At 38.1% G+C, this 72,089-nt stretch overlaps 1 non-coding gene and 2 pseudogenes across 1 annotated transcript; 1 reads left to right on the plus strand and 2 right to left on the minus strand.

Moving 5' to 3' along the window:
* The first annotated feature begins 14,134 nt into the window (after nt 1–14,134).
* On the plus strand, nt 14,135–14,241 carry LOC128128256 (small nucleolar RNA R71). Its single transcript, XR_008226116.1, has one exon. It is a non-coding gene; the product is annotated as a small nucleolar RNA R71 (small nucleolar RNA).
* Nucleotides 14,242–21,866: 7,625 nt separating this feature from the next.
* LOC111909457 (protease Do-like 9) lies at nt 21,867–37,068 on the minus strand (annotated as a pseudogene).
* Nucleotides 37,069–68,907: 31,839 nt separating this feature from the next.
* Nucleotides 68,908–72,089, minus strand: part of LOC111909486 (peroxisomal fatty acid beta-oxidation multifunctional protein AIM1-like) — an 11,507-nt pseudogene continuing 8,325 nt past the window's right edge.

Raw genomic sequence — 72,089 nt, forward strand, 5'->3', positions numbered from 1 at the left:
CCAACGCCGGATTTGTCCCAAGAACAGGGACTTACTCTCAACATAGACGACAACTCTCCGCACTGCAAAACTCGTCTGAACTCTTCACTGCTACCACTATAACCCAACCTGTTATTCTCAATTAGGTGTGGTGTGGTTCTCGACTACCTCAGCCCCAACTGACTGTCTGTTCACGGTAAATCTCTGTCTCGCGGTACACCCGCTACCTGATGCTCTGAGGGAAGTCATTATCGATAACTACCTGCAGGGTGTACTCCTAAATCCAGAACTGAAACACCAGACCTCTCGCGTCTTGCACACGAGCATAAATGACACTACCCACCCAAAAGGTGACCTCTCCTCTGTCGTTTGATTGCTCGACTCAACTGAAATTCTCCCCTGTCTTTGACTCTTACCAAAATACTCTGATAGGCACTTGCCTTTCCCCTCGAGGAACGCCTCTCCGTACTCAATCATGGTCTACAGGCCTGAAACCCATAGCGTCCAATCTCTACCTCATCGGTCATAACCGGATAACAAGATAGCCACAAGCATCATCCACTATGAACCATGGTACTCATCCCATGACATCCCTCCTCAACATGCTTCGGTGTATGGTACCTGAACCATAGCACCACTCCTCAATCTGCTCCAATGTATAGCACTCGGACCACAACATCTATCTCAATCTGTTCCGATGTATGGTGCCCGGACCATAACATCACTCTGTATCCGCTCCGATGTATGGTATCCGAACTATAACATCACCCCTCAATCTGTTCCTTAGGACCTTCAGAATGCCCCCTGTATCAAGTATGGGTCCTCTGCTTTCAGTAGTACGGGCCCATACTACCTGCCACATCTACCCATACCTTCCACACGGACCATCCCAGAGTTCCTAAGTAGCTGATAAACCTGCTCTTTCACCCATCTCATCGCGCGTGCTCGCTTTCCAGCGAAATCCTCTACTCTACCAGCGCACTCATCTGGCTAGGTTTACTCCCTAGTCCCTTCCGCTGTCCTCCCACTTCTTTGCTATCAGCTGCTGAAGAGTTCCTAATGATGCCAGCCCTCTACCTCCTGAGTATCGTCATACTCACTTAGTAGCTGACTCCCATCATCGATAACTCCACAAAGCACAAAGCAAGCAGCATTCGAGCATTGAAGCATACATAGGACTCCCCATCTATGGTAGCTCCACCTTCTCAGCTCATCCTCGGAAGTACCTCTGTACCCCGTAGCTTTACCCCTTGTGCGTTCTAACTAGATACTCTCACTCATCACATACACACAAAAGCATAACGCACATATAACAGCAAACCCTAGACTAAGGCATCACAAATCAGGCCACTCTAGTCCTAAGATATGAAATACCTAGCCTGTCTCTAGCATGCAATAATATCTCATAAAGTGCATAATAGATATTTCATAATACAAAAGTAAGGGTATTTTGGGAAATCACCGTTTGGCTCTGGCTGATTGTACACACTGCTCTTTCTTGCTTTCTCTTTGAACTCTTATTCACTTTTAGAAAACTATTTATTTGAAAACCTTTTCTTAATTCCTCAGTTTGAGTCCAGACTCACCCGTAGGCGCGTCCGAATCCCTCAAACCAAGGCTCTGATACCAATTGTAACACCGTGATTTTCAAAGAAAAATTTTTCATTTAAATAATCAATTTAATGTTAAAACACTTGTTTAGAATCTTATTCATATTCGAATTACAAAACATAGTTCCATTTTCATTTGAATAGACAACCAGGATCCTCCAAAATACAACTCTTTCCTCGGTGTGTACAATCGAGCCGATGCCATTCCGCGTTACTGAAAGAACCTGAAACAACATAACATAAATACTGTAAGCACGAAGCTTAGTGAGTTCCCCAATATACACCTTACACAATTACGCCTTTCCAGGCCCGACCTTCCGGTCCATGTGTCTCAGGGGACTTCCGTCCCTGCTGGGTAAACCTTTCGGCCTTACCCACGCCGACCTTCCGGTCCATCACACAACATATCACCTTCCGGCCCATAACATATTGCCTTCCGGCCCATAACATATTGCCTTCCGGCCCATAATATAATCGCCTTCCGGCCCATAACATACATAGCACATATAACACATAACTTACCACATATAGCATCCATATCACATATCATATCCGACCTTCCGGTCACACAGTCAAACCCTTCCGGGTACAGTATAGTGAGAAGACTCACCTCGCGGACACTGGAAGATAGCAACTCCTGAAATCTCTTGCACTTGATCCTCCGAGCTACAAGCTCCCTGTCTCATCATATATCTCTTTTTAATACTTCTATCTTCCACGTTAACTGACCCTAAAACGTTACACACAGGTCAACTCTGGTCAACGGCCATCTCGACTGGACTCGGCGAGTACCCTGGCGACTCGGCGAGTCTAGTCGTCCTCACCAATTCCTGCATGATCCCTTTCTACTCGTCGAGTATCCCTCTTGACTCGACGAGGTCCTCGTGGAAGAATCGCGGGGCCACCCCGACTCTACTCGCCGAGCCTGAAGAACAAACTCGGCGAGTCCCAGTGAATCTTCAAGCTACTCGCCGAGTCTGATCATCCGACTCAGCGAGTCTACGCCATGCAGTCGATCGAACTGCTTCCTGAGATACATATATTCTCGAATATACAAACATGGGACCTTCTGGACCTCTAAGGGTCCTAATACAAGGTTATAAACGTTGAATAACAACACAACAATCCATCTAGACTCCAAATGGGTTCCATAAACCCTAAATCTATATACACATCAATCACAGGAGAATGTAATCCGAATTATTACCTGAATGATGTACCTTCCATGTCCCCAAACTTCAGAACTCGAACTCCCTGCAGTTCCTTTAGCTAAAACCCTTCTCCTCCTTGCACAACAATTCCTTCAAGGTCACCAATGGCCTTCAAGCTTGCTCTAGCCGCCCCAGTCGCCTAGGGTTCTTCCCAATCGATCAAAAGTCGTGAAATGACGGCATAATAACCCTTATATACGACCCAATACTGAACGGCTAGGGTTTTCGCTGAACAGCGTCGACTCGCCGAGTCCAGTCGTGAACCCGCGACCAAACCTGCGACCCTACTCGGCGAGTCTGGCTCCAACTCGTCGAGTCTCCCCTTTAAAACACCCCCAAAATGCAACTTAACAATACTTGAGATTTTGGGCTGTTACACAATGCCTTCTAAAGTAAATACAAGGAGATTTGGGATTGTTATTGCTACATAACAATCAAGGTAACATCTTAAACCCATTCTCATGTTAATATGATTACTTGTATGCTAGAATTAGGGTTTATAGTCTTGGATAACTTGCATGTACAATAGAGAAACCTAGATCCAAGCATTAGGGTTTGTATGAGCACATAGGATGTTCTTAGGACCAAAACCCATCAGACATCACATCAGCCTTCTACCAGATGGGGTATCAAAAATCAATTTGAGGGATTGGTGAGTTCAAAAAGGACCAACTGCCTGCGGTTTGGCAGTTCGTATGTCACTTTGTCACCCGCTGTCTATCCGACAAAACCGGAGGCATTGACAACATGATACTAAAGCTTTTGGAATTAGTATGGAGCATTTTCACAGGACACGACATCAACTACGGGCATATCCTATGGGACGATTTCCTTCGGTACATTCCCAAGGAGCACCCGAAGGAGAACCCAACCGAGCTCACATTTGCAAGATTCTGGTCTCTCTGCATATCAGACCTACATACGGACGCTGGAATAGACATGGGTAGTGACATCAACTTTTTCGTCACTAAGGATCTTAAAAGGTACCACCCTTCTTCTGATCAAATTGTTTTTGGACTGATCTGCAGACTCCCTAATCATATCCTTTCTTCTCTTGGTCTTGAGACTACTGATGTCTCATACCACATTGAGGCTTCGGAGGGTATTGCCCTATACCCTTCAACCCCGCCTCTTCCATCCATAGCTATTAACCATGAGGATACTGTAGTCCCCTCTTCTACTACACTATCCAATCTTTCTCAAAGAAGAAAGCAGTTGGCATCCAAGAAGAAACAAAGAACACCCAAGAAGGATGCTCCCAAACAAACCGCACCCACCAAGAAACGCAAAACAAAACCTCCCCCAACCGTATCTAGCGATGATTCAAATGAGGATAGGCAGCCGATTTCTATCCTCAAGAAAAGGAAAAACAACCGATACCACTATCCATATGCGTGACCGGACTGATGCTAAAGCCTCTTAAAAGGCTCCAGTAGTCCTTGGGGTAGCCACAAACCCATTCATCACCACCATCATTTTCCAGTCAGACTCAGAAAGTGAGTCTGATTCACAACTTCATGGAGACTCCCCCCCAGTTCACTCCCATGAGGATGATACTGGTGCTCGCCCTAAGGTCTCCAGGGCTTCCCGACTGCATTTCTTTTCTCCCGAGGAGTTTCGTTCCATCCTTTTGAACGTCACCCAAACACTTCAAACACCTTCCCACCCGCAGGACACTTCTTTCGCCCATGCCAGAACTGAGCAGAGGCCAGACTTGACCATGGGTCAAGGAGACCGAGTAAACTCAGGAAATCCTACTCTACTTACATCTTTTACAGGTGGTTTAGGCACGGTGAGCACAAATGTGCAAGGATCCGTGGACCTGAAGGACACTTCGGTGCGCTTTGAAGGATTTGACGGTGATGCATCCAATGACTCTTGGTTACAGTACAATCTCAAAAGAGCATTTCAAGCCCGCAAGGAACAACAAATAAAGCAACAACAACAAAAGGAGCAGGAAATCCAGTCTGTGGCAAAGTATTGGGCAAATGCTATCAGCAATGCCAATACCGTAGCCACCATTCTCAAAGTTCAAAACTGGATGGATGAGATGGCTGAAACAGTCCTAAAAGCTCAAGCTTCAGGTACAGTCATAGGTACCTCCAAAGTCCCTCCTACTTCAACTCCCCCTCCAATTCACACTCCTATAGTCAATCCATCACAAGAGGAAGGATCCGCAATCGAACTCAGTTCAGCTCCCACATTCGGTTTTGATGATGAAGACATCGAAGAAGTCAACAAGCCAAACCCTTCAGATGATGACTTAATGATGGTTGATGAAGAAGAGGATTCCAGCGGTTCTCATCATTCGACTTCCAAGCCTAAAGAGAAAAAAGAAAAAGAAGAAGAATGTAGTCACCCGGAAGGAGTTCATGAGCCTTCAAGCCAAAGTTGGTTAGATTATGGCTGCGGTCACGCCAACTCAACCGCAACCTGATGACACCCCAGGACCATAGTCACTGATTGAAAGAATAGAACGTCTAGAAACAAGGGAACGCATGGCTACAGAAAGAATCTCTCTAAAAGTAGAGATGGGGATCCGGTCCCTTGACAACAATCGCAAGGCTGACCACAAAGAATTCATGGTTGCAGTAGATCGCCTCATCACTGAGGTAACCGCAATCAAAGCGGATCTCCAGGCAGCCATCGTTGATCAAGCTTCTCAGTCTAAGAAATTGATAGATGAGACTCATACTGCTTATGAGTCCACTATCTCTGTTCTTCATGCCACAATCAACAGACTGTAGAAATCCCTCTCCTCTAACTTCCATGGTTCAGATATCCTCCAACTCATGAAGGAAATTCACAAACTACTCTTCAGCTCCTCTACTCCTTATAATTCCCGAATGGCAGAAACCCTCAAAGCTCAATTCCAAGAGGTCCGTGCCAAGGTTGATGGACTTAAGCAATGGCTTGAGGAAGCACCCGCGTTGCATCCCTCAAGAGGGGGAAGTGAAGACAAAGAAGAAGTCCATCACTCTGATACTTCCATTCATCAGAGTTCCCCCATCATCACAGAGAAAATTCCCACTCCTTCACCATCCCATCACACTCCACCACATACGACTCCACCAAGGGAAGTCTCTCCTAAAAAGCTAGAGACTCCTCCCCACTTCAAGAACTTGGTTGAATACATGTCTTCTCCAAGCACCACGGACTCTCCTGCCACCGCCTAAAGAAAGCATGATTGGAAAGCAGCCAAGCTGGCAGAATTAATTTGGAGAGAATGCGGATTTGACACTATGATAGACGAATCCTTGATTAATTCATGGGTCAATCCGCACCGTCTCTTGCTAGATGAAGATTACAGACCGCACCTTACATACGCTGACCCCCCCCCCCCCTCAGACGGGTATTGGGATATACCAATTTCTCCAAATGCCAAGTACTTCACTGTATTTGAGCAGTTTGACCAGAGCCTTCTAGATCACAAACGACTGCCGATGGAATTTGAGAGAGTGAATTGAATTTATGATAAGCATGCCTCCTCCATCGAAAACATATGGTCTAACGACAGACCATCCGCACACAAGAACTACAAAGTCCGGAAATTTATGAAGGCTGAATACATCCAGTACACCCTGACAAGAAGGGAACATGACTATGTCCGTAGCCAGGCAGACTTCCCTTGCATGAATCCGGAAGAAATCTTCCTCATTACCAAGGTGTTTCAAAATAAGTCTGAGAAGCACCCCAAGATGAAGATTGCGCTTGAAAAATCCAGTTCTTTTCTAAGGATACGGTCTGTGACTTTGCCAAGATAGATGCGGATATCTACCCCACCATCCTCAAGAAGTTTGATCTCTCACCTCTTGAACCTCTGCCAATGCCTACTGAAGGCTTCGAAGAAAGATCTCTAGGTGCAATGATGTGTGCAAACTCACTTAGTTTTAAACCTACTTTTAATTATTAAATAACACACAAAAGGCAGTGAACCTATCAATTGTGGTATAGCTAAATAAGCAGGGTATCGATCACAGGGAACGGTAAATTATAATTAAAAACTAATTTTATCTAAGTTAATTAATAAGTAGGGGTTTTCTCTAGTTTTACAAGACTAGAAACTTACTAACTATTACTAATTTAAGAACTAGAAAATAAAGACTTAACTAGATTCAATAATTGGAAAGGAACTTCTGCTTAGTTCAACTTGGTTGACTCTATGGTTGATTTCAAGGTAATGGTGCAATGGATTAATTCTTTCGTTGATTACCGATTCAAGTGATTAGATTCGTATTCACTACCCTAATCCTTAGCAAATAAACTAACTTAAACAGTGGCCAATTGTCTAATTTAATTAAATTCACTAGATTAATTATTCAGGTTAAGTTAGACTTGCAATAGTTAACTAATTTATTCTTTTAATTAACTTCTTGTTTGATGGTCATCTTACAAGCTTGCATATGGATTTACTCAATTTTCTTATTAATTCGAGTTTCATATTCATTAATCCTAGACATATGGCATAGTGATCACATAGCATATGAGGTTAATAATCAATAGATGTTCATGCTAATCAGTTATCTTCCTATTAACAGAAAACTAATTATTATTCACACACAAGGTTCTTTAGCAAGCTAAAATAACAAAAATTCACCAACTTAGAATTAATCCTACCAATCAATCAAACCATATTGTCAACTTTGTATCCCCAAACAGAAGTCTAAAGGTTTTAGCTCATAATTGAAGTAAATAACAACAAAAAAACAATGTCAAATTGCTTAACCATAATGATAAAACAAAAGAATAAGTGGAATGATGAAATTTTGCCTCAATTACTCTCCTGGATTGAATTCTAGCTTCTTTCGTTGTCTTCTAGGGTTTTTATGCCTTCTCAATCGTAGCTAAACTCTTCTAAATCGTTCCAGAACTCTCCTCTATCGTTCTGAGGAATTATCTTTATATATACGAATCGACTCGTCGAGTCAGGTGGTGACTCGTCGAGTCCCTCTCACATTCCCCGTATTGTGATAACTCTCTGGGATCCCGAGTCATTATCTTCTCGATTCTTCGATTGGACTCGCCGAGTAGTCGATCTGACTCGCCGAGTCAGTGCCATTTTAGCGTTTTTCTTCTTTATTTCATCCTCGATCTTCTAACTGTTTCTCCCGCTTCCTTTCGCTTCCGAGCTTCATCTTTGGACTGAAAAACATAATTTAAACACTTTTAGGTACCTTTTGTCCATAATATGCAATAATTTAGCTAATAAATGAATAATAATGTATACTTAATATGAACCAATTATGCACATATCAAAATACCTTACACTTGTCTTTTGCTTTCCCCCAAGCAAAACTAAATTTTAAACATATTAGAATCAAATATGACAACTCCAATCTAACCCAGCCATTACGCCAAGACCGCAACGCATGCATTTGTGTCTAAAATTTTTCCTAAAGACCTCCCATACTCCAAATACTCACAATCCTCATAAACACTTGCCCACTCATCCCGAACTATGCTCATTTTATGCATCCCTCCGAATCCATCCGCAGAAAACCTCTTACCCTCAAGGTGTTTTTAATTGAGCAACCCAAGCATACATAATCTAGAATTACAACTTTTTCGATACCACTATGGAGCTCTTTTGGAATTCTTCACTTCCTTTAATAATTTGATCTTTGATCTCTTTGAATTCCCCACCTTTATTGTTTGATTTTTTGTATCTTCAACTTTTTGAATCTTCGGAATTTTGATCTTCTAATTTCATACTTAACTTTGATGCTCCAAAAATTCCTCAACTTTTCTTGTAATTCTCTCTCTCTCTCTTTTTTTTTTAACATGTAACTCACTTTTTTTCACTCAGATCGCTACATGCTTAAGTAGGGGCGCTCAATCTCAACCTTTATGGGCTAACGATAACAATCTTCCTGGATACATTTCAGTTTTAGGCTGCTAAACATATTGCATCCTTCAGGCTGAGCAGGGTCGTGTTTTTATCCCATGATTTCACTGGAATAAGGAAGCCACAAATGCACTAGAACGTATATAGGCTCAACTAAACATTTGGGTCTTCATGCAATTATCAACACAATTCTAACATAGGATCCTAATTTCACTTTTACCAAAATTTTCTAAATTAAATCCTAAGTAATACTTTTGGTATGCAAAAATTTTAAAATTAACCTAAATTAAGACTCTAAATTTTCTAATATGTAACCAACCCCCTACCCCACACTTATTTTATGCAATGCCCTCATTGCATATTATGCATGATAAAAACATAAAAAGAGAATAAAGAGGGAATTGGAACAAACTCCCCTGGGATAGCAGTGGATAGGTTGGTCACTTTCATTTTAGCTTCAACTTCAATTGACTTTAGACATGGTATCATCTCATCCATGCCTTGGGTGTCAAATCTCATGTGGGTCGCTCCAAATACGCGGAAAAACAGTGTAAGATCTTCAGGAATCAATATAGGAAGAATAAATGGTCAAGTGGTACTCTTATCAGCATCAAATCAGCAGTCCCCTTCGACATGAAACCAAACGACTCGTCGAGTATATACCAGATTCGTCGAGTTACTTCGGGAAATATTCGGATTTTTGAGAATTAAGGGCGACTCGTCGAGTTAGCTTAATGCACTCGACAAGTTGGTCACTGAATGAAAATAATAGCATTCTGCATCTGATCCAACTTCCAATAAACTCTCTATACTTTCTATTCACTTCTAGACTCCCTTGCCAACATCTCTAAGGACCGGACTCAATACTTTAACTCTAACGCTCCTCTTTCTTGACTCTCTTTCTCACTTTGATTCTATGATTCTAAACCCTTTTGAAGCTAGCACTCCTAATTCAATTCTGAAAATTTGTCAAAGCATCAAACAAACCAAATAAAAACAAACACAAAAATAAAAAGATTGTTTTAAAAAAAATCGCAATGAAACTAATCCTCATCATCATCATGATCATCTAGCCCTGCTCCACTTCCTCCCGCACCACTTCTTCTTGCACTTACCACCTCTTCCCATGATGGAATATATGGAAAGTTACCACCATCGATGTGCGGAATGTTAAAGTGGTCGAAAAGTCGGATATGTGATTGGTTCCTAAAATTCAAGCTCCGCGCCATTTGATCTTGTAGCCGCCTCATTTCCACATTGTACCAATCCATTGGTACTTCTTCATTATCAACCGGAATCACCGGCGGCTCTTCCTCCACATCCCGCTCTCTCCTCAATCTAACCCTTCTTCCCGGTGCTTCAGAACCAACCACCGGATCATCATTCGGAATGGCATAATGGCCACCACCATAATCTTCAATAATCCTGGCCCGCCGGAAAAGAATTGGATTGAATGGAGGCGTAGGAATCATCGTCATAAAGTTCCATGCACCACGGTTCATCAACCTAAACGAGTTGGCTAGCCGGGTGACAAACATACCACCATTGATTCGAGAAGTTTTGCGATCCTTAATTGCACCCTCCGAGAGATATGAAGCTAGACACCAAGGAATATTTCAAAAAACGCCGGGTGTGATAATGCTCCATAAATAGAAGACATCAAGTTTAGAAACCTTGTCATCATCCTTCCTTTGGTTGATGGTGGATGAAATGAGACGATGAATGAGGTGGTGTGTTGGGGATCGAATGCTCCCTTCTTGTGCCGACTTCGGAATATAGACCTTGTTACCAATTGTATTCCACCAGCCCGCGCTCGTAACTCCTTCGGGAAACACCATATGGGTTTGTGCCAAAAAGGCCCGAAAGATATCTGTTGAGACCAAGGGCTGGTCATAAATTCCTAATCGACAGGCAAGGTCCACCACAGAGCATTGATGAAATTCTCCCCCAAGGCAGAAACTAAAGCTTGACGGGTGATAAACATCCACTCCCCCGGTGAAAGATACCGTGGAGAAGAACTCCAAACACAACTCCAAATAAACCAGCTCTTGAATACGGAAGACCCGGCTCCACCCGTCGCAAATCATTGTTTCGCCTTCATGGTGAAACTTCTTTAAAAGATAAGGAGCTAACTCCTCCTCATAACGTACACTTTGCAACCAATCCCAATCTATCTGGTTGGGCACATAGATCTCTTTCTTCTTTATGTCAGCCAACTTCTTCTTCCACTTCCGCAATGTTGAAGCGGGCTCGATTTGCGTGAAATTCAACCAAGGAAAGTCCCCTTGATGGCCACTGGAACTTTGCCCCCTTCTGAACATGATTTCTGCAAAACAAAAATGCAAAACCCAGAAAACACAGATTAAAACGTATCAAGCAGATGGTCCCCGACTCGACTCGTCGAGTCCATGGCCGACTCGGCGAGTCGCAAGAACTGCACGAGTCAGTTGGCGGGTCAATGGAAATTGGACCATGGAACCTGGAAATTACGTCAAGGGTTTTGTCTAGGCACATATTATTAAGGTATTAAGGCCAGAATAAGCATTCAAAACAACATAATTCATGAAAAATCAAAACCCTAGAAATTTACTACTTTTCAAAAACGGGTTTTTTCATGCAATTTCTATCATAGATAGCCTTATAATCATGTTCTTAACAGAAAACAAGAAGAAATTCATTACCTTTTGAGATGGTACTTGAAAGATTCGAAGAATAATTGAAGGAAAAAGATGAATGCTTGAGAAATTGGAGAGAAAAGGAGGCACGACGAGTGTGTGTGAAAGAAAACTGAAAACTTTAGGGTGAAAACCCTAATTACCGATTGTAAAAGTTAATATTTTTTTTCTCTGTGAATAAGACCGACTCGTCGAGTCAGGGTCAGACTCGGCGAGTCTGGTCGCGATGATACTTCCTTCTGAATTCTAAATGGACTCGTCGAGTCATGGTCAGACTTGGCGAGTGTCTTGCAAACCATTAAAAAAAATTTTAAAAATTTTATCATTTGTTTAGAAAAGAATCTTCATTTCACCCCACACTTAGTCCATGCATATTCTCAAGCATACATGTTCGATGATTCAGAAAAAAAATAATCAAACAAAACCAAAAATCTAAAAAAAAAAGTAAAAGAAAGCAAACTCTAAACAACGGGTTGCCTCCCGTCAAGCGCTTCTTTTTAAGGAGTCATTAGCTAGACTCCTTCCCATCTACGTTTCGTCATCTTCGAGCATCGGGAACGCACGCCTAACTTTTTGTGGTTTGTACTTGGTCTTGTAAGCATGAATCTTCTTCTCGTAATCCCTTTTCAATGCATCTCTTTTCTTTTTCACAGCATCATCCTCAGCTGCTTGGGCTTCCCTTTTCCTCTTTTTCTTCTTTACCCCATTCTTTTTCACCTTCTCTTGCACCTCCTTTTCTTTAAATTTAATTACTTCATATTTCGTGATGGTTCGTGCTTTAGGTTTAGTAGTGAATGGTTGATCAGCTTCCACCCTCCTTTCCTTTGTCTCTTCATCCTTTCCTGTATTCCACCCATCTTCAAACGGAATCGTATCAAGACATGCTATATCGGCATATTGAACTTTCATTCCCATTCCTCCTTCTGCTGTTTGTTCTTCTAAAGAATCATGAATAATATCTAAATCCAAGGTATGTGAAGAACTAGTAACAAACAGATCTAAGTCGGCCAAGTCTCTGTCAAATTCGACTGGACTCATCGAGTCCATTAAAGTGACTCAGCGAGTCTGATCGGGTTCCATCAATTCTTGGGTGTTTTCTGAGTTGGCTCCTTCCAGTAGCTTTTCTAACTCCTCCAAGTCCTTGTTAACATCTCCATCTTCTTCAGAGTGTATCAAAAACTTTCTTGGATCTTCTTTTAGCAAAAGTGCAAGCTCTTTTTGTAATATCTCATCATCCAATTGGATAAATGAGATTTCTTCATTCTTTTCTTCTTCTTGCTTGGCTTCTGGAATAGCTTTAAACATTACAGACTCATCACCCACCCTTAATGTCAATTTAGACTCACATATATCAATTAAAGCACACGCAGTGTTCAAGAATGATCTCCCCAAAATAATTGGAATTTCGGGGTCTTCTTCCATATCAACTACCACGAAGTCTACTGGAAAAATAAACTTGTCAACTTTTATAAAGAGATCCTCACAAACGCCTTGTGGATGAATTATCGTCTTGTCCGCCAAATGGATCTTTATATTTACCGGCCTTGGTTCTGGTAAATTCAACTTCTTAAAGAATGAAAAAGGCATCAGATTGATGCTTGCCCCCGAATCAGCTAATGCTCGGGTGAAAACTTCATTACCAAATTGGCACGGAATCACAATATTTCCCGAATCACCCTTCTTTTCAGGTAGCTCACTCAACAATATTTCCGCAACTTCAGCCAAATCTTTCCTAGCAGCAAAAAGGCCCTTAAGCAAGTTGAAGTAATTAGGTGTTTGGAGCATTGTTTCCACAAATGGCACATTAACTTGTAAAGCTTTAACATGCTTCATGTAGGTTCTGTATGCTTCTACTTTTTCTGCAGGCATGGCTTTGATTGGGTATGGCAGAGGAGGATTATAAGGCTTCAAAGAACTGATAGTTTTATCATTTACGCATGGACTCGTCGAGTCCAATGGAGTGACTCAGCGATTCGGATCGGGTTTTGCTGGGTCCGATTCTTCTATCTTTTCTACCTTCTTCTTGGAGATTCTCAGTGCTTCTGTAAATGTTTCTTCACTGCTGGAGGTTATTACACTTACATTCTCCATTCTTGGATTGGGTTCGGTGTTACTTGGAAGTTGACCCGGTCTTCTATCATTCACTTGATACGTAAGCTGCCCCAGCTGTTTCTCAATGTTGAGAATTGATGCTTGCTGATTCCTTAGCATGTTTCTGGTCTCGTGTATGGCAGCATCGTGATCATTGTGTCTTTTTTCGGACGTGGCTATGAATCTAGTGAATAACTCTTCTAAATCGGCTTTCTTTTCTACCGGTTGTTCCTTTTGGTATAGTCCCCTCTCCTTCTGCTTGTATTTCTCCTCCTTTTTCCTTCTTATACTCTTCGTATGGTAGCCATTCCTTCTTAGGTTTCCGCCAATTTTCATCATATCGATCGCCACTTGAATAGAAGACTTGAGCTTTCTTATTTCCATTCTCATCCACATCACAATCTTTGGTGAGATGGGGCCCTCTACAATTTTCGCATCCTACTCTAATAGCATGGATTGTTTGATCCATTTTTGTCATTCTTCGATCTAGACTATCAAGCTTAGCTATCACCGTCGCCATGCTATCATTTTCCGCGTTCACTACCCCTCCGACTTACTTCGTTTCTCGGATTGTGGTATTCTCTAGAGTGCTTAGAGAATTCTTCAATTAATTCTTTAATTACCGGGGGCGCCTTCTTTGTGAGCGGGCCTTGAGAATCAAGCAATTGCCTTGTGGTGACATTGACTCCATCATAGAAGATGGAGACCTCTTGTTGGCTATTAAGGTCATGGTGTGGGCAATTTCTAAGTAGGCTCTTGTACCTTTCCCAAGCTTCATAGAGAGATTCTCCGGGTTGTTGCTCGAAGTTGGCAATGGCTTTCTTTAGCTTGGCTATCTTGGAGGGCGGGCAGAAATGGTCTATGAACTCTTCTTTCATCTTGGCCCATGTGGTGACCGATCCGGGAGGAAGTGACTTTAAGCAATCTTTTGCAGCTCCTTTAAATGTGACGGGAACCATGCGAAGAAGCTGGGTCTCGCGTGGAACATTCGGTACGTTGAAGTAATCGGCCACATCATTCACTTCGTCCAAGTGCTTGTAAGCGTCTTCGTGATCCTTCCCGTAAAGAGGAATCTCCTTGAGTTGGGCGAGAATATGGCCTTTTAGTTCGAAAGTAGCGGTCGCGGGAATTGCAGGTTGCACAAGTCCCGGCCCGGTGTCATCACGCATCCTTTTCTTCCATCCCCCCATGGGGACTTCATCAATGTTAGCCATTGTGATAGCTAACTCTTCTTCGGAATCGGTTTCGTGCTCGTAAGTATGCTCTTCTTCTTCTTCCTCGGTCTCGTACTCGATATCTTCTTGAATTGGTTCTTCAACTGTTAACGAGGCACTGGATGCTCCTGATTTGCTACTCTTCTTCTTGCTGAAAACGGACTTTAAGTTTTTGAGTGGTGAGTTCTTTGAAGATGTGGTTTCTCCAACGTCTTTTCCTTTGATTCTTCTTAGTGCGGATTCCGGGTCTTCCAAAGGAGGGACCAGAGGTGTATCAGATCCTCGAGTCATGAAACAACTGTAAACAAACAAAACAAAAGAAACAAAACGCGTAAAAAGAACAAAAACGAAATAAAAAATTAAAACTGAAACAGCGATGTACTCGCCGAGTCTGCTCGAATGCACTCGGTGAGTTCAAGGCACAAACTAAAAAAAAATTTCTAGTTATCCTAAAAACAGAATTGTAATAAAACTAATTCTACTTACTGAATTACTTTGTAAATAACTTTGTGTAAGATAAATCCCACACAAAGGATCGATTAAACTAGAATTTAATATTAATTTTAGAACCGTTCCCAGGCAACGGCGCCAAAAACTTGATGTGTGCAAACTCACTTAGTTTTAAACCTACTTTTAATTATTAAATAACACACAAAAGGCAGTGAACCTATCAATTGTGGTATAGCTAAATAAGCAGGGTATCGATCACAGGGAACGGTAAATTATAATTAAAAACTAATTTTATCTAAGTTAATTAATAAGTAGGGGTTTTCTCTAGTTTTACAAGACTAGAAACTTACTAACTATTACTAATTTAAGAACTAGAAAATAAAGACTTAACTAGATTCAATAATTGGAAAGGAACTTCTGTTTAGTTCAACTTGGTTGACTCTATGGTTGATTTCAAGGTAATGGTGCAATGGATTAATTCTTTCGTTGATTACCGATTCAAGTGATTAGATTCGTATTCACTACCCTAATCCTTAGCAAATAAACTAACTTAAACAGTGGCCAATTGTCTAATTTAATTAAATTCACTAGATTAATTATTCGGGTTAAGTTAGACTTGCAATAGTTAACTAATTTATTCTTTTAATTAACTTCTTGTTTGATGGTCATCTTACAAGCTTGCACATGGATTTACTCAATTTTCTTATTAATTCTAGTTTCATATTCATTAATCCTAGACATATGGCATAGTGATCACATAGCATATGAGGTTAATAATCAATAGACGTTCATGCTAATCAATTATCTTCCTATTAACAGAAAATTAATTATTATTCACACACAAGGTTCTTTAGCAAGCTAACATAACAAAAATTAACCAACTTAGAATTAATCCTACCAATCAATCAAACCATATTGTCAACTTTGTATCCCCAAACAGAAGTCTAAAGGTTTTAGCTCATAATTGAAGTAAATAACAACAAAAAAACAAAGTCAAATTGCTTAACCATAATGATAAAACAAAAGAATAAGTGGAATGATGAAATTTTGCCTCAATTACTCTCCTGGATTGAATTCTAGCTTCTTTCGTCGTCTTCTAGGGTTTTTATGCCTTCTCAATCGTAGCTAAACTCTTCTAAATCGTTCCAGAACTCTCCTCTATCGTTCTGAGGAATTATCTTTATATATACGAATCGACTCGTCGAGTCAGGTGGTGACTCGTCGAGTCCCTCTCACATTCCCCGTATTGTGATAACTCTCTGGGATCCCGAGTCATTATCTTCTCGATTCTTCGATTGGACTCGCCGAGTAGTCGATCTGACTCGCCGAGTCAGTGCCATTTTTAGCGTTTTTCTTCTTTATTTCATCCTCGATCTTCTAACTGTTTCTCCCGCTTTCTTTCGCTTCCGAGCTTCATCTTTGGACTGAAAAACATAATTTAAACACTTTTAGGTACCTTTTGTCCATAATATGCAATAATTTAGCTAATAAATGAATAATAATGTATACTTAGTATGCACCAATTATGCACATATCACGCAACAAACTTTCCTGATCTTGGAGTGATATTCAAAGAAAGATTTATAATGTCAAATATTTCATTCCTATGACTGCTATGCACCGCCTGACCAAGAAACAACTTGACATATGCCGGATCGCAGTTGAAAAATCGAAGCATACTACCGTAGAAGTCAAGCTCGAGATCACAAGAAGAATTACATGGCTGCAAAACGTCAGGAAATTTTGGTGGATTCTGATGAAGTTCCTCAAACTTGATAGCTGAACCAAAGTTAAAGAGGTCACTTAGGGGGAAATTGTTGAATCATGAAAGTGACCCTCTTGAACTTCAACTACCGCAACTACTACTGCATCCAAACTTGCTACTGCAACCTCTTCAACACCTACAGTCAGTCTCCTCATCAGCAACCGCAATAAGAGTCTTTTGCTACCGCAGTCATCATAGCTAGATTACATTACTTGTCTTACTGTAATTCACTCTATTGTCCAGTGTGCCTTGCATGGCTACCCTAGAGTTGTAATCTAGTGTTCTTCTTGAGTCTCTATAAATAAGAGCTCATTCTATTGTATCAAACACTAATAACTTATGATCTATTCTGAATACATTACTCCAAAGTTATCTTCTCTATCTCTCAAGTCTTCACTTCTTACTCTCAATTATTACTGAAACATATCTGATTATAACCTCTCTCCGGAGCAAGTCTTTGAGACTTAATCACTAAGTTTGATCTTCCTTATTAACTTGGTTTGAATGCATTCCTTGTTATGAATCAACTTATGTGTATACTTGATATAACAATTGTATTCATTTACATTTCTTTACTTTCTGCATCTAACTCGCTAACTTCTAACTATTAATATTGTTGTTGAGCTAATAGATCCTTCAAGATTAACTATTTCGCTATATACTTGTTCTAACTTTTGTTCAAGTGTGTCAAAGTTTTTCTCTCAACATCATTCTTCTTCTTCTTCTTCTTGACGAAATTACCAAAAATGGTAATTTGGTAATTTGTTTGTTTGTTGTTTAGTTTTATGTATGCAGACTTTCAGAATGATAGCAGTTTAAGGATTGGCTGGTGGAAAGACACGGTTTATGATCATGACCTTGACCACTCATTTTACTACCATTTTTCATTTATTTTGTTAATTGTTATGAACTTATGATGGTGGTACGAAATATTGATATTTCTTTTATTTTGGTGAACCATAAACTGATTATCTAAGTAAGAAATGTAATTTAAAGATGTAATAACAAGTTTTAGTTGTCGGGTAGTTTAATTATATTGATTGTTGAAGATTATATGATTATTAAGGGTCGGATATGGATTTAAAATAAAGGCAAGGGCTCCTACTAGGCTTTCCTATGTCATATTAGCAAATATTATTCTAAAAAGTTTATATAAGATGAATTAGAATATACTGATACTCACTTTAATAGCTTGTTGCATGAAGAGCATTGCAATTAGAAGACCAAATAATTCACCAGCCACACGTGTGAATCTATTGATAATTAAGCAGGCACCCAGAATAAAAAGCAGAATCAGCAAAAAAGCAGTCCAAACGCAAAACCTATTCTCATTCACATTACGTAACTTAAATTAATATATAAATATATTTTTTAAGTTAAGTGATAAAATGTTTTTAAAGTGTATCCTAATCATATGAATAATAGTCAGAAAGTATTATCCAGACCAAGCTAGAAAAAGGGGTTGCCCTAAATCCTTTTGATCTTTTGCAAACTTGAACATAAACTTTTACATCAACATTGTTGGCTCTGCAACTCCTAGAATAAGCAATGGTTTTCCTCCAACTATTATTCATTTCTACATATTTTTGTTCCTTAATGAAGCTTAAACATACCGAGAATCTTATAGCCAGAAGCAAAACAATTAAAATTTGACACTTTTTTGCAAATATAAAAGTATCGTATTTTTCTAGAATTAATATTACTACCTTTTGTTTTATTCATCATTTTCTTATAATTTTATCATGTTTGTCTATCAGTGATCTTGCTGATTCGGATAAAACAATTCATAGTCATATGGTTGATGGAAAATCTTCAATCACGTGGTACATTAAGGGTATGTTCATTTCAAGATTTTACTACATAATATTGAAATGTTATATTGTTTTGTTTTTGGCTTTTCTTTACAATCAAATTTCCTAGAATAGCATTAATTTGCAATAAAGAAAGTTGTATTTTTAAAAACAAATTCTAAATAGATAAATGTGTGACTATGTAAAACTAAATAAATTGCATATAAACATATTTTATGTTGTTTGAAATATATATTATATGTATTTCAAACAGTCAAGAAAAGTTTATTCATCACTTTAATGAAATGGTCTACAAAATTAGAACCATGAAATCTTAAAATGGAATTATTCTAATAAAATTATCAATGTTATTGAAGTTCTGAAAATTATATAAACAAAACTAATAATACTTAATATACAATTCCGTTCCATGGAATGAAAATCAGCCCAGGAGAAGGAATCACATTTTGTTCCTATAGGAATTCGTCATTCCTCCGTAATCTTCGATTCCATTCCATTCCCTCTTCGATTCCTACATTTTTTATCTGGTTTTGATTTTCAAGCATGGTTTAGAGAGCTACTGAGCGGACGCCACCATACAAAGCTTGTTAGTGGAAACCGACCAGAATCCATCTAAGTGAAACACTAAAGGCCGATAGAATTGTGAATTGTTGGAATGGGATCGGTATATATTTGATGAAATGAAACTTAATTCAGCTTGGATTTTGTATGTGTCCAGAGTTTTTGTTCTGAAGAGGTTGTTTGGGGTGTAAAAAGGATGGATCTTTGTGAGCCGAGAATGTTTTGACCACCGGTCTAATGACTGGTTACGGGTTTGAGTAACGGGTATCAGGTGAATATGGTGGTGGTCGGAATGGCTTCGGGAGCAAAGGAATTTCAGTGGTCCGAATAGGAGATTGTTTGAATTGAGGAGAAGATTGATGGAATGAGGAATTGAAGTGGTCGGAATAGGGGATTGTTGAACCTATTGCATGATGTATGCAGTTTCCACGATGTATGCTCTGCATTACCAGTTATGCTATGCCTATGCTCCCGGTCCTTTGGAAAGGTCTATTTAGGTTTCTTATTCTTTAGTTTTACAAAATACTAAAATCGACACACTTTGATGTGGGAATTGATTTTTCACCACTTCTACAATTTCGATCCCTTATTTGCCGTCTTAATATATATATATATATATATATATATATATATATATATATATATATATATATATATAAAATTTTCACATGGCTCAACTTTATCTTATCACAGTTTAACCAAATATGAAACTTAAATTCTTTTTTATATGCCCTTCTCTTACATCAACTAGACATGCAATGCTACAAGATTATAACTTTGTTTTCTGGTACTTTATTTTATTTTAATAACTGTAACCCCGTTGCCCTATTATCACCATCTTTCTCAAACCCTATTTGTATGGTTATGTCAGTTACCAATTTTTTTAACCATCTTGTTGCTTAAATTCATCTTGTAAATGAAAAAGTAAATAAATAATTACAGTTAGTTTAGAAAGAAATTGTATGATGTTCAAGCAATATTCCTTTGTTCCTGCTCAACCTTTGTTAATGCTTATATATTTTTTGTACCATATGACAATATACAAGACATTTCTTATACTCCCATCCTGCTCAACCTTTGGGACCAGAGGACTTGTTTTGGAGAATGGTATGCCTCTATGCTAATCATATATTAGACATTATAATTCTTTCTTCACCTCCCTATGCCTATGCCTATGCATATCTGATTACTACTAATATGTTGTTTATTTTGGGGAATGTGTGTTTGTGTGTTAACACTTAACACATGGCTGGTAAATTAGCAAACATCAAGCTTCATACATATGAATTGCATGTGATTCACATATAAATTACATGTAATTTACATTTAAATCACAAGTGAATCACGTATGAATTACATGTGATTTACATATGAATTAAATGTGATTCACATGTAAATCACAAGTGAATTACATGTGATTCACATGTAATTCACATACAATTCACATGTAAATCACAAGTGAATTACATGTGATTCACATCTAAATCACATATAATTCACATATGAATTACTCACATATAATTCACATATGAATTACATGTGATTCACATCTAAATCACAAATGAATCACGTATGCATTACATGTGATTTACATATGAATTAAATGTGGTTTACATGTAAATCACAAGTGAATCACATATGAATTACATGTGATTCACATGTAATCACATGTGATTCATATGTAAATCACAAGTGAATCACATATAAATCACATGTAATTCACATGTGAATCACATTTGATTCACAAGCAAATCACAAATGAATCACGTATCAATTAAATATGATTGACACGTAAATCATAAGTGAATCATATATGAATTACATGTGATTCACATATAAATCACATGTGCTTCACATGTAAACCACAAGTGAATCAGATATGAATTACATGTGATTCACATGTAATTTACGTATGAATCTTAAAGGAAACAATATATAACAGGTGAATATCATATTATATAATCACATGTGAATCGTACATGATTTATATGTATGTATTTTTGTGAATGTTCTTGCATTAATCAATTTTCTTTATTTTCTTCTAGATTTGGAAGAATTTTGGGAAAATATTAAAGTGGTAAAAAGTGATAAATTGAAGAAAATATAAAAATCTTAACACGAAGACATGAAAACGATTTGAAATTTTGTAGCATTCTTAGTTTTTTATATTTTATTTTGTATCGAATAAAATACATGTATTATTGTGTTTATAGATTAGTAAGTAAAAATGTGTTCTTTTATAATTTACTTACGAATATTATAGTATAAGAAATATATATACATACACTTGAAAAAATATGCATATATGCTCCTAAAATGTTGATTTTTTGGTTAAAAAAATTATAGTTTTGTTTATAAAATTTAATTTAATTTTTTCTAAAAAAATGCAGAATTCAAAAAAGTGCTTTTTTCAACTTTTTTTTTAAAATTTATATTTTCTGGAGAAATTAAAAAATCTGCTATTTAAAAAAAACAAAAATTGTTGACTTTATAAAAAAATCTGAAAATTTAAGTTATAATGTTAATTTGAGAGCTTTTTATTAATATTTTCAATAATACAAAAAGTTAAATGGTTATAAATAAGATGACGATCATGCCCTTAATGACTTAATTTTTATCCAACGCTCCACCTTTAGTCTTCGGGTTCTCGGGTTTCAGTTGAATTCATGTATCTTTGATTTTCTTAGGATTTTAACAAGAGCTTTATCGCCTGTAAATTTTGTGAAACAATGTAACTGAAACCGATACGCTCCCCATGCCTGAAGGGAACTAAAAGCAATCAAAATGGAAAGCTGAGTAAGTATTTATTAAATAGGGAGGGGTAAAATGGTCATTTTTACATGGGCTTTACATGTTTATTTGTGATCTAATTGGAACTTAGGTACTGAAAACGTTAGGAAACGGTAAATAACGACAAAATGTGCAAAAATATTCTTTTTTGGACAATACTGGAAAAATGATATAACATATACAGAATGGAAGAACTCAAAAGTATAAAAATAGTAGCAATATCAATCACATATACAAAAAATTAGGGGGTAAAATGGTCATACTATACTTGGGGTTCACACCAATTTGTAGATAGCATGTAAGTCAAGGACTAAATCGTTCATAAATAATAAAATAGAGACGAAAAAATGAAAAAAATATTCTTTTTGGACCATATGCAAAAATATAATATAAATAGGGACCAAAATTGTAACTTAGTTTGGAAAGTGTTCCAACAAAACACTACTAGAAAAAAGGCCTTTTACGACGCGCAAATTACGACACTCATTAATTTATGTTACGCAAACGAGAGTGACATTAAAAGAGTGTCATCTCTTCAGAAAATTTAAGGATTTAGGTCACGCATTATTGCGTGCCTTTAAATTAGTGTCAAAAGAAAAAAAATTAAAAACACGGAGGGCGCTGTACCTTAAATGCGCGCCCTCTATATGTGTCGCTTTATAATTTTAATGAACGCGCGTTCCTTAGTTACAAGCGGGAAAAGAAAAGCCAAAAAATTAGAAAAGCCCGCTACCCTCCCTACCCTAAGCATTATCACGCATCTTTCATTCTCCTCACACTGTTGTGCAACTTCTCAATCAAAGATCGAAGGTTACGATTTCATCTCCATCTCTCGACTTCATCATCTCAATCAAGAAAAAGGGCTTCTGATTTCCATTCATCTACTTCATCGTTGCTGTAATTTCACCTTCTTCATCTCTCTGCTGTTATTGAGAATACTCGCCAATAGTTTTCTTGCACTATTCCTTGACCTGCTTCCTTCTAGATACGCTTCTGATCGAGAGATTCAGGTTAGGGCTTTCAAGGCGCCGTGGAAACTGTAATGGTGTTCATTGTGGCGGAGGGATTAGGGTTTCTAGAGTGAGAGACGAAAGAGGAAATTGGGGTAAATGTCCGCAGAAGGAAGCATGTAATGTTGTTCTCTATTAACTGATGACTTAGGGTTTTAACTGATGACTTAGGATTTCGTATTTATGGAATCCAAGTTCTTGATTCCTGAATTTGATTTCCCTTGAACCTCCTTACAGATCCGTAGAAAATTCAAAAGAGCCGCCACATATCTCAAGCACATGGTACCATCTCTCTCTCTCTCTCACGCACCTTCTATCTGATTTTATTTTTGCTCATCTATTCTGGATTGTATTGCTTTCGAAAATAGTGGTTACTTATTAAGGGGCATTTTGGTCAGCTTGTTAATTTTGATAGAATTCGGTATTACTGGGGAAAAAAATGGGTGCACCCCTGTTCCTTTTTATCGCAGTAGCCTCTTCTTTGATATTTTTTTTTCTTCTAATCTCCTTGGTTTGAGAAGCAGGGGCTGCTTGATCAAAAGTTTTTTTTGTTATTGGTCCATGATTGACAAATTTATGGAAGGGTTTCTTGTTCTTCGCTGATTTTGATCCTAGTCAAGACTATTGGGTTCATTGTTATGTCATATACAAAGGGCAATACTGGAATCTTCTTGTTTGGTTTGTGGTTGATCAAAATATTTTTTTTTTCCTTTTGAAAATGTTGCTGCTGAGTTTGATTCTTGCCATGGCTGCTGGGTTAACTTTAATTTTGAAAGGGGCAATTTTGGAATTTTAAAAGGGTAAAATGGGATAAACCACAAATCTCATAGAGTTGACATCACAGATGCAGTGGAACTAGCTGTTTCAACATCAGAAGCATTAACAATCCACACATGTATGTCTATTTTTAGTTTCATGGATTAGCTTCAAAATGTGGCCTTTAAATTTGCACGCTAAGTGTTTATGAAAAGTCCTTATCAATGATTTGGCATTTAGAGGCACCTTTTGGGATTGAGAAAGATGGGCCTTCTTGAGTTGATCTATTATAATGTTAGAAAGGGTTAGAATTTAGAAGAATGAACTCAATTTATATGAATGTTTGATTTTATAAAAAAATATGAATGTTTTAGCTTTGTTGTTTCTCTCTCAATTTCAGATGATTCATTATGTAAAAAAAAGATAGAAATTAAGTTTACAACAAAACTGTTCCTTTTTTTTTTGCTTTTATGTTTATCTGGTTTTACATAGAAGTTTCAATTATATCGTATAAACTTGCCATACGAATGGCTCCTAATATATTTCCTCTTGATATAACATAAGAATAAAATTAATTTTTTATATTATTTGATATGCTTATTTTGCTTACATAATTTTTTTATTTTTTATTTTTGGTATTGCAACGTGTTGGATATGCATTCCAGCAAATTTACTGGAGTGGGTTGGGCGCTTGGGCTGACGGAGTTCTTGGGAGGGAGGTCATGTTAAAATTATTTTCTAAAGAAAGAGATGAAAGATTGATACACCATCTCATGGCTTCAAAGGAGCTTCATCCATCCTTAATATCTGCCCAGAGTGAATATAAGGTGTAAGATGAGAGTTCTGATGAAGATTATCACAATCTTCATTGATGTTTTGTGAATACTTTCATTAATGGTTCTTATCTTGTGGTTTGTTAAGCAGATTATGAGTAATCGAACAGTTGTTGATAAATCTAATTACCTTTCATCTGTGCAGATTGATTCCTGTGAGGCAGAGTAACTTCTCATTAATTAAACGAGTTACTTTACTCAGCAAAGATGAGCGTAGTTGGATTTGATCTTGGGAATGAGAGTTGTGTTGTGGCAGTTGCCAGACAAAGGGGAATTGATGTTGTTCTTAATGATGAGTCAAAACGTGAGACTCCTGCTCTTGTGTGTTTTGGTGATAAACAGCGTTTTCTTGGAACAGCTGGTGCTGCAACCAGTATGATGAACCCAAAAAACACCATTTCCTAAATTAAGCGGTTAATAGGGCGTCCTTTTTCTGATCCTGAATTGCAACAAGATCTCAAGGCTTTTCCTTTTTCAGTTACTAAGGGACCTGATGGTTTCCCATTGATCAATGCAAGGTATCTTGGGGAAACAAAGTCATTCACCCCAACACAAGTTATGGGAATGGTTTTCTCAAACATGAAGACAATAGCTGAAAAGAATTTGAATGTAGCAGTTGTGGATTGTTGTATTGGGGTACCTATCTACTTCACTGATCTTCAAAGAAGAGCTGTAATGGATGCAGCTACTATTGCCGGTTTGCATCCTCTACGGTTGATGCATGAGACAACAGCCACTGCTTTAGCTTATGGAATATACAAAACTGACTAACCTGAAAATGAGCAGCTCAATGTAGCCTTCATTGACATTGGACATGCTAGCATGCAGGTATGCAGTGAAGCTCAATGCCCTTTAGTTCAATACATTACACGAGAGCTTTTAACATGCTTAATAATGGAACATGTAATGAGATTCGCAAGCCCCGGGTGAGTATTCAATTGCTTTTTTATTATTCGGGTAATTAATATCTCTACCTTTTTTTATTTAGTTCACTAATCTATACATATACATCTATAAAAAAAAGCCTTTTTTTCTATATTTTGAAGGTATGCACCTGTTCGTAGCGATTCGGTTGTTGGTGAGCTGAAGTTGTCAGAGCCAACTGATGTAATTCTCCTAGGTATTACTTTTGTATTTTTCAAGATTTATTTTATATACTTTTCTTAAAATGCAAATTTGTTAAATATTATGTTACATTTAAGAGATTACAAGAATTGAGATGCTTGCGGTTACTGGTAAGGATTTTAATCCTTCTACATTATAAAACTTACTTTGTTTCGTATTTTCAAATATTAAATAGTTATTTTATCATACCGTATTAAAAAATAAAAAAGATAGGTACATTTGTTCAGAAGAGAACAAATCCTTTAAGCCATTACAATCATAATGTTCTTGCCCATATAAGCTGTGATTTGATAACATTGGTAATTTCTTCAGATGTGAATTCATTGTAACAGATACATTTGGAAGATCGAGTGAAACTGCATATCTGAAACTGCCCTGTTTCCCCTGGTCTTGTCTTCTAGACTTGACCTTATTTCTCTTCTTATCTATCATTTTTGTTACTTTGTAATTTCAATTAATATATAAACAGGTTTCTTGGATTTTTTTTCAGGAATTCCTAAAATAGAGAAGCTAGAAATTGAAGGGAAAGCTTTCCATACAAACTTATATGCAGTTCGTTGTAATTATAGTGGAGGAAAAGAGGGTAAGAGTAAAATCATGTGGCTTAGATCAATGGTTGGAAGTCCAAATCTTATTTCCATTCCCGATATCTTTTTTCTTTTAAAAATTTTTACCACTTTATGAGAAACAAAGTGAAATGTGGGTCTATAAATTGTTTTTTTTTATTGTAGGTGAAACAGAAAGGATCATCAAACATATGATCAACCTATTTGGGCTAGTATTATCTGTGGCTCCTTCTCCTGCTCCTGCTCTTCCCCCATCATTTTCTTCCATTATGCAAAGATTTAAATCTTACTAGCTTTTAATCTTTCCATCATGACAAGAATTTTGTATTCTTATCTTGCTGATAGGTCCAAAGAAACTTGAATGGGATTGAACCATTGTGCTTCCTGATTTGCTGCTATCAATGGATGTTGTGTGAATCCTCATTGAAGTCTTCATTTTGGTTTAAGAGAACAAGGTGGAGAGTCTAAAAAGAGACAAGTTAGCAACAGAGAATCTCCTCCAAGAAACAAGTTACAACAGAGAATCTTCTTCCCCTTTGTTCACACTTTACATAATCACTTTCAATAATATTATCTTCAGTCTTCCTATAGTTTCTTCATTATTAATTTTTCTGGAATCTTTTCTAGGTAGTCTTTGGTAATGGAACCGTGGACATCGTGGTGGTGGTGGATATCGTGGTGGTGCCCCAGTCAACCAAATCCAAACCTTAATTTAGCTGCTGCTGGGCTTACCCCTGGGTAAATGAGAGTCAAAAAGACGTTTTTGCCCCTCTGTTGCTAGGTAACCTTTTCAACAACAACATTCTACTTAAGCAGGTGAGTAATCAAGATTAAGGGAGACTTTTTAATCATGTTTGGCATTCCTTTCCAGTAAGAAGCAGAGTTGTATGATTATTTGTTAGTTTTATAGGAATGTATAACACATGTTAGCAATGTATTATTTTTGTTTAACATTTGAATGATTCTTTGTATGACATTATAATTTGTGCAATTTATTTTATTTTTTGAGTAAGAAATTTTATTTTATATTATGCAATGGATTGTATTTTTTGTATATTGTATTTTATTTATATTATAAGAAATTAAATGCAAATTTAATTTAAAAATTAATAAATATATAATTTTTTTTTAAAACATTTAAATTTACGATACGCAAAAATGTGTGTCATCTTCATTTATGACATGGCCTTTCTTGACAGGGGCTTTCTTGATACGCATTGCGTGTCATTAACATGCGCGTCGTAAGGTTACGACACACGAATGCGTGTCGTCTTCCTTTATGACAGGGCCTTCCTTGATACGCATTGCGTGTCGTAAATGCGCGTCGTAAACGCGCGTCGTAAATGAGCGTCATCTATAGACGACGCGCAAAAGCGCGTCGTCTCTCTTTATGACAGGGCCTTCCTTGACGCGCATTTGCGCGTCGTCTGAGCCTTTTACGACGCGCAATGAGCGTCGTAAAAGGCCTTTTTTCTAGTAGTGAAACCAAATGGAAAAGCTCCACTTTATAAAAATAAATTCTGGATGGATAATCACATTGGAGATAATGGATTGGTTTTCTTAGTATTGGAAGAATGCACATCAACAAAACCTTATAAAGGTTAAAATAAAATATAAATAGTGATAGTGTAGAATCTTTATCTTAAAAAAACCTTGTAGGTTTGTTCAGAATAATAACAAAAATATTAACAATTGTACCACATGTGCAGCCTGTAGTAGAAAGTCATAAGCTAGCAAACAGTAAAAAATATTTAAACTGGAAAAGTTTTCAAAAAGCTATTAAACATGATAAGGATGATGAGGGCATTCACGTCTTTTGCATAGAGAAGACAAACATACATGTTCCATCATTAGCAACATTAACCCCATCAAAGCTAAGGATTACATCAGAAGGATTCAAGACATTAGATTCTGGAGTTGTAGGCTCTTTTGATTCGCGCACCTTTATGTTCATTACCTATTCCCATTGACATCCTCGGATCTAGATTTTCCATCTTCTGCCACTCAACTCCAAGAATTGGAAACCCTAATCAAATCAAGATTCAAAAACTGTAAGATAATGAAAAAAAGGATCGAATAAGTAGGTAAAAGTGATGGAAATCACCTAAGTATTCACCATTCTTCTCATAGTGTTGAATAAAATGCATGATAATTGGGGTTAATATGACATAACCAATGTTCTCTGTGTCTTCAAGTTTAAGAGACTGAAATGCAATACTAATACACTCTCCTTTGTCGTTAAAGGCAGGGCCACCCGAATTCCTAGAGTTTATTGCAACATCAATCTGCAAAAAATAATCACATAAACAATAGGAGGCAATGATAAATGAAGTGAGAATGAGATTGAAGATTTTTACTTGCAAACCGAGAAGTTTTATTAATCCATGAACTTAAGATAATATCTCTATGCGAGAGACAACTTCACTAGTAACAAAGATTGTCTCCTCCAATAAGATGGCCAACAACAGCACAACATCGTGTAATCTAGGCAAATCTCTGAACTGCATGTTTGATAAGGTGTCCAAGTCCAAAACTATTTCTGGTATGTACTTAACCCGACCCGACATGGTCCATTTGGGTTGCATGGCATCATGCATTTGGATATACTAAATGAGAGAAATAACACTTGTGGTTTATTAATATATTATAAATTCTAATACATTAATAGTATTATTTAATTAGTATTGATCAAGAATTAATTTGGAATTAATTAAGTGATCAAAAGATGACTAATTAATTATATGGGTTGATTATGTAAATCATCCATAACTTGTATAGTGGGTTAAAAGGCTCCATGGATTATCAAGTTGGGTTAAACCCATAGGATGCTCCATGGGAGTTACAAACCCATGGGTCATGGAAATAAAGAGTCATGTCACATTAGGGTTTACATGGTGTAACCCTAGACGTGACACACTATATAAGTAACATCTTCTCCACCAAAATCGGCTACAACAAGTTACAAGAGGGCTACGCCGATTTTTAGAAGTGTTTGCATTCTCTCAAAGTCATTCTAAAGAATGTGGTGTTGTGGAAGCATTTGAGGCATCACACTTGGGGTGCTAGGCTCTCAAGGTTTTCAAGGAATCAAATCAACTACAAGGTATGTCATTCTAGCCATGTTTTAGATTAAAAGTTCCCCATGTATGCTAGATAGGATTATGAACCTTGGAAATCATATTTTGCATGTATTTTAGACAAACATAGATCTAAGGTTTTCTAGGGTTGCATGTACACTTAGGGTGTTAGAATGCTCAAAACCCATCAGTGGTATCAGAGCCTAGGCTTGTTTGTGAATACTTGATGCAAACTAGTGATAAAATCGAATTTTTTTAGCTGTCTGCACAAGGGACTCGACGAATCCATGGGGAGGACTCGATGAGTGCAAGTGAAAAGGTAACCAACTCGGCGAGTTGGCCAGGCAGAGTGCAAAATTTCGATTTTTGCTGCTGGAAATGGACTAGAAACATTACCCTAAACTGTTTTAGTGTTGTAAAACTTGTTTTAGATGGTGTAATGGTTGCTCTAATCCATTTACAAGTGCTAATATCAAATTTTCATGATTATTTTTTCATATGTTCTTGAAACTTTGATATGAATATTCATGTTCTTATGAGTTTTGATAGATCATAGGAGTTACTTGTTTAAATGATTAATTCATGATCCTTATGTGTTTTAATGGAGTCCATAACTTGTTCTCAAGTTATGGATAACTAGAAGTCTCTTTGTGTTAAAAACCATTAAAAGAACACATAAGTTATAAAATGAAGATCTTCATTTTAATGACTCATAAGTTATGAATGTGAAAGGTTTTGTAAAGTTACAAAACTTGCCCTCAAGTTTTTGATCATGTAAAGTCATCTAATAAACTTTAGTTCTAACCCATAGATTTTTAAAAGTTAAAAATCAACCCTTATACTTTATAATATTATAAGTTAATAATATATATATGTATAAGAGCAAGTCGTCTTACCATTAGTAAGCCTCATTCATGAAGTCGGTCTATAAGGGGGTATAAGGTTGCTGCCTATAAAATTGCAGCTTAATGGGTGTCCACTCTCACCCACCGCTTCCTTGATCGGTGGAGGGTCGTTAGCCGAATGGGTAGGACAAAGACTTATAAATTATCATTAAAATTATGATGAATATTATAAAGTAACCAAATGTTTTATTAAATTCTCAATCTTAGTTACTTTAGGAAAATGTGAAAAAGGTCCTAATCCATGAAATTACATTTTACACTTTGTTTAAGTCGTTGGTGGAGCGTGTGTCATTAACCGACACACTAACTTGGACTTAACAAGGTAGTTAAAGGGTGACTTAAAGATTATCATAGTATCGGTGGAGCGCGTGTGGTTAACCGGCACATCATTTGAGTGATAAAATTTAAGGGTACCAAGTGATTTGCATGGTTACTTCACACCTCGTTTTGTGATCCTCGGTATCCCAGTCACAAAACTTGGAGGGCACACTCGAGATTGAAACATGCCTTTGAAAAGTTCATTGAATCTCAAAAGAATCTAGAAATTTCTAAGAACCAATTAAAAACCTAATATTTATATTTCGTTTTTCGTGGGGGAAATTGGTGAATCGTCATTCACCTACCTTTCAAATATGTTATAGCTTAGATTATGGCATACCTCTTCTAAGTTATGATATATTGTGATTGGATCCTAGCCTTAATATTACATTTGGGTGTTTTATTAAGGACTCTCTTTATATCTAAACTAATCTTGTTCTCTTCTTTTTAGATGTCTTCCAACAACACTGCTTCTGGATCAAACCCTACTGGCTCCTTTTCCCTCATGAACCTTTGTGGGGGTCATCTTCGATGGTTCCAACTTTATGGATTGGATCCGGAACATCAGGATGGTGACTCATTACGAGGACAAGGAATATGTCCTCGATAAGGAGCTAAAGGAGATCAATGAATCCACTGCTACTCCCCAGGAGATCGCTAACTTCCGGACTCATGAAAGAGATTCCACCAAAGTGGCATGCACCATGATGGCCACCATGATAGCTAAACTCTAGAAGTCCTATGAGGACTACTACCCTTTTGAGATGCACCAAGATATGATGGAAAGATACCATCAAAGTGCTCGTCGAGAGCGGTATGAAATAATACGCTCCATGATAACAACCAGGATGAAGGATGGAGACTCCGTCACGAGCCACATGCAGAAAATGAAAAGGTATGTGGACCGTTTGCTGAAGCTTAATGTGAACTTCCATGAGGAGCTTCCAATAGATATCATTTTGCACTCCTTACCCTCGTGTTATGATCAATTCCGCATGACATACCACATGAATAAGGAAGAAGCCACACTCAGCAAACTTCAAGGACTCCTAAAGACCGCAGAAACAGGTCTTAAAGGTAAGTCGGTTGTTAACACTCCTACTCCTACTCCTACTCCTACTCCAAACTCCTCCCCTGTCTTGGAAATCTGGAAAAGTAAAGGGAAGAAGAGGAAGAGCTCTTCGAAGGGTACCAAGGCTAGGACCCTTGATGGCTCTTCTTCAAGTGGAACCAAGAAAGGTTTCTTCACTCCTTCTTCTAACCCAAAAGAGTTTAAATGCTTTTGTTGCCATGAAAAGTCGCATTGGAAGCGGAACTGCCCAAAGTACCAGCAAGATGTGAAGGATGGGAAAGTTAAACCCAACCATGCAGGTATTTACATTATTCTATCTAATAAATCACCCTATTCTAACTCTTGGGTCCTTGATACCGATTGTGGTATTCATATATGTTCTGATTTGCAGGGACTAAGAAGAAGTGAGAATGTGGAGCATGGAAAGATAAACTTGATCATGGGGAATAGGAAAGCTTCACTTGTCACCAAGATTGGAGTTTATTCTTTGTTGCTAAGTAGGGGGTTTAGTTTAGATTTGAATAAATGTTGCTATTCGCTAGAAATGGCAAGAAATATTATTTCCTTTGATGCTTTGTACAAACAAGGGTTTACCTTTTCTTTTGATAATGAAATTGGTGGAATAAATGTTTTCTTTAATAATGTTCTTTATTTTAAAGCATTACCTTGTGATGGTGTGTATGAAGTTGTATCTGTTGTAGATAATCTAGGAAATAATGTGTTGTGTATTGATTCTTCTGATAATAATAACTTGGATAAAGCATCAGTATGGCATTGTCGTCTTAGACATGTGATAGGCCAACTCCAAAAGGATGGAGTCTTGGAGTCATTTGACCTAAAGTCAGATGATAGTTGTGAATCATGCTTACTTGGAAAAATGACAAAGTCACCCTTCAATGGTTCTTGTGTTAGGGGTGATGGTTTGTTGGATCTAGTGCACACGGATGTGTTTGGACCCTTCATATCTGCCATAAGGGATACTAATCGTTATTATTTGACGTTTACTGATGATTATAGTAGATATGGATATGTCTATTTAATCAAGCATAATTCATAGACTTTTCAAAGGTTTAAAGAGTTTAAACAGGAAGTCGAGAATCAATTGGGCAGGAACATTAAGATGCTTCGATCCGATCATGGTGGTGAGTATCTTAGTACAGAGTTCCTCGACTATCTTAAGGAATGTGGAATTATCTCACAATTGACACCTCCCAGGGCACCACAGCTTAATGGTGTGGCTGGGAGGCGCAATCGAACCTTGTTGGATATGGTTCGTTTCATGATGAGTTGAGCTTCGCTACTAATCTCATTTTGGGGGTATGCCTTAGAGACTGTCGCCCATATCCTTAATCTGGTCCCTACAAATAAAGTTGCCAAAACTCCTCATGTGATGTAGATTGGTAAAGTTCTTAAACTAGACCACATCAAGATTTGGGGTTGCGAGGCTTTTGTGAGACACGAGACTCATGATAAGCTCGAACCTCGAAGTGAGAGGTGTATTTTCATTGGCTACCCACATAAATCCTTTAGTTACCTCTTCTACAGACCTAGTGACAATGTGGTCTTTGTAACAAGGAGGGGTGTCTTTCGAGAGAGAGAGAGAGAGAGAGAGAGAGAGAGAGAGAGAGAGAGAGAGAGAGAGTTCATAAGCCAAGGAAACAGTGGGAGGCTAATTGACCTTGAAGAAATTCAAGAGTCAAGTAGTGAAGGAATTTCAAACCCTAGCACTCAACCTAAGGAGGAAACTCCTGTTGAGCCAATTGAAAAGTTTGTACCACTGAGGCGTTCCACAAGGGTTAGGAATGCACCTGAGCATTATTATGGTTTCCATATTACTGCGGAAGGTGAGACACTCATCAGTGATGAGACATTGGTAAGTCTGTATGAACCTAACAGTTACGCGGAAGCCATGGCAGGCCCCGAGTCTATCAAATGGAAAGAGACAATGGACAGCGAGATACAGTCCATGTATGGCAATCAAGTTTGGAACTTGGTTGATAATGTACCATGTCGTAAGACAGTTGGGTGCAAATGGATCTTCAAGAAGAAGAGCGACATGGATGGTAATGTACACACATATAAGGCGCGACTGGTTGCAAAGGGTTTTTCTCAAACTCCGGGAGTTGATTATGATGAGAACTTTTCACCAGTTGCAAAGATTAAATCCATTAGGGTTCTGTTAGCCATTGTTGCATTTCATGATTATGAAATATGGCAAATGGATGTCAAAACCGCCTTCCTTAATGGAAGTTTGGCTGAGGATGTTTACATGAGTCAGCCAAAGGGTTTTGTATGTACAAAATACCCTAATAGAGTGTGTAAGCTCGAGAAATCCATCTATGGATTGAAACAGGCACCTCGAAGATGGAATCTTTTCTTTGATGAGAAAGTCAAAGAATTTGGCTTTTAAAGGAATGAAGATGAATATTGTGTCTATGTCAAGGCTAGTGGGAGTATAGTTAGCTTTTTGGTAATATATGTGGATGACATACTACTCATAGGAAATAACATCCCAACTTTGCAGGAAGTGAAGTCTTGGCTTGGGAAGTGTTTTTCTATGAAAGACCTAGGAGAAGTTGCCTATATTCAGGGCATAAGGATTCTGAGAGACCAGAGTAAAAGACTAATTGGACTTAGTCAGAGTACCTACTTGGATAAGGTGTTGAAGAGGTTCAACATGCAGGACTCCAAGAAAGGAGAGGTACCCATCCAGTGTAACGCCAGACTGAGTAAAACTCAAAGCCCGAGTACTGAGGCTAAGATAGCATAAAAGAGTTGAGTACCTTACGCTTCTGCAGTAGGCTCGATCATGTATGCTGTGACTTGTACTCATCCTGATGTAGCCTTTGCTTTGAGCATGGTTAGCAGATATCAGGGGAACCCTGGCAAGGCTCACTGGAACGCAGTAAAGAATATCCTCAAGTACCTACGGAGGACTAAGGACTGGATCGTTACCCTCGGTGGGAGTGATGACTTGAGAGTTGTAGGGTATAGTGATGCTAGCTTTCAGACTGATAGGGATGATTTCCACTCTCAGTCAGGCTAGGTATTTACCTTAAACGGAGGAACAATTACTTGGAAGAGTTCCAAGCAAGAGACAGTGGCTGATTCAACTTGCGAATCGGAGTATATAGCAGCAAGCGAGGCAGAAAAGGAGACGATCTGGGTGAAGAACTTCATTGGAGACCTTGGAGTTGTACCAACTATACATGCAGCTGGTAACAGTTATTCAGGAAACAGATATTCATTCGAGGATAGTTATTTCAAATTCATAGAGTTTATTAGGTATAGACTCATTTATGAATTGTTTCTAGAACCCTGTGGAAGTCAGGACCCGATACATCCAGAACTAGGATAACCTTGTCTTTTCAGCTTTCGGCTTGTGTCCGTTACTATAGACTTATTCCGTCTCATCTTTGTTTTCTTTTAGCAAAGATGCCTCCTCGCAGATCACTAAGACACGCTACTCCGATAACTCCCCTACCTTCTCCACAAATGGATGCAGCAACTCTAAACGCTGCAGTGGCCGCGGCTGTGGCAACAGCCATGGCACAATATCACCCCATCAGTACAAGTAGAGGTGAAACGCCTACTGATTCTACTCAAGGTGAGGTCCCGGTGCGCCAGGGAGAGTCCTCCTACAAGGACTTCACCAGATGCCAACCATTGTCCTTTAAAGGGACTGAAGGAGTCATTGCCCTCCTGCAATGGTTCGAGAAAAAACAGTCGGTCTTCGAAATGTGTTTATGCCCAGAAGGAAGCAAAGTGAAGTTTGCTGCCTGCAACTTCGATGGAAAGGCCCTAGCATGGTGGAATAGCCATGTTAAGTCACTGACCCTATCAGTGGAAAACTCAATAGGTTGGGAAAACCTAAAGGAGTTAATGCGGGAAGAATATTGCCCGTTAGGCGAGATTCAAAAGCTGGAACAAGAGCTGTGGGATCTCACTATGGTCGGCTCAGACATAGTGACCTACACTGACCGGTTCAGTGAACTAGCAGCTCTATACCCCGAGATGATTACCTCGGAGGGCAAGAAGATAGAAAGATACATTTGGGGTCTGACTGCTCCGACCAAGGAAATGTGCTGTCTTCTAACCCAGCCACGTTCGCTAGTGCTAAACGCTTGGCTCAGCGACTCATCGATCATGGAGTCTGCCACAACTTAAAAGTCCCTATTTCCGAGTCATCAAGGGAAGAGGACTATAATCAGGAGTCGGAGAACAAGAGAAAGAAGAAGCGAACAACACAAGACACTCCGCAAGAGCAACAAGCGAGTACTATGTACACCGCAACGACGCCTACTGCTTCAGCACCTGCCAGTCGTTATGATGGAAACCTTCCAAAGTGTGGAAAGTGCAACTTTCACCACACCGGAGTGTGCCGGGAAATGCAGTGTCTGAACTGCCATAGAAAAGGACACACAGTCCATTACTGCAGGGCACCGGCTCAACCGATCTCCCAAGTCCTCGGAGCTGAAGAAAACCAAGCCTATTATGGTTGTGGTGAGAATGGACACAATCAGAGGGACTGCCCAATAATGAAGAACTCAGGTTTTCTAGGGTTGCATGTACACTTAGGGTGTTAGAATGCTCAAAACCCATCACTCCAATGGTGAAATTCCTTCCCATAATTCATCATCGTTCACAGTCAACATTTCTGCAACACCATGTAAAAAATATTAGTTTAAGACAAACCATGCAAATAGATAGGTTAAAATAAACCTCATGGTTGATGACAAGTGAAGTGATAGTTACATTTCAAATATAAAATTTGATGGTTTGTGGCATGTTTCTATTTGGAAAAGCAAAATGATAATCAACAATTATGTAACAATGAATAAAATATGCACCGACCTATTTCGCATTCAGTTTCGATGGCGAGCATGGTGGCAAAGTACTTTGTATCGGAGCCACGTTTCTTAACTTTGACCTAAGTATGATGCTCTACAGAATGTGCATTTGTCAAAACTCTCCTTCCTCCGATGATAAATCCGCTACTATTTGAACTATACTGCCTTTTACATTGCCACGGCAATGATAAATTCAGTTTTGTTTGAATGCAAAACACCTTAACCACTACATCCATCGACGGAACAACCTTCCCGACGCTCTCCCACCGCAGAGGACCATCCGCAACAGTCCCAACGATGTCGCAATCTCCCTTGTGGCCAGTATGTCTAGACGCCCTTCGTTCAGGAGACGCAACAATGGCGATGTCATCAACTTTTTCTTTTCCAATCTTCCTACGACGTTGGGAACCACGATGGTCGGATGTTGTAGAAGTAGCAACAACGCTTAAGGAAGCTACCACCTCTTCCGCAATGGCAATGTTTGAGTTAGGGTTTGCTTTTGTGTCCACTGCATTTTTAGGTTTCCGTCCATGTTTTCTAATTGCTTTATCCATTCTTAGCGTTTGATTTTCCGATCAGTGGCGAGTATGTAACATACCGACGCCTTTAGAGGTCTGTTATAATGTTAATTTGAAAGCTTTTTATTAATATTTTTAATAATACAAAAAGTTAAATGAGATTGGTAAGATGACGATCATGCTCTTAATGACTTAATTATGATCCAACGCTCCACCTTTAGTTCTCGGGTTCTCAGGAAACTATGAGTTCTCAATCGATATCATCTATCTCTCTCTCTCTCTCTCTATATATATATATATATATATATATATATATATATATATATATATATATATAGGCTTTGGTTATTGTATTCTAACTAATTATTGTGTGGATGTAGGAATGATTGTGGGCCAATCATTTTACTTATTTTAAGAAATTGATTAATACGTATTATTGAATTACATATAATTGAAAAATACATCTAATTTAATTACAAGGGTATTTTAGTCAATTAATATGGATTTAATAAAGGAAAATTGCATATTTTAAGGGATCATATATTCTATTAATTTTAAAAATCCGATTTTACAAATTATAATTCTTTTAATTCGGACATTCTGACAGAATATGTTTATGAGTATATTCAAAAATAAAAATATTCTCGAACTATAAAATAAAAAAAATTCTTGAACCTATTTCTCGATCATGATTTAAAAAACTTGTAAAATAACAAATACTTTAACCATCAATTGAAGAATAAAAACAAAAATTACATTAATTCTTATAGAATACGAGTAACAATTGCTAAGAATTACATTTATTGTTATAGAATAAAACTAAAAAAACTTTTAAATTGGGAAAAAACATCCAAATCTAACAAAGACACCAATACATTCTAAAATAATAATGTTGCTAAGAATCACTTTCAATTTTGTGGTCCAATCTTCAATCATCCACTTCTGTGAAAACAAATCCATTTGTACTTTACAATCCAATAATGCATTAGCAAATGAAAAAAAACTAAATTCCTTTAAAAAAGTATACGGACTTATGAATTGCACAAAAAACTAATAACTAAGAAGTGTAGAACATGCATAAATCATTGAGAAAAGTATCCATATTCCATTCCAATAGAATTAGAATTAATGATTCCATTCCGATAGAATTAGAATTGAAGATTCAATTACCATATGAATTCTGTTGGAAAAATATCCAAGGAAAAAAAATGCATAAATATTAAATACAAAGGAAATCTCTTGTGCTTGAGGGAACCAGACCAAATCAGGTCAAGAAAGAGTAAAGAATATGCAATGGAGTTCTTCATATGATTAGGTTGGGGCAACCATCAGTTCTAATCATTACAACTGAAATCGATGGACTATAAACATGTTGCATTCCATACAACACAATTTAGCATAAGGTAAAGAAAGGTTTGGGAGTTTAAATGTGAAAACCTATGTATCAAGAAGTATGATCCTTTTAGAATTGATTCTTGGTTCAATACCAACTGTACAATGCTTAGCTGTGGCCTAGGTTTTCATGGATTCTAACGGAAAAGGAGACAACATCCTTACCCCCAATGATAACAGAAAATGAATCAATATTAATTGAAGTTGCAAATGTAAGTGTATATACAGATGAACAAAGGAATGAATGGTACGCTTAATGTTATGGCAAGGTTGAAGAAGATTAGGGATTAATTAAATACTAATTTAGTTACCAAAATTAAATAATAGGTAAGATTAAATATTTACCCTTATTTAGGTTTGTGAAATGATTGGTCCGTATTGATTCTATATCCACATAATAAATAGTTAGAATACCTGAAGCTACATATATATATATATATATATATATATATATATGTGTGTGTGTGTGTGTGTGTATGTGTGTGTGTATTTTTATAAAGAAACATATATGTATGTGGAATATATTTTGATTAAAATATTAAGTTACGGTGCTAAAGTATCAACACCACCGGTGATGTGACTGCCCTTCAAATCCTTCTAGTATGGGCGTAAAAGAACATGTAGGAATTGTATGTGGAATGCATTGTCACAATTGAGCATCGCCCTCAAGGTCAGTAGTCGTGGTGAGGAGTGGATAGCTTCATGGATATAACAAAACTATTACATATATGCAAAGGAAAATGTATATGTTTAAGCATGGAGATTTTACATGTTAAAACGAACTTGTAGAATCTAGATTCCATAAGTGAGTCATTTAATTAGCTTACTAGTCCTCACTCTTCTAAGACAAAACTATAAATACATTTTATGTTTGTTATATGAAGAGATCAAGTAATTATATATCCTCCTATAAATGTGTTTAAAGGATACACTACGGAAAATCGAATTTTCATGCCCAATCGCAAAAGTCCAAACAAAAGATTTTGGAGGATATATCATTACTAAAACATATTATTATGAGTGAATGGAGTGGGGCGGGAAAGTTTCATGTACCAAAGAACACAATACTAAGGGTGCGGGAAGAGGGCTGTAGGAACCAAGTACGGGGAGGCTTCCCCATGTAACACCCTTTTTCGAGTCGTTTCAAAATTCGGTGTCGTGACCCGAAGATCAAGCATCATAAGGCTTTAGTCTTTGGGGAAAGAGAGGTTTAGACCCATTTGGATGTGGATAATGTAGATTACGTGATCCAAGAGTTTGGTTTGTGTTTTGGAGTCAAAGGGTAAAATAAGAAAAGTGGTGTTTCAGACTTCTTTAATGAATTAAGGGTTTTAGTTTGATGCGTTTTAAGTCAAAAGTAATTACATAGGGTTGTAAATCTCCTCAAGACCTTTCTGTGGATATAAGGACCATCAAAAATGGAGTTGGAACGAAGAAGTTACGACCGCTAGAAGTTACGAAGATATTGGGGTACGCCGGGTATGCTGGGAATAAAGGGCCTACACTCTTGGGTAGGCGTGATCGCGGATGACCAACCCAATACCCTGGTCATACCTGGAGTATGTTGGGCGTATGCAGGTTAGATGTAAACCCTAATTTTTGGTATTGGACCATATTTAAAGACCTCAACTCATTTTCAACCTTCATTATCTTTAACCTCTATCCCCTCTAACCCTAAATTCAAAACCCTAGCCCCATTTGGAAAGATATTAAGCCTTTAAGTGAATTTTTTTTGGATTTTAGTGCATTTGGAAGAATAAGAACTCCTTGGAGAAGTGTTGGTTGTATTGGAGCTTGTAGACTCAGAACTTGTTCACCTTGATCTCTCTTCAGGAGGTATAAAGCTTGAATCTTGATGATGCATTTGATAGATTTAGATAATCTCAGGTGTTACGAGCTTTTGGTGACTTTAGTGAATAAAGTTTAGATCTTGTATGTTTGTATCCTTGTTATGGATAAAGTTGGAAACTTTATGCATCTAAACTTCATATTGATGAAGATCTAAAGTTTGGAGACTTGGATAATGCATTAAGTTGAAAAAGATGCACTTTTGGTCCCTTTGAGACTTAAAGAATAGATCTTGGGTGTTGTCACACCCCAAAACCTAAACGGCGGAAACGTTCTGGGGCTAAGGATGTCATGTACAGTATCACAACAATGCATAATAGTAAGACAAGCAACAACATCATCCATTGCATTAATGATATAATTTAATACAAGTGTGTTCTGTATAGTTTATAAGACACCAAAACTATGAATTCAAAATTAGAGATGACTCTTGAACATGCTCCATCTTCTCAAAACCTGGCATCGGTACCTGTCTACTGATGACCTGAGAATACAAGTTATTTTGAAAGCATAGATCAGCATTAAAGCTGGTGAGTTCATAAGTATTTTAGTGTCGTTGCTTGTATGAAAGTGTTTGTAAATGTTTGTAAGAGTTTGTAGTAAATGTTTGTATCTCCTATAAAATCCTATATTTTCTACTAAAAGTAATCTTCTACCAAGGCCCAAATGTTCTGTGTGTTGTATTGTTTGTAAAAGTGTATCTTTCCCAAGTATGACTATCATTACCAAAATATAGTTTACATTACCATTTATGTGAGAAGATCACAATGTGAATGCAATAGGAAAATAATGATGTACAGTAGTATTGTATGTATGTAACTACCAATGTACTAACTACCTTAAACCAGTTTGTTAATTAAGGTAAAATGTGATATGATTGTAACCATACTTGATAGACTAGTATAACACGACGCTCTAAGGCATCGAAATGGTATGACGTTAGTCACCTGTAGACCTGCAGGTCCCACTGTAGCTAGCAGCAAAGTGTAGGATAGTCAATCCTATATAGATCTATACACCAACTCACGCTCTCCCTCCAGGAGACTCTGGTTGCAAAATGTGACACAACAGTAGATTTCTATGCCATGAAGTAGTGGCTCACATTAATGTTATAGTGTTCTAGTGTTTGTATGGTATGTTCTAGTGTATTGTATGTTCTCTCTATCTAGTATGTAGTATGTTCTCTAGTGTATAATGTGTAGTATGTATTGTTTCTCGTTATAGTATGTTCTATCTATTTCTCTTTATAGTGAGTACTGTTTCTCGTTATAGTATGTACTGACTCATGTATGAACTGACTCTTTGTATGTTTCGTTGTTCTAGTAATAGTATTAGTAACTTCCTAAACTATACCTATTATAGTTTACTAGTAATGCTGTCTGTATGAATGAACATGTTTGTACACCTATGCTACCCAAAGGTATTGAACTGAATGTAGAACTTTAATATCCATATACATACACATAATATATAACTAAGATTCAAACGACCTTCAGACAAACAACCGAATACCCTAAGTCCACAACCAAACAAGGAACAAGAAATAAGGCGAGTTATCAGTCGTAAGTCCTTTCAATCCTACTTATATAACTATATCTATATAGACATGATTTGTTAACGTATAAGTTTAAAAGAGTTTAAATAAAGTATTTAATATGCAAAAGAGTTTATAAAACGATTTAAAGCAGTTTGTTTGATATCACAGCTTTGAAATATAAGAAAGCCATTTGCTTGATAGTTATTAATCACATGTGATTGATATAATAACTATAATGTTTCTACTTGTATTCTCCCTTCCCATAAAAGCATTTAAAATCATTTAAAAGGTAAGTTAAAGGGGTATGAACTCACCTGTAGTGAGTGGTTTGGATGAACGAGTGGTGTAGCATGCTAAGTGTCAAGTGAAGACTTGCGCACACACACGGATCCTATTTAGCATAAAATGACACATATATGCATATAATTAGTACTTATACAACTAATCATGTAAGGAACACACCCTAGGACTTAGGAAACACTTAGGTTGAAGTGTTAGAAGTACAAAGGGTTGAATCTAAGGAGTGTATGGCCACACAATGGTGTTTACGGCCAAGGAGTTCATGGCCATATAGTTTACGGCCTCATGATTTTACGGTCGCAAACTCATGATGATTTGTGCCAAAAGGTGTTTTAAGGTCCTAAAAACCACAAGGAAGTGTTCTAGACTCAAAACTAAGCCTTAGGAAGGAGTTATGGTCCATATGCACCTCTAACTAGGGTTTACGGCCAAGGGATATGCTCTTGGCCATAAACACCTCTTATTCTTGGGAAATGGATGATTTCAAGGTGTTTAACATGTGTTTCAACTAGATATCGAGCATAGGGAAGTAATACTTACGATATAGAAGCTGAAAAGGTTATTTTGGACCAAAACACTAGTGTCTGTTCTTGGTGTTCTTGAAGATCTAACCCAAATGATGATGTTAATGGATTGAATCGATGGGTTATGCTAGTTAAGAAGATGTAGTAACTAGACAAGGGATAAAAGCACTTACATCTTTGAAGAAAAATGAAGATTCTTGATGATAGTTGAGAGCAAAACCCGATTTCATGGCTTGGAAATGGTAAAAGTGATGGAAAATGGCCATGTATGATATGTATAGCCAAGAGTTTATGGACACCATGAGTTTACGGCCGTAAACTCATGTGCCATGGCCGTAAACTCCTCATAAAGGGGTTTATGGCTTGTTTGTTGGTTTTGAACTTCAGTTGACACATCCAAACACTTAACCCTTTGATGTACTAGGCTTAAAATGCTCAAATAGACTCTAAACATGGCTAAAAGTTAGCAAAAACAAGTCCAACTTTGATTGATTTGATTAACTGTACAGGAAAGAAATTTCGGGTAGTCACATCATTCCCTCGTTAAAGATAATTTTTTCCCGAAATTAGAGTTTAAATGATTAAGCTATTACAAATAACTAAGCGAAAAGATGAGGATATTTCAATTTCATTTGATCCTCGCGCTCCCAAGTGAATTCAGGTCCTCACTTGGCATTCTAGCGATCCTTCACTATCGGGATACGACTTTTTTTTTCTTGACCTCTCTGTCCGTTATCTCTACAGGTTCTTCCACGAAGTTGAGGCTCTCGTTGATATCGATCTCGTTGAGTGGAATTACAAGAGTGTTGTCGGACAGAGACTTTTTCAAGTTCGAGACGTGGAAAGTAGAGTGTACGTTACTGAGTTCACGAGGTACTTTGAATTTGTAAGCTACAGGGCCAATTCTAGCGAGAATCTCGAAAGGCCCTACATACCTTGGATTTAGCTTTCCACGTTTTTCGAAGCGTATCAAGCCCTTCCAGGGTGAGACCTTCAATCGAACATGGTCGCCAACCTGGAATTCCAAAGGTTTCCTTCTTTTCTCTGCGTAGCTTTACTGTCGGTCTCTAGAGGCTTTCAATCGTTCATGAATTTGAACGATCTTCTGTGTCGTTTCTCGAATGATTTTCGGACCCGTGAGAGTGCTATCAAGAACGTGTCCTTTAGCTAACTGGGTGTCACCCACCTTAGCCAGCACAGAGGGGATATGCACTTTTTGCCATAGAGGGATTCAAATGGAGCAACCTTTATGCTCGTGTGATAACTATTATTGTAGGAGAACTTGACAAGGGGTAGATGAATATCCCATGTCTTTCCAAAGTCTATCACACAGGCTCGCAACATACCTTGCAAAGTTTGAATAGTCCTCTCACTTTTTCCGTCGGTTTGCGGATGGTAGGTTGTACTCATGTCCAACCTAGTTCCTAGGGAACTTTGTAGCAACTGCCAGAACCTCGAAGTGAATCTACTATCTCTATCCGAGATAATGGTTATGGGAACACCATGTAGTCGTACTATCTCCCTAGTGTAGGTTTTAGTTAGCTTCTCCATCTTGTGAGTTTCTTGGATGGACAGGAAGTGTGCAGACTTGGTTAACCTGTCTATGATCACGCAAATGGAATCGAGACCACCTGTTGTCTTGGGCAATCTGGTTATGAAGTCCATCGTTATCCGTTCCCATTTCCATTCAGGTATCTCTGGTTGTTGAAGTAAACCTGATGGTTTGTAACACCCATCAACATTAGGTCAATAACAATCACATGTGATTCTGCTAATCATGTAATGTGATAAATATACTATGTATTTCATGATAAATTCTAATACAAATATGAACTTTCTTTATGATACAACTTAAAGTATACATCCTTACGATTCCAAAAATATAGAGAATGTCTGAATCTGACTTCGCATAAAGAAGTTATGAGAAACCAAACACTATAAATCTCTATAATAAGAGGAATATAAAATAGACTTAGAATTAGCAATTTAAGTCTAAAAGAGAGTTTTAGTACTCGTAAATACCTATGTGTACATATAAAGAACGTCAAAAACGGAGTTTGTACGTAAAAGTTATGGCCTTTCGAATATTCAGCTTTCAGAAACCCTAAGCTAACTAAATTCACGACGTGAGCTTTATGACACTCACGACGTGAGGAGTCATTTTGCCACATTTCAGAATCTAGAAGGTTTGACGAGGCTGTGAGGGGATAGGATCCAAACTCACGACGTGAACAAGGTGTTTTTAACAACGTGAGGAGTCACATGGCCACCTTCCGAAGATAGGGACGCAAATGGCAAGTCTACGGGGTGATCAGGCAAGACTCACGATGTGAGCCTTATGACACTCACGATGTGAGAGTCCAAAATACCTACTATAAATAGCAGGTCCGACTTCAGCCATTCTTACACCAAAACTTCTTCCCTTTCTCTCCTTTGCTGATGCCATCTTGCATCACGAGCCTCGACGATCTCGCACGCTGACCGTTTTGCTTAGATAACATAAAATCATGCTACTAAGGTGAGTTTCACGGCCCCACTTTCTAATATTTCGGGGGGAAACGCATGCTAGTTATTATATATATATGTTATTATTATGTCTATATGATAGTATATAGTTACGATAACCGGGATATGATTGTTCTAAATATAATATTTTTATATATACAAGTAATATCAACTTATTAGTATGTTAATTTACTAATGTATTAGTATGTTAAATTACTAATGTAGATTTTGAGTTATACTTAGGATTCTATATATATGTTTTGTGCGATATAGTTCTGATGTTATATTCGGAAGTTCTATATGTTAAATTATGAAGTATGTTGCTATTGATAGTTTTATGTCAAGATAAAACTAGGAACGTTGTATGTTGTTATTGTTAGTTTTATGTCAAGATAAAATTCGATATGTTATATGTTGTTATTGTTAGTTTTATGTCAAGATAAAACTAGAAACGTTATATGTTGTTATTACTAGTTTTAAATAAAGATAAAACCTAGTTTTACTTCAAGATATAGTTGTTATATTGCCTAAATATTATGAAGTTAGGAGTAATGTTTAAAAGCATAGTCTAGTAACTTAGGGTTTTAGACATGAAGATGCTTTTGTTGTTAGAGCTACAGGAAGCCATCAAAGTCTACATGAGTAATTGTATTTATCAACTAAGATTGGGGATCTTAGCGGAAATCCTCTGAACTGTAACCGTTAATCCCGTGTGAGCGAGGAAGTCGTGTATAATTAGTATACGGGCTGACCATCCCACTTGTGACTGTTAGCTACAGTCAACCAAAAACAAGTGCTGAACTATCCTTTTATTTGTTATTGTTTCGGCGTCGATGAAGCGTACGGTGTTGCTTCTCATGTTAAATCATGAGTGAATTTGTTCTCATGGTAAATCATGAGTGTATTGTTCTATCAGAGGTATTATGTCATAGCAGCGGTTACAGGCTCATGGTAGCAAATTGTTAGAAACATTATACCTTGTCGTATACAAGTATTAATGTTAAGTATAAGTTTTCCCCTACTTATACCTTAAGATAAAGAAATGTTTAGGTATAACACTTAATTGATAAGTATACTATTATACCTAATGTTGGAGAGTCAAAATGATACTTTCAAAACTATACTTTTGAATGTGTAAAAATGTATTATTTTATGGAGTCAAAACCTGTGGACTCACCAACTTTATGTTGACGTATTTTAAAATGCATGTGTTTTCAGGAACTTGAAAAGTTGATATGATTCGAACAGGAGAAGTTTTACTATTATCTTTCTGTTTATTAAGAAATATGTCATAGTCGGATATTATGTAATAAATACTAGGAAAAAAATAATGTAACTTTCAATCATCAGTAAAGGTATGTATTTTCTTTAAGTATTGTTCAATGTATGTTATATAACTGTTATACAAAAAATAATGTTACCCTACCCGGTGTTTCCACCGATGGCCAGGGTGTGACAGATTGGTATCAGAGCTATTAACTATAGTGAACTAGTACTTTCTTAGGAAAGCAGATCTATAGTTTAGGGCTTACTCTATTAGGTTTACGTATATCCCTTAGCCTATAAATAAAAAGTATTATTAATTATACTACTGAAGGACTACTTACGGGAGCGGTGACATGGATAGACATGTCGATTTGGGTTGCTGGATTTCAGAACGGCTATATGCTAAAATGATCCTGCCCTTTCGACAGTCCTGACTGGACGGAGCCTTATCAGTTAGACCTGAAGTAACAAACAATAGTAAAAGCGTGAATACAATAAATAAGAATATAGAGTCATATATGAAGACTCAGACCCGCGATGAGAATACACCTTCATACCCGAAATGTTTTTGATCTCAAGGATTTAGATCAAATAATCCAACCAAAGTTTATATGTGCATAGATCCTATCACAACTAGGTGTAGGTGCAGAACTACATTTTATTATGATCAGATCGTATGAACTATTTAATCTGGGAGAAATATTTGATAGTCTAAACTCTTGGAGATCCAAAATGTATAGGAATCCGACATGGCACATTCACGAGAATGGATAATCATCGAGGATACGGATGAGGAAGAGGAATTTTCATTCCTTATGATGTTAGGCGATCCTTACTATCCTGTAACTCCAACCACCTTTCATCCAATACCTTCTGACGATGGAGCACCTTTACCCTCCAACGAATGGGAAGAGAGTGAACCAATGGAAGAAAGCGAATCCATGGAGGAGACAGAGTCCATGGAGGAGACAGAGTGAACCAATGGAAGAAAGCGAATCCATGGAGGAGACAGAGTCAGTGGCATCATCTATACCACCACTGAACACTCTTTACCGTAAAGTTCCAGGAGGAGTAAAAATGAAACGCACTGCACGTAAATCTATACCGATATGGCAAAAGCTGCCAAGATGTATGAGACTAGTCAGTCATCCCGACCACATCTCCCACATTCTTCTGAAGATAACACTTTATTTCAATTGTTTGAGAAAAGTGTGAAAATTGAAGATAAGATGGAAATTGTCAAAGGGAGGGCTACTCATCTCTCTGGAAGAGTGCGAAGGCTAGAAGGACAAAGGACACGAGATCAGGAATTGGTGATGGATGTCCACCATCGTATAAATTTTGCTTATAATGATATGATTACTCACGATGCCAGGATTGCAGAGTTAGAGCTCTACAATCAAATCTCAATAAATGAAGAACGCACGCGAAGTCTTGAGCAAAGAACTCAAGCACTTGAAGAGCAAGTGGTTAATGTCACTGACGTGCTGGGTCATCACTTAGGTTTCTGGTAGATAAGCTACAACTAGTGGTTATGTAAATAGAGAAATTCAGACTAGTTAAGGAGAAAAGAGGAAAGTTTATAGCAAGGATGTAGAAAACCTTGCAAATTTTGCAATGTTTATAGAAACTTTTCTCTTATAAACCTAAATAAATTGATGTAACCACTGGTAATAATATGAAGCATACGTTATAGTAATCATTATGTTGTCTATTATGTTTTACGCTGTGAATAATAACTATAGTATTTAGTACTCATGTATTAAATGATCAACAAAGCTCATAAAAAATCTTATTATTTATAATAGGAACTAAAACAAAATGCCTAGAAGGAGTAATCGGCTAAACCCTAACCGACCATCAGCACCACAACAACAAACACAACCACCGCCAGAAATAAACCCCTCAATAAGTACAGTGCAACTTGAAGAAATCATAGCTCAAAGAATTGCTATGGCTCTATCTAATGTCACAAGAGATGGAGTTAGAAATGAAGGCCATGTAGGGACCGCTAGAACATGTACCTACAAAGATTTTATGAATTGTAGGCCAAAAATCTTTCATGGAAATGAAGGGGTAGTGAATTTGACAAGGTGGATAGAAAAGATAGAATCCGTCTTTCAAATAAGCTTTTGTCCAAATGATTGTAAAGTACGATTTGCAGCATGTACTTTCACTGACGCAACACTTACATGGTGGAATATCCATGTGAATACAATGGGAATTGATACTGCAAATTCCATGAAATGGGAGGAGCTAAAAATAATGCTAGTAGAGGAGTATTGTCCTAGGGAGGAAATACATAAACTGGAACAAGAACTATGGACTCTAACCATAAAGTGTTCAAAGATAAAAGCTTATACCGCTAGATTTAATGATCTTGCTGTAATGTGTCCAGCACTTGTGACCCCTGAATATAAAAAGATTGAGCGATATATCTGGGGTTTAGCATCGCAAATCAAAGGCATGGTGATCGCATCAAAGCCTACGACTTATGATAGCACCAAGAGGATAGCTCATCAGCTAACCCTCACAGAGATCCAAGGAACAGAAGTGGTCTCAAAGGATGAGTCTCCCAAAGCTAGAACAAATAAGCGCAAGTTTAATAAGAAGAATCCCAAACAATCATCTGAGAAAAGACAAGAAGTGGCAACTAACTACACAGCCACAACAGCAGTACCTACTCAACCAAAGTCTGCATGGTGCTACCACTGCAACCGTCATCACCCAGGTGACTGTTTTGTTTGCACGAAGTGCAAGAAAAAGGGGCATATTGCTAGTTACTACATGAGCACAACACCTGCAACAATCAATCAGCAAACAAATACTGGAACAAGTCGTGATGAAGAAAGAAAGTGTTGTGAGTGTGGAGAGGTTGGACACATCAAGAAAGAAGGTCCAAAGTTAAGGAGTCAAGGAGGCATAGGGCGTGGTAGGGCATTTGTGATCGGAAGCAGAGAGGCTATCCAGGACCCTTCGGTTGTATCTGATACGTTTCTCATAGATAATCTATACGCTAGCATACTCTTCGACTCTGGAGCAGATCGAAGTTTTATAACTCTGACATTTAGAAAATTGTTAAGTCATAAGTCTAGCATATTAAAAGAAATCTATGAAGTAGAAATCGCTAACGGTCAAACTCAGAAAACACATGAAATCCTAGAAAACTGTTTGTTAACTCTTAATAACTACCTTTTTCACGTCAACCTCATGCCAATGCCTATCGGTAGTTTTGATGTCATAATTGGCAGGGATTGGTTATCTTCACACCGTGCCGAAATTCTATGTCATGAGAAAGCCATACGACTACCCTTACCAAACGGCGAAGCCCTGATTATCTATGGTGATAAGTCTGGGAAAAACCTCAAAGTCATCTCTTGTACCAAGACACATAAATATCTACATAAGAAATGTAGCGCATTCTTAGCCAACATTGTAGATAAGAGAAGAAAGATAAAAGAAATCAAGGACATACCTCAAGTATGTGATTTCCCTGACGTATTTCCTAAAGATCTACCTGGAATACCTCCCGCCCGACAAGTCGAGTTTCGAATTGACTTAATTCCAGGAGCAGCACCAGTAGCGAAATCTCCTTATCGGTTGGCTCCATCCGAAATGCAAGAATTATCTTGTCAACTACAAGAACTTCTTGACAAAGGCTTTATCCGACCAAGTTTTTCACCTTGGGGAGCACCAATCTTGTTTGTCAAGAAGAAGGACAGATCCTTTCGATTGTGTATTGATTATCGGGAGCTGAACAAGCTAACGATCAATAATCGTTATCCGCTTCCAAGAATTGATGATATATCCGATCAACTGCAAGGATCTAGCTACTACTCAAAGATAGATCTTAGATCAGGATACCATTAACTCAGAGTACAAGAAGACGACATTCCAAAAACAACATTTAGAACTCGTTATGGTCATTATGAGTTCTTAGTTGTGTCTTCTGGATTGACCAACACCCCAACAATGTTTATGGATCTCATGAATCGTGTTTGCAAACCATACTTGGATAAATTCATGATCGTATTTATCGATGATATATTGATATATTCACCAACCAAGGAAGAACATGGTCAACACCTGCAAATAATCTTGGAACTACAAAGAAAAGAAAAGTTGTACGCTAAATTCTCCAAATGCGAGTTTTGGATTAGAGAAGTATAATTTTTAGGTCATGTAGTTAGCAACGAAGGAATTCATGTTGACCCATCCAAAGTTGAAGCAATCAGGAATTGGGAAGCACCAAAGACGCCAACCGAGGTGCGTCAGTTCCTAGGACTTGCTGGCTATTATCGCAGATTCATAGAGAATTTCTCCAAAATAGCCAAGTCACTTACAACACTAACCCAGAAGGATACAAAGTTCAAATGGGAAGACAAATAAGAAGTTGCTTTTCAGAGTCTGAAGCAAATGTTGTGTGGTGCACCAATCCTATCCCTTCCAGAGGGGACAGAAGATTTCGTCGTATACTGCGACGCATCAAATAAAGGATTGGGATGTGTGTTGATGCAAAGAGGAAAAGTTATCGCCTATGCATCACGACAACTTAAGGTGCATGAGAATAATTACACTGCACATGATCTTGAATTGGGAGCGGTAGTTTTTGCACTAAAAATATGGAGACATTACCTATACGGTACTAAGTGTACTATTTTTTACTGACCACAAGAGTCTCCAGCACATCTTCGACCAAAAAGATCTTAATATGAGACAACGAATATGGGTCGAATTGTTGAATGATTACGAATGTGAGATTCATTATCATCTTGGAAAGGAAAACGTGGTAGAAGATGCCTTGAGCCGAAAGGAATATATTAAACCCCGTCGGGTACGAGCATTAACCATAACTATCCATTCTAACCTTGCCGCGGAAATTAGAGAAGCTCAGCTTGAGGCTCTAAAAGAAGAAAACATCAAGAACGAAGCTTTGCGAGGAATGGAAAAGCAACTTATACAAAATGATGACGGAACGCGAAACTTTATGAACCGAATTTGGACGCCTAAGTTCGGTAGAGTCAGGGACTTGGTCTTAGAAGAAGCCCACAAGTCCAGACATTCCGTGCATCCAGGTTTTGACAGAATGTACTTAGACATAAAAGTACATTATTGGTGGCCAAACATGAAGGTAGAATTTGCTACTTATGTGAGAAAATGTTTGACTTGTTCTAAAGTGAAGGCAAAACATCAAAAGCCTTTAGGTTTACTTCAACAACCGGAAATACCTGAATGGAAATGGGAGCAGATATCAATGGACTTCATCACTAAGTTACCTAAAACTCCTAGCGGGTTCAACACTATTTGGGTAATAGTCGATAGATTGACTAAGTCTGCCCATTTCTTACCAATTAAGGAGAACGACAAGATGGAGAAGCTGACTAGAGTTTATGTTAAGGAAATTGTTAGATTGCATGGAGTTCCAAGTTCTATTATTTCTGACCGAGATAGTAGATTCACTTCACGATTTTGGCAATCTCTACAAAAATCCTTAGGAACACGTCTAGACAGGAGTACAGCTTAGCATCAATAAACTGATGGTCAGAGTGAGAGAACCATTCAAACTTTAGAAGATATGCTCCGAGCCTGTGTAATAGACTTTGGAAATCCATGGGATACTCATTTACCGTTAATTGAGTTTTCCTATAACAATATTCATCACACCAGCATCAAGGATGCACCGTTTGAGGCTCTTTATGGACGAAAACGTCATTCCCCAGTATGTTGGGCAGAATTTGGAGATACATAGATGGCCAAAGAACGTATAGGCGATACCTTACATACTGGACCATAAATAATCCACGAGACAACTGAAAAGATCGTGCAAATTAAGGATCGATTAAAGGTTGCACGTGATCGTCAAAAGAGTTATGCTGATGTAAGACGTAAGCCTTTAGAATTCCAAGTTGGAGATAAAGTAATGTTGAAGGTCTCTCCTTGGAAAGGTGTAATTCGATTCGGTAAGCGAGGCAAACTAAACCCATAGTCTATAGAACCTTTTGAAATTCTAGCTAGAATTGGTTCTGGCGCATACCAACTCAAGTTGCCTCAAGAGCTAAGTAAGGTACACGATGTTTTTCACGTATCAAATCTCAAAATATGTCTATCCGATGACACTCTTGTTGTACCTCTCGACAAAATACAAGTTAATACGAAACTCAATTTTGTAGAAGAACTGGTTGAGATTATGAATCGAGAAGTCAAACGATTAAAGCAAAGTCGTATTCCCATAGTGAAAGTTCGATGGAACTCTTTATGAGGACCTGAATTTACTTGGGAGCATGAAGATCAGATGAAAGCAAAATACCCCCAACTATTTGACAAGACCTTACCCACAAGATCAATTTCGGGACAAAATTGTTCTAATGGGGGGAGAATGTAACACCCGTCAAAATTAGGTCAATAACAATCACATGTGATTATGCTAATCATGTAATGTGATAAATATACTATGTATTTCATGATAATTCTAATACAAATATGAACTTTCTTTATGATACAACTCAAAGTATACATCCATACGATTCCACAAATATATAGAACATCTGAATATGACTTCGCATGAAGAAGTTATGATAAACCAAACAATATAAATCTATATAATAAGAGGAATTTAAAATAGACTTAAAATTAGCTATTTAAGTCTAAAAGAGAGTTTTAGTACTCGTAAATACCTATGCGTTCATATAAAGAATGTCAAAAACGGAGTTCGTATGCAAAAGTTATGGCCTTCGAAGATTCAACTTTCAAAAACCCTAAGCTAACTAAATTCACGACGTAAGCTTTATGACACTCACGACGTGAGGAGTCATTTTGCCACATTTTGGAATCTAGAAGGTGTGATGAGGTTGCGAGGGGATAGGATCCAAACTCACGACGTGAACAAGGTGTTTTTCACGACGTGAACAAGGTGTTTTTCACGACGTGAGGAGTCACATGGCCACCTTCCGAAGCTAGGGACGTAAACGGCAAGTCTACGGGGTGATCATGCAAGACCCACGACGTGAGCCTTATGACACTCACGACGTAAGAGTACAAAATCCCTACTATAAATAGCAGGTCCGACTTCAGCCATTCTTACACCAAAACTTATTCCCTTTCTCTCCTTTGCTAAGGCCATCTTGCATCCTGAGCCCCGACTATCTCGCACCCTGACCGTTTTGCTTAGATAACATAAAATCACGCTACTAAGGTGAGTTTCACGGCCCCACTTTCTAATATTTGGGGGGAAAACGCATGCTAGTTATTATATATACGTTATTATTATATCTATATGATAGTATATACTTATAATAATCGGGATATGATTGTTCTAAATATAATATTTTTATGTATACAACTAATACCAACTTATTAGTATGTTAATTTACTAATGTATTAGTATGTTAAATTACTAATGTAGATCTTGAGTTATACTTAGGATTCTATATATATATATATATATATATATATATATATATATATATATATATATATATATATATATATATATATGTATATATATATATGTGTGTGTGTGTGTGTTGTGTGCGTTATAGTTCCGATGTTATATTCGGAAGTTCTATATGTTAAGTTATGAAGTATGTTGCTATTGATAGTTTTATGTCAAGATAAAACTGGATATGTTATATGTTGTGATTGTTAGTTTTATATCAAGATAAAACTAGAAACATTATATGTTGTTATTATTGGTTTTAGGTCAAGATAAAACCTGGTTTTACTTCAAGATATAGCTGTTATACTGCCTAAATATTATGAAGTTAGGAGTAATGTTTAAAAGCATAGTCTAGTAACTTAGGGTTTTAGACATGAAGATGCTTTTGTTGTTAGAGCTATAGGATGCCGTCAAAGTCTACATGATTAATTGTATTCATCAACTAAGATTGGGGATCTTAGCGGAAATCCTCTGAACTGTAACCGTTAATCCTGTGTGAGCGAGGAAATCGTGTATAATTAGTATACGGGCTGACCACCCCACTTGTGACTGTTAGCTACAGTCAACCAAAAACAAGTGATGAACTATCCTTTTATTTGTTATTGTTCCAGTGTCGATGAAGCGTACGATGTTGTTTCTCATGTTAAATCATGAGTGTATTTGATCTCATGGTAAATCATGAGTGTATTGTAGTCACTGAGTTGCTCAACCCACCATCATTGTCTCATATTGAGCTCCTTCTGGTCGAATATATGTTGTTGGCTCTTGTGGTCTATAAAGATAGTGCTTTTTGTACGATACAGGTAGTGTCTCCATATCTTTAGAGCAAACACAACTACTCCTAACTCAAGATCATGTGTGGTGTAGTTGACCTCGTGTGTCTTTAGCTGTCTTGAGGCATAGGTGATGACCTTACCTAGTTACCTCGTTGCATCAGAACACAGCTGAGCCATTGATTGGATGCATCGCAATAGACCATAAATTCTTCTATTCCTTCTGGGAGGGATATTATTGGTGCGGTGCATAAGGCTCATTTCAGCGTTTGGAACACTTTCTCTTGATTCTCTTCCCAGTCAAAGGCCACGCCCTTCTGGGTCAATGTAGTAAGCGGTTTCGTGATCCTAGAGAAGTTCTGAATGAACCTACGATAGTAGCCAGCGAGGCCTAGAAATTGACGAATTTTTGTAGGCGTCTTCGGTGCTGACCAGTTCTCAATGGCTTTGATTTCTGAAGGGTCCACATGAATTCCCTCTTCACTAACAACGTGACCCATGAATTCAACTCTTTGAATCCAAAACTCGCATTTAGAGAACATCGCGTAGAGCTTCTCTGATCGTAATGTTTCCAACATCTGACGTAGATGATTACTATGCTCTTCCTTACTACGAGAGTAGATAAGTATGTCATCAATGAACACAATGACGAACTGATCCAAGTAAGGACGACATATCCTATTCATTAAATCCATGAATACTGCAGGCGCATTGGTCAATCCGAACTGCATCACTACCAAATCGTAGTGTCCATAACGAATTCGGAAGGCTGTCTTCGGAACATCCTCCTCAAGCACTCGTAACTGGTGATACCCGAATCTTAGATCTATCTTCGAAAAGTAGTTCGCCCTTTGATGGTGGTCAAACAAATCGTCTATGTGAGGCAGAGGGTAACGATTCTTAACGGTGAGCTTGTTTAGTTCTCTGTAGTCGATGCACATACGAAACGATCTGTCCTTCTTCTTAACGAACAAGACCAGAGCTCCCCATGGTGAGAAGCTTGGCCTAATAAATCCCTTGCTGAGTGGTTCGTTAAGTTGACCGAACAGTTCCTGCATCTCAGTTGGTGCTAGACGATAGGGCGATTTGGCTACTGGGGTAGCCCCTAGTACTAAGTCAATTCTAAACTCGACTTGACGTTGTGGAGGTAATCCTGGTAGTTTTCTAGAAAAAATGTTGGGAAAGTCGCAAACTTCTGGGATGTTCTTTATGTATTTCGCATCTTGGCTCACATCGACAACATGAGCAAGGAATGCGCGACATTCCTTTCTCAAGTACTTATGGGCTTGAATGCTCGAGATGATACGAAGGTTCGTGCCGGGTTTGTCGCCGTATACAATTAGAATTTTATTAGACAACAGATTAAGGAGAACATCCTTTTCATAACATATGATGTCGGCACGATGTAGACTCAACGAATCCATACCGATAATGACGTCGAAACTTTTAATTGAGACCGGCATGAGGTCGATTGAGAATGAATGGAACGATGTAGACTCAACCAATCCACACCATCGTCGGGGACTTGGTTGATTGGCCTTGCCAAAGCTTTGTAGAAACGGGCAGTGTGCCTCTTCCTGTTGCAGTCAGAGGACTGCATTTCTCGGCAGGGTCCATTGTGGTGGAAGTTGCATTTGTTGCACTTTGGCAAACTCCCCGTGTACTACTTCACCAGTGCAGCAACTGCAGGTGCTATCGCAGCATGAACTGCTACGATCTGCTGCTTTTTGGCAGCTTTCTGTGCAACATTCTTCTTCTTGTCATCCCAGCATTTCTGCTTGTTATCAGCGGCTTTGGAGGGTTTTGAGATGGCTAGGGTTGTTGTTGACGGGGTACGGAATCCATGGTCAATGAGTCGTTGTGCCAATCGCTTGGCACTATCAAAGGTAGCGGGGATTGAAGCTAGTACATTCCCCTGGAATGGAGGCACAAGCCCCCAGATATACCTCTCCACCTTCTTTGCTTCAGAAGGGACCTTTCCCGGAAAGAGTGCTACCAGATCGCAGAATCTGGCAATGTAGGAGGCTATGTTAGAGCCCTTCATGGTTAGGCTCCAGAGCTCCTGCTCCAATTTTTGAACTTCGCCCCTCGGGCAGTAGTCTTCGATCATGAGCTCCTATAGAGCTTCCCAGCCGATAGCATTTGCCACTATAAGAGATAGTGACTTGACATGGCTATTCCACCATGTCAAGGCTCGGTCCTCGAAGGTGCAGGCGATAAACTTTACCTTACTCCCTTCCAGACAGGAGCAGATCTCAAAGATCGACTCCGTCTTTTCGAACCATTGTGAGAGGGAAATGATTCCACCAGTCCCATTGAAGGCCCTGGGTTTGCAACTAGTGAAGTCCTTATACGAGCAATATCTAGAGTGCACTGGAGTTTCGACAATAGTAGGAGGCACATAGGTCCCACTCCCGCTACTACCGTTTGAGGTGAATTGTGCTAAAGTTGCGGTAACAGCTGCATTCACAACAGCTTGAATAAGTGTTGGGTTGTGATGAGGAGGAGGTGGAGGTGGTTGCGTAGGAGTTATCGGAGGATTATGCCTCGTCACTCTTCGAGGAGGCATTGTTCAACTAAAAGTTTACAAAGATGAAAATGAAAGTAAGAATCAATTGAAAATATGATTGAATGTAGATCTAGTACTAGAAAAATGAAAGAAATTGGATATTAATTTCCATGAGATTAGATATCTCACAATAATACTGGTATTATAGATGTAATAAGTTCAGGAAAAAAATGACCTAGGAGTAGGTCTTACATCAAACCAAGATAGGAAAAATTTAACAGAACTAAAACCTAACAAGACTTAACATGTTCAAAGTCTTATCATAGATAGGAAATTAAAACTAGAGCTTTTACATATACTTAAGTTATATCCAAAAGAGAAAGTTAAGTAGGCTATATCTACGATGAGAACCACTAGAATGAGTCCTTGATTCTGCCAGACGACGCTCCATATCCCTCACGCGTCTTTCATACGTTGCCTGCCGAGCTCGAAGTTCCCTAACTTCAGCTTGGGTTGTAGTAAGATCTCTCTGTAGGGCCGCATTCAGGTTCTGAGTTCTTTCATAAGTAGACTCTAGATGGAGAATGCGAATGGTATTGACTCCTGCATCGGCATCAACTTCCATGATTTGGTTGATGGCCGCTCTACCCTGCTCATCATTACGAGTAATCCAGCGGACCAGAATAGGTAGGACTCTGTCCTATGAGCCACCCTCACTCAAATTATAGAAGCTTCGATCTTCGTTATAAGGTAAGGGTTGACCCTGTTCGTGGCTCCATCTGTTCAAGTTTGTTGCCCACAGGGGTGTGGGGCCTTGAAATGCTAGACGAGGGTTATATCTTAATATTTTAGCCTATATTATTCTCTCTTAGAACTAAAAAGTACTTATAATGCTTTGAATTATGATTTGCAGCTATTAGTTGTCGATAGAGCGGAAATGAAAAGACTGGAGAGGAAATTGGACTTAGAACCTAAAAGAACAAAAATTGCTGAAAACAGCAATTACGCCCAGCGTAATATAAGTTACGCCAAGCGTAATGCTGAAACACGGACTACGTCCCACATAGTTAATGTTATGCCCAGCGTACTGGGTGTTTATCCGGATGTAACTGCTCTACAAATGATGTCCTCCAACTATCATTCTAAAATCCAAGATATGCAGATAGCATATCACTCAATTGCAAGCAGGGCACAAAATTCTAAAGTATCATTATAATTACCGATGTAGAACCTTAACAATAGAATTGTTACAAAAGGGAGAATTCAAACGACATACCTGCGATCTAGTGCGGCTCGATCTTGACTTCCTGCGGAACAATGGGCGCCTGAACCCGGACTCTCTCAACCACCAAAATAGGACAACAAGACTTGAAATGACCAGGCTGGTGGCAACGAAAACATATTTGATTCTTCTTACAATCCGGATACACATGCCCCCTTTCCCCGCACTTGAAACACCTGAACTTGTGATAAGCAAACCCATGAGTTCCTCCGAACTTACCACCCACCTCAAGGTCTTCCCGATTTCCAACACCCAATTCAGATGAGTATGACTCTTCACTTCTTCCCAATTGTCCTGAAATAAGTGCTCGCTTCCTTTTACTGCGCTGCCCATCCAAACAAATCTCCTTCTCTCGAGCTACCCCGAGTACCTCATTGATCGATTGAGTAGTCGCTAACTGAACCTGAAGCTTAGCTGCTAGGCCAATATTGTCGGGTAGTTCTTCACGTACTGCTCGTGACTCCACTACAGACAACTGAAAAGCCCTGCTTCCCATCGCAGGCGCCTCTACCCGGCCCTGAAGGCCGTCAGTGATCCTCAAAGTGGCAGGCATAGGTGATATCTTCTGTACTGACGGAAACAAACTCGGACACTGGGCCTTCCTGTGGCCCCACTGACTGTAAAGGAAACATATCATACCTGACCCCTAAGTGGTGGTAACAGTATAATCTCTGCTAAAATGACCGGTTCAGCCGCACCGGAAACAGCCAGAATCACCACCACTACCACTCCTACACACACCCTCGTGCGTACTGCCCGACTTTCCGCATCGATTGTGGCTCTGATAATCCCTCGATCTCGAATCTAACCCCTTGGGCCTTTTTCCCGAACCCGTGGTTACCTGAACCTCTTCCGGCTTCCTCTTCTTGATCTGCTCCTGATTAATCTCCCTCTCTCCCGTCCGAGCAATCATGTCCTCCAACGTTTTGCAGCTGGACCTGCTCACAAACTTCCTGATGTCACATCTCAACATTTCATGATATTGAGCTTTCTTCATCTCCTCATCCGTCACATACTGCGGAACCAAGAGAGCCCTCTCCCTGAACTTGGCGGTGATCTCCGCTACTGTCTCAGTAGTCTGCTGAAGATCCTGGAACTCTCGTGCCAACTGCTGCACCTCAATAGCTGGTGCAAACTCAGCCCTGAACCTAGCCGAGAAATCGCTCCATGACATTGCGTCCAACGCGGCATCATCCCCCAAGGCATGAACAACCTCCTCCCACCAATCCCGCGCTCTGCCCTTCAGAAACAGGAGGCGAGTCTGACCTTGTCCCCCTCGGGACACTGGCTCGCCCGGAGAGTGTTGGCAACATCTGCCAACCATCTTTTGCTAGCAATGGGGTCCCTACCCCCATGATAATCTGGTGCTCCACAAGCTCTAAACTCTCGAAATGCCAACGTACGCACTCCCATCAAAGCCATCATCTCTGCGCGAATGGCTCCAAGCCTCTCATCCAAAATCTTTAGTATACCCTCCTTCACCGTGCCAAAGATCACATGAGTCTGGTCTAAGATACTATGCGTGATCTCAGCTGATATAAACTCTCTCATATGCTCCTTGAGCTGCTCGGTCCTTAAACCCGAGCTTGATCCCTCTCTGGCGCCTGATCTGCCCACTGGCCTTTCACGCAACGTCACCATGCTGAAAGCATATCACAATAACTATCAAAATACACTTCACTGCTAAGGGATTACACATACACACTACAAGTTCCCTGGCTTTGTCTTGGCCCCTCTTGAATCGAGTACGGATCCTTTGCTTTCAGTAGTACGGGCCCATACTATCTTCCACATCTATCCGTACTTTCTTCAAGAACTGCCTTGACTCTACCAAGTCCCTTCTACTGCTACTGATATCTGCTACTCTCATCCTAGGCTTGCCCTAGGGAAAATCTCTGACTCCACCCAAACAAATCCTCAGCTGCTGAAGGCCTCCTTGTAATGCCAATTAGCCATCACCTTAATACCATCACATGTGACGAGGCTCGGATAATCCTTCGAGTAAAAGACTCGTCCCTACAACGGTTAGACTCAGACGAGAGTTGCGCAATAGGGCTAAATCCACACTCTGAGATTATTCAACCCTGATCACATGTGACGTGACGTATTCACCTGATGGCTAACTCCCATCACTCAGAGTCCTACAAAGCACAAAGCAAGGAGCATTCGGACACAGGAACTACTCAAGCAATTATATTCTTATAATGAGAAACTGTACTAGCATACAATGCTAAGTTCATACTATTAGGCATAACCTAAACGGGCTATCCTACTACTTTCTACTCAATACTATCAGGCATAACCTAAACGGGCTATCCTACTACTTTCTACTCAATACTATCATGCAATTCTCATAAAGCTGAAACACATATAACAGGCACATAAGGCATCCTCCTAGATCCTTAGTCCTATTCTAGCATGTTGTTCTACTGAAACTGAAACTGATAATCATAACATAAACTTGTGTGGGTAATTTAGGAGTACTTACTTGAGCTCGGCTGATTTCATGCACCACACCCTTTTTCTCTTTTCAAAATTCTTTTCGCTTTTTCTAAAAATATTTCTTTATAATTTTTCTAAATTTTTTTTCTTTTCTCAAAATCCTTTTGTAAACATGGTTTCTCTCTTGAAAACTTTATACCACTTCCTTAGTTTGAGTTCAGACACACCCAAATGTGTGCCCGAATCCCTCAAACCAAGGATCCGATACTAACTTAAAACATCCCAAAAACACAGTCCGAAAATTTTGTTTAATTTAATAATAAAAACCATAGTCAATAAACCTCATATAAAAATCATAAGCAATGTATCTCGAAATATTATAAAAACCGTCAAGTATATCAGAGTATAAACATCCCAGGCTGAGCAAATGGTGTGTGCACTGCAATCTTCCTAAGCTCCTGTTTTGAAAACTGAGTACCTAATAGCAAAACTGAAATTGTAAGCACAAAGCTTAGTGAGCTCTCCCAAACTACCACATACCATACAATAACATATAGAGCACATATTGGGCCTTTCCCACTGCATCGGACCGAAGTCCGAACTAACTGGGGCCTTGCCCCCTGCATCGGACCGAAGTTCGAACTAACTAGGGCCTTGCCCCCTGCATCGGACTGAAGTCCGGACTAACTGAACATAGCATAACATGATCATAACATATAACATAAGCAAATATACTGCATACTGCATCGGACCAAGGTCCGGACTAACTAACACACAAACATGCCTGAATCACAAAGACATCAAACATACTGAACTACTGCATCGGACCAAAGTCCGGAACTACTGCTATCTAAACGGGCTGACATTGTGGCCGTAGACCCGTTCCTACTGGAAGGAAACTCACCTGAACTGCTGAACTCGACAGATAACCCTCTGGCTGCTAACTGACAACTCTCCGAAAGGCTTCTCCTCTAGCTCCTTGAGCTACCAATACCAATAATAACACTTAGCCTAAACTGTCCTCCCGAGGTCAACTAAGTCAGCTCTGGTCAAAGTCAACCTTCCATTTGAATCGACTCGTCGAGTTGTTCTACCAACTCACCGAGTCCATGCTCCTCAGACCCCAAACAATCCCCGACTCCATTCGTCGAGTCTATCGAGAACTCAACGAGTTCTCCTTCATCTAACACTTCGGGAATATCTTCAACTGACTCGCCGAGTCCATCTTCATCAGATAAGGAGATTGCCTGGGACTCGCCGAGTTCCTCCTTGAACTCATCGAGTACCATGATATTCATGTCCAACACAGACACAGACTGGCTGAGTCCTTTTCTAACTCCACTCACTGATCCGACTCATAACAGAAGGGTTTGGGTTTGCGACCCGACTCGCTGAGTCCATGAATTGACTCGCCGAGACCTCCTAGTGACAACTCTAATCTGTCAATTTCAGCCTATACCACACTTCCAACTCATAGATCTAGACTCCTTATGCTAGTATTACACGTAAAGTTACTAACTTTACGTGCATGCAAGCGGTTATGAGGCTATAACACCAAATCCAAGCTAATAAGAAGTTCAAGGTCAAGACATGGAGCCTTAGCTAGATAAAGCCAACAACTCTGAGCTTCTAGAGCTCAAAAGTTTCAAGATCTAATGTCCAATCCATCCTCCAAGGCTTATCACTCGGATTCCACTTGGAAATGGTCCAAATGTAACAAAAGATATTCTAGAAAAGGGATCTATACTCCTTTCCTTGCTCCCTTTCTTCCACAATCTTCAAGATGCACACCAAGAGCCTTAATCTTCTCACACAAGCTCAAGAATGAAGTTGGGTGGCTAGGGTTTCGACTCTAGACAATGGAGGCTATAAATGAAAACCTAGAAATGAGAATGAAATGCTTAAATAGGGTGCCAAGTCCCGAAATTAGGGTTTCTCAACCCAGACCAGACTCGCCGAGTCAGTCTCCCCGACTCACCGAGTCGATCACTTAATCCACGACAGGGGTCACGCTCCGACTCGACGAGTTCCTCCTTGGACTCGACGAGTTGACTCGTTTGACTAAGGGCATTTCTTTCCTTTCTTGGTCTTTTGGATTCTGGGTGTTACATTGTTGACTTCGGGTTTGGAGTAAGAATCCTCCGAGAAGTTCTCTGTGAAGTCGTAATCCAAAGGGATTGGATGATTCTCTTATGGCTCTGCATCGAGCCATCCTCCGTTACCTTGGTTGGGAAAGTACGGGTCGCCGGGGGATGGAAGCCAACCATGTTATCTATGCGAGAATAGGGATAAAAGAAATAAATAATAGACATACTAATTAAGATAATTATAGGATGATCTTTATCTGCTACTTCAATATATGCATAGTGCATACCAGTTACATGTACTTAAAACAGGATAGACCTTCGAATAAGTGACCCTAACTCCAAATCCACAACCAAACAAGGAACAGGAAATAAAGAAAAGATCATAGATTCTAAGTCTATGACATCGTAGTCATATATAACCTTAGCGTCTCCACCAAGCAGCTATTGACCTACTAATAAAGACCTTTAGTTCTCAGATAAGTAATTATAGTAACACAAAATACTCCTATAGCATTTTAAGTTTATGTTCTGTACTAATGTTTTCATTGTAGAAGAGTTGGTAAGCTTTTAGACTTGCTGCAATACCACAACCATTCCTAGGCACATGCTAATCACTCCTCGGAGAGATATAGTTGATCAGGCTATATTACTCCCAGATCTGATTATGTGTTCCCAAGCCTGATTGTGTTGTTCAATAATTGTAATACTTTTGTTCTGTCGTAGTGACACTGGTTTTAGTATGAATGCAGGTATGTATACTTAATTAAATAATTTATTATTCAAAAGTATAAACTCTTAGTCAGAGTATTTTAATCCCATTATGTTTACAGTTTGTATATCTTTTATGGGTTGATATACTCGATTCACTATAAACAAAGCTCTGATACCAATCTGTCACACCCCAAAACCTGAACAGCGGAAACGTTCCAGGGCGCAGGACGTCATGTACAATATCACAACAATGCATAATAGTAAAACAAGCAACAACATGATCCATTGCATTAATGATATAATTTAATACAAGTGTGTTCTGTATAGTTTATAAGACACCAAAAATATGAATCAAAATAAGAGATAAGTCTTGAATGTGCTCCATCTTCTCAAAACCTGACATCGATACCTGTCTACTGATGACCTGAGAATAAAAGCTATTTTGAAATCATGGATCAGCATTAAAGCTGGTGAGTTCATAAGTATTTTAGTGTCGTTACTTGTATGAAAGTGTTTGTAAATGTTTAATGTAAATTTTTGTAAGAGTTTGTAGTAAATGTTTGTATCTCCTTGAAAATCCTATATTTTCTACTAAAAGTAACCTTCTACCAAGGCCCAAATGTTCCATGTGTTGTATTGTTTGTAAAAGTGTATCTTTCCCAAGTATGACTGTCATTACCAAAACATAGTTTACATTACCGTTTATATGAGAAGATCACAATGTCAATGCAAAGGGAAAATAACGATGTATAGTAGTATTGTATGTAAGTAACTACCAATGTACTAACTACCTTAAACCCGCTTGTTTATTAGGGTATAATGTGATATGATTGTAACCATACTTGATAGACTAGTATAACATGACGCTCTAAGGCATCGAAATGGTATGACATTAGTCACCCGTAGACCTGCAAGTTCCACTGTAGCTAGCAGCAAGGTGTAGGATAGTCAATCCCGTATACATCTATACACCAACTCACGCTCTCCTTCCAGGAGACTTTGGTTGCAAAACGTGACACAACAGTAGATTTCCATGCCATGAAGTAGTGGCTCACATTAATGTTATAGTGTTCTAGTGTTTATATGGTATGTTCTAGTGTATTGTATGTTCTCTCTATCTAGTATGTAGTATGTTCTCTAGTGTATAATGTGTAGTATGTATTGTTTCTCGTTATAGTATGCTCTATCTATTTCTCTTTATAGTGAGTACTGTTTCTCGTTATAGTATGTACCGACTCATGTATGAACTGACTCTTTGTATGTTTCGTTGTTCTAGTAATAGTATTAGTAACTTCCTAAGCTATACCTATTATAGTTTACTAGTAATGTTGTATGTATGAATGAACATGTTGTACACCTATGCTACCCAAAGATATTGAACTAAATGTAGAACTTTAATATCCATATACATACACATAATATATAAATAAGATTCAAATGACCATCAAACAAACAACCGAATACCCTAAGTCCACAACCAAACAAGGAACAGGAAATAAGGCGAGTTATCAGTCCTAAGTCCTTTCAATCCTACTTATATAACTATATCTATATAGACATGATTTGTTAACGTATAAGTTTAAAAGAGTTGAAATAAAGTATTTAATATGCAAAAGAGTTTATAAAACGATTTAAAGTAGTTTGTTTGATATCACAGTTTTGAAATATAAGAAAGCCATTTGCTTGATAGTTATTAATCACATGTGATTGATATAATAACTATAAGGTTTCTACTTGTATTCCCCCCCCCCCCATAAAAGCATTTAAAATCATTTAAAAGGTAAGTTAAAGGGGTATGAAGTCACCTGTAGTGAGTGGTTTGGACGAACGAGTGGTATAGGATGCTAAGTGTCAAGTGAAGACTTGAGCACACACACGGATCCTATTTAGCATATAATGACACATATATGCATATAATTAGTATTTATACAACTAATCATGTAAGGAAAACACCCTAGGACTTAGGAAACACTTAGATTGAAGTGTTAGAAGTACAAAGGGTTGCATCTAAGGGGTGTATGGCCACACAATGGTGTTTACGGCCAAGGAGTTCATGGCCTTAGGAGTTTGCGGTCATAGAGTTTATGGCCTCATGAGTTTACGGCCGTAAACTCATGATGATTTGTGCCAAATGGTGTTTTAAAGTCCTAAAAACTACAAGGAAGTGTTCTAGACTCAAGACCAAGCCTTAGGAAGGAGTTATGGTCCATGTGCACCTCTAACTAGGGTTTATGGCCAAGGGAGATGCTCTTGGCCGTAAACACCTCTTGTTCTTGGGAAATGGATGATTTCAAGGTGTTTAACATGTGTTTCAACTAGATATCGAGTATACAGAAGTAATACTTACGATATAGAAGCTAAAAAGGTTGATTTTGGACCAAAACACTAGTGTGTGTTCTTGGTGTTCTTGAAGATCTAACCCAAAAGATGATGTTAATGGATGGAATCGATGAGTTATGCTAGTTAAGAAGATGCAGTAACTAGACAAGGGATAAAACACTTACATCTTTGAAGAAAAATGAAGATACTTGATGATAGTTGAGAGCAAAACCCGATTTCTTGGCTTGGAAATGGTAAAAGTGTTGGAAAAATTGCCAGGTATCATATGTATAGCCAAGAGTTTACGACCACCATGAGTTTATGGTCGTAAACTCATGTACCCTGGCCGTAAACTCCTCGTAAAGGGGTTTATGGCTTGTTTGATGGTTTTGAACTTCAGTTGACACATCCAAACACTTAACCCTTTGATGTACTAGGCTTACAATGATCAAACAGACTCTAAACATTTCTAAAAGTTAGCAGAAACAAGTCCAACTTTGATTGATTTGACTAACTGTACATGATAGAAATTTTGGGTTGTCACAGGTGTTTGGACCATCTTAATGGATAAAGTTGGAAACTTTATCTATTATGGAGTTATTATGAACCATAAAAATGTGATCTTGATCCTTATTTTCCTTCCATGCATGATTTTGTGGTCTTTTGATGAAGTTGGAGATTTAGGGATTTGGGTTGGACACCATGAAGCAATGAAAAGTCATAAAGTCGGGAACTTTATGGCTTCGGATGTCCCATAAGAATGAGATATAGAAGTTATACATGTTGTCTTATGGCATTAAGAGGTTTGGAGATGAAATTGGGCTTTAGTGTTGTACGTTGGGCATAGGCACCTGAATGGATTTTGGGCCATTTTTGGTCCTTGATTCATTTTGGGTTTGGGCCTTGCTTTGTTGGGCCAAGATATGAAGGGTAAAATAGTCTTTTACCTATTGTTATGAAGTTATAGAAATTGGACCTTGAATTATGGGAAATTGTCCTAATAATTAATTAAGGATAAATTAGATGTGTTTAGTGTGAGGAACCCAGTAGCATGAACATGTGTGTGTTTCGGTTATCTCAGATTAAGATGAGTCTCCTCGTTGTACCTATGAGTTGAAGGCACCGATACTGGCCCACTAGGATATGTTGTTTAGGATGCTAGTTGAATTTTTGACTCTTGAATATTTATGATGGGATGGGCCCAAGGGCATGCATGTAGGGCTCTACCCGTTATAGGATGGTTAAGCCCATTATATGATATGCTAGACCCATTTGTATGTTGGGCTAGACCCATTGAGTAGGACGTACTAGGCCCATTATTTTGAGTTGGGCCCATTGTGTGGGCTTGGTCCAAAGGATATGTATGATGTGTTCTATTTTGGGTAACTCACTAAGCTTTGTGCTTACTGTTTCATAATTATGGTTTCAGGTAATTCTGATTCAAAAGGGAAGGGCACAACGTGACTGCACAACATCCCCCAAAGTTTATTCTGCATTGATGATTTTTATTATGATGTTTAAATAATATTTTCATCTTGAATGGTTTTGAGAACAAATTCTTATATGTATTATTGTTTTAAAAATAAAAATTTAACTCTGAATTTTTGGGATGTTACAAGTTGGTATCAAAGCCTTGGTTTGAGGGATTCAGGCATATTCTCGGGTGTGACTGAACTCAAGTTGAGGAATTGGTAATCTATTGAAAGAAAATAAGTTCTAAAAAGATTTTTATAAAGAAAATGAAGGTGTGATTCATGCATTCACCCGAGCTCAAGTAAGTGACTCCCTGACTACCCATACATGTTGATATGTTATATAATAAGAAAGCTTACATGCTAGGATGAGGCTACGGATAGATCAGACTGATATGTTATGCCGTGTAGCCTAGGAGGATTGGATGATATGCTAGATTTGGAATCTATATTGGTAGAAGTGATCTCAAGGTGGATGCATTAAAAATTGTATATGATTAGGATCATATTTCCTATATTGTGTATAATTTGAATGCATAAGGCAACCGATAGTGACAATAGAAGTTCCTAGGATGGAAGTAGCAAGTGAGCTTGAGAGGTGATTTTTTTGTTTTGTGACTTGCAGTGTTACTACACAAATGTTGCTTGCTTAGTGCTTTGTGGGACCCCTAGTGATGTGAGCTAACTATTACGTGAATACATTAACTTACATGTTGAAAAGGTTAAATAATCTCAGAGTAATGGATTTGACCCTATTGCGTAGGTCTTGTATGAGTCTAATATAGGGTTGAGTCTTTTACTTGAAGGATTATTTAAGCTTTGTTTCATTTGATTATATTCATGAAGTAGTTAGCTAACATTTGTGGGAGTTCTTTACCAGCTAATAGTAGAGTGAGGTCGGGAACCTAGGAGAGCCTAGGAAGTTCAATAGTGAGTTTGGATGCACTGTTTAGCAGGTACTTGAAGTAATAGTTTGAGAAGGTGACTTACAGGATTCATGATGATTCATGAAGAGAATATAGATAGGTGTGGAATGTACACTACTAGAAAAACAACCTTTTACGACGCACAATGCATGTCGTAAAACGCTCAGACGACGCGCAAATGTGTGTCAAGGAAGGCCCTGTCATAACGAGAGACAACGCTCTTTTGCGCGTCGACTATAGACGACACGCATTTATGACATGCATTTACAATGCGCAATGCGTATCAAGGAAGCCCCTGTCATAAAGGAAGACGACACGTATTTGCGTGTCATAACTTTACGACACACGTTTATGACACGCATTGCGTATTATTAAATCCCCTGTCATAAATGAAGATGACACACATTTGTGTGTCATAAACTTCAACAACCATTTACAATATGCATTTACGACGTGCCTTTACGATATTCATTTACGCATACAAAAATATTGAAACAAATATATACCAAAATAATCAATTTGATCCAATAACATCATGTCAAACAAGTTATCAAAAATCGAAATAAATTGATATTAATCTGATAGTACATTGTTATTAAGGGGTTTTCCCTAACTATATAAATTGATACTACATCCTTAACTATATAGCCGGATCCTTCATGTCATTGGTTTGCCAGCTGGTGTACCACGTAAAAATGTTGAACTTGGTGTCATGGGCGGCTGATCACCGGGCGTGGCTGGAAAGTAATTTCTCCCTACATTGTCTTTTATGTTCTAACTATCTCCAGTAGTGGCATCACGTGAGCTGAACTGTAATCATTTAATAAGAAAAAAATTAATAAAAAGTTAATATGAGTTCAAAATTGCCTATAAGATGGAGATATATGGATTTTGTCGTGTAACCAGAAGAAATGTGCCCCAATAACTTGATCTTGAAATTTTATTTTTTCTCCAATTAAATTGAGTTCAATGGTGGATGTGCTGATTGCTAAAATGCAATAAGGGGAACAAATGTTTTCAATATCACTAAAGATCTTTTGCGTTAAAGGAATGTTCTCAATTACAGCCTGTATTCACAAATAGAGTTGCCAAATGATGTCTTTTATAAAGTTTACATTTTATGTGTTTTTAAAGATCATACCTCTATAACCATATCAACATCTTTAAATTGTGAGTAATTCAAAACCGCATTAACCAATGACAACGCCTTTTCACCTTGACCCTGTGGTAGCTTCTTCCTTGCAACCAATCCTTTAACATTTGCTGAAAAAGTCATCAAATATATAACCAATAAGTCACATAATAAAATGGCTACAAAATATAAGAGATAACTAACTACCTTTTGTTGTTTTTATTCCCTTTTGAAGATACTTAGAGTTTACTTCCTTGAGAACAACTTTTATATTACCAAGGATAAGGGAAATTGCTATTCCATACCCCCATTAAACCTCCACCAATCGCAGCAACTTTATTCACACTTCTTTGCTTTAGACCAACATCAGTAACTTTAGGTACGTGTAAATGTAAAATCAAAGAAAACCAAGTTTAGATTTGTAGAAATTTTGATATTTCAGAAAAAAAAAAAATAAGAGAAAAAGGTTTGAATTACCTTTGAGATTGTACGTTGTGCAAATAATATATGAACAAGACCTTTCGATGTATCTGAAACAACAAGCTCATTTAACACCTTCACCTCTTGAGGAACAAAATGTTTGCATTATTAGAAGTATTTGATAAACAAGTTACTTACAAAAATGGTCCATGTGATTTCTGATTTAACCATGTTTGGTCCAAAAATGAAATCTTTCTTCATTTTGGTCCTTATTTCAAAGGTTCCAAGGACCAAAACCTTGAAAAAAGAATCAACATTGAAAAGGGTTTCACATTTTGACTATACTAGGTAATTTTTTAATCGGATAGTACAAGGACCATTTTGTAATTTACTCTAGATAAAATCAGGGTATATAAGTAACAACTAGTATCAAATCACTTATCACTTTCAAAATACAAATCCAAACACATATTGTCTAGCACATCAAGGCAAGCTTTAATAATCTCACGTGCTTCTGAAAGGGACCCAATTTTGTCTGTGCGATGAAAAGAGCGGGCCCACGGTTTACGGGCCTCAACAATGTCTAATGCCCATTTCTTAGCCACTTTCAACAATTCTTGAGGAGGGACAATAGCGTCAATTAGACCTAAATTTTCCCATTCCTCATAGAGTATTGGTTTAGATGTCTACAAACAAGATTCATAAATTAATATCATCGATTTGTTTAAATATTCATAATCAGTAAATACTAAATAGTGTTCAAGGATAGAGGAGAGAGGAGAGATGTGCTCACCAACATCATATCAATTGCCTTTGATAATCCCAAAAGCCTAGGAAGTCTTTGGGTACCTTGAAAACCATATTTTCCATTTTTTTAGTGAAATCCCATTTGGATAATCATATTAACTAAGGTGTTGTGTTGTTATTTACTATCATTTCTAAACAAAAAGGCTAAAATGGTCAATTAATCATGTTCGGATAACTGATTTAGTCTAAAAAAGAATATGTCTTTGCATATACAATGTTTTATCCATAAAAGAGTTAATAGGGGAAAAAAGAAACATGTATTTCTTTTTGACTTGATGCAAAAAAGAATGACTTAACAAAGAAAGTTAGAAAAAGAAGGCTTTTCATGTCAAGTTTCAACCTTTTTACAACTTTGCCCTCATCCCCTCATTTATTTTTTTCCTTTTTCTTTTTCCTCAAATGTGTTTTGACTTTCTCATATATTTTTAAACATGATTCATTCAGACATACCTCCAAAGCCTGATATAACTCCAAGAGAGAGTTCAGGTAAGCCAAGTTGAGCTCTTGGAGCTGCAACACACGCATGGCATCCCTACGTTAATCAAATACATTAAAACACATCTACAATAACTATTTTCTAAAATAATTTGACTCATAAAAACTACAAACCATTGCAAGTTCTAAGCCACCCCCGAGTGCAAGTCCTTTTACAGTAGCAACTATGGGTTTCTTGGCATCTAGGTGTACCCAAAAAAGAAAAAAAAAGAAATTGTGTCAAGAAATGTAGACATAAATATAAAAACTATAAGATAAATTGAAAGTAAAACCTTCAATTGTGTTGGTCATAAGGGCAACAGATACATCAGGTAGTTGAGAAATGTCTCTTGCAATGACAATGGTTAAAGTTTCAACATGGATTTGAGGAACAGAATAGATTAGTAGCTTCTTGCATATATGATGGATAATGAAGTCATACCAGTCTTGTGAACTTTCTATAAAACATTGATGCAAATCAACCTAAAAATCTTCCATTCTTGCCTTTATAAAGTAAGAGAAATGAAATCAAGTCATGGAAAAGCTTGACTACAAATTTAGTAAATATATGCTCCTTGTAAATGCCTTCATAAAGTAAGAGAGATGAAATTAAGTCAAGGAGTTGTACGAGTTTGACTATAAATTTAGTAAATATATGCTCCTTGTAAACCAGAAGTAATGGATAGAAAACATTATTCTGCAAGAACTACAAGCGCAAAGATTCCAGTGAAGAATTAGTAACAAAAATTACGTCGATAGATATACCTGTTGGATTAATGTCTAAGTCCATAACTATAATTGGTAAGACTTGACCCGACCCGGCATGGTCCATTTGGGTTGCATACCATCATGCACTTGAATGAGAGAAATAAGACACTTATGGTTATTAATATATT

Source organism: Lactuca sativa, chromosome 8, assembly GCF_002870075.4.
Source record: "Lactuca sativa cultivar Salinas chromosome 8, Lsat_Salinas_v11, whole genome shotgun sequence".
Lineage (NCBI taxonomy): Eukaryota > Viridiplantae > Streptophyta > Magnoliopsida > Asterales > Asteraceae > Lactuca > Lactuca sativa.